This window comes from Lactuca virosa, chromosome 3 (genome assembly GCF_052849685.1).
Source record: "Lactuca virosa cultivar CGN04683 chromosome 3, Lactuca_virosa_CGN04683_v6, whole genome shotgun sequence".
Lineage (NCBI taxonomy): Eukaryota > Viridiplantae > Streptophyta > Magnoliopsida > Asterales > Asteraceae > Lactuca > Lactuca virosa.
Window position 1 is genome coordinate 47,599,173 of NC_136428.1, and position 72,089 is coordinate 47,671,261.

Sequence of the window (72,089 nt, forward strand, 5' to 3'; positions counted from 1 at the left end):
TTAAATACTTAATCCTCACCAACTTCATGCAGCTACGAAAGTACAAAGGAGATTCTCATTCCATAATAGGCTGTAAGCAAAAGGAGGGTGAAACCGTGCAAGAATATTTCACCAGGTTCATAAACGCCACGTTAGATGTGTCGGGATACGACGAGGGGCTCATAGCTGGCGCTTTCACATGGGGCCTTTTACCAGGTCCCTTGTCACAAAAGCTTATGGGTAAGAAACCCCAAATAAGGGCTGAGTTAAAGGAGATGGTAGAACGATATCTCAGGCAGGAAGAAGGCGAAACAGGCATACCTAAATGCTATGACGACCAAACGCCATAACCCAAGTCACACGGACTTTCGAGGAGGAAGTAGGCACTTTGGCCAGGCAAGGAGACCTCAGGCGAGGTTTCGGCCATTCGATAGAGACGACAGACGGAGTCGTCGACCAGAGGTGTATGCGGTATCAGAGAAACAACAGCCAGCCAAGTCGCCTAAGAGCCGGTATTGCGAGTACCACAAAAGCAAGACACACGATACGACCAGTTGTTCGGTACTCAAGAAAGAAATGGAGGAAAAGCAGCTCAAAGGAGACTTGGTGGAAATAGCACCAAGCTTGCGCGCCAAGTTTGACGCCGAAAACGCCAAGAACGCGCCTCGAGAAGGAGTTCAACCCAAGGAAATATTCATGATACGTAACAAAAGAGGTAGGGAAGCACAGTCGCCGAACCATTGGATCCCCGGGCCCCCGGCGCGGACGCTCACGTTTTCTGCGCAAGACCCTCGTCCTGAGGGATGGAGAGGTGATAACCCATTGGTAATCCAGGCCTCCATCAAAGATGTGACCATACACAGAGTGTATGTCGACACAGGGAGTTCGGCAGACATAATCTATGAGCACTGTTTTCGGCTTCTCCCAGATCGATGGAAAGACAACCTGAGACCCACAGCGGGGCGGCTGGTCGGATTCACCGGCCACAACCTGTGGCCGCTGGGCACGATTCACCTCCCCCTGACAATCACCAGTCACGATAAGCAACGAAAGAAGACGGTCCTGATCAACTTCGGGGTCATCCGACATTCGGCAGAGCACAACATCATCTTGGGTAGAACGGCCCTCCTAAAGCTAGGAGCGGTCCCGTCGACTATGCATGGAATCTTGAAATTCGACACTCTGGCAGGTCCAGCCACAGTACTCGCCACCCCTCCCAGAGAATTGCAGTGCTTTACGGTAATGAAGCCAGCAGAGATGACTAAAGAAACAAAGAAGCCACGACGAGATCCGGTGAAAAGAAAGGAAGTAATCAACGAAGGATACCCTGATCAGCCGATCATCATTGGTCATAACCTCCCAGGTCACGTGAGGGAGGCAGTAGTCGACCTACTCAAACGGTACAAACACATATTTGCATGGACTCCCACAGACATGGTGGGGGTAGATAGGAAGGTCATTGAGCATAAACTGGCGATCAAGCCAGGGACAAAGGAAGTGAAGCAGAAGAAAAGGGTTCAAGGAGGGGACCGCAACAGGGCAATTAATGCAGAGGTGACTAAGCTGGCGGAGGCCGGAATAGTAAGGGAAGCAGTTTTCCCAACTTGGATCGCTAATTCGGTTATGGTGCGCAAGCAGGACGGGTCATGGCATATGTGTATTGACTTCTTAGACTTGAACAAAGCGTGTCCCAAGGACTGCTATCCCCTCCCGGAGATCGACCAGAAAGTGGAATCGCTGCAATGGTTCAAGCTGAAGTGTTTCCTGGATGCATATAAGGGATATCATCAGATTCTGATGGGCGAGCAGGACGAAGAGATAATGGCTTTCTACACGGATCATGGCACCTTTTGTTACACCAAGATGCCTTTCGGTTTCAAAAACGCGGGAGCCACATACCAGCGCCTGGTCAACTCGATCTTTGCCGAGCAAATTGGGAGGAATATCGAGGTGTATGTCGACGATATGGTGATTAAGAGCTCCCATGAAAACAAAATGTTGCAGTACATCGAGGAGACTTTTCGTACACTAGAAAGGGTCAAAATGAAATTAAATCCAGCTAAGTGCACATTCGGGGTAGAAGAAGGACAGTTCTTGGGATACTATGTTACCAAACAGGGCATCCAGCCTAGCCCAATTAAAGTGGATGAGTTTATGGAGACGCCACCCCCAGGCACTCTCAGGGACGCACAGGGTTTGAGACCCTGAGACGGAGGTTATGCGAGGCTCCGATTCTAGTACTACCCGAGGGGTTAGATTATTTGGTGGTGTACTGCGACGCGTCGATTTTAGGGTTAGGTGCGATACTGATGCAGATGGGGCATGTGATAGCTTACGCCTCGAGGCAGTTGAAGCCGCATGATGCGAATTACCCCACTCATGACCTGGAATTGGAGGCAGTGGTGTTTGCCCTCAATATTTGGAGGCATTACTTGTATAGAGTGAGGTGCACCATCTATACTGATCACAAGAGTCTGAAGTATTTGATGGATCAGCAGAACTTCAACATGAGACAGAGGAGGTGGTTGGATGTACTGAAGGACTATGATTGTGAGATATTATACCATCCCGGGAAGGCCAACGTGGTGACCAATGTGTTGAGCCGCAAGGCGACAGGTTCTCCGATTGGGAATGTTTGTTTGAAGATGACCGTGATCTCTCCATTGTTGGATATGATTAAGGAAGCTCGGGTCGAGGGGGTGAAGAAGGAGAATTGGAAGATAGAGCGGATTCGGGGACATTATCCTTTGTTTGCTAAGGATAGTCGTGGCCTTTTGACACAATGTGGCCGGGTATGGGTACCGGTGACTGGAAGGGTGAGGAAGAAGATATTGGAGGAGGCGCACAAGTCCAAGTTCTCTATACATCCTGGGGCTACAAAAATGTATAGGGATTTGATACCGAGTTACTGGTGGCCCTGCATGAAGCGGGAGGTCGCCTGGTTTGTGGAGCGGTGCCTGACCTGCAGGAAGGTCAAGGCCGAGCATCAACGACCTCATGGTAAGGTTCAGCCGCTACCCATTCCCATGTGGAAGTGGGAAGAGATCACTATGGACTTCATCACGAAGTTTCCGAGGACGGCGAGGGTGTAGACGCCATATGGGTGATCGTGGACAGACTGACGAAGAGTGCCCACTTTATTCCGATTTCTGAGAGTATATCCGCAGAGAAGTTGGCGGACATTTATGTACGAGAGGTGGTGGCCAGACACGGGGTGCTAGTGTCGGTAGTCTCTGACAGGGATGTTCGGTTTACATCCAGGTCCTGGAAGAAGTTCCACGAGGAACTGGGCACTCAGCTACATTTTAGCACGACGTACCACCCCCAGACCGATGGCCAGAGCGAGAGGACGATCCAGACACTTGAGGACATGATTCGAGCATGTGTGTTGGATTTTGGAGGGAGATGGGGTACGTACCTCCCATTGGCAGAGTTTTCGTACAATAACAATTATCATACCAGTATCGATCGAGCTCCATTCGATATGTTATATGGTCGGAGGTGCAGGACCCCAGTTTCTTGGGACGAGGTTGGGCACCAGGTCATGGGGAGCACTGACGTAGTGCTTAAGACTACTGATCTGATTCAACATGTGCGCGACCGGCTACGGGTGCGCAGAGCCGTCAGAAAAGTTATGCTGACCGGCGGCGATCAGATCTAGAGTTCCAGGTGGGGGACTTTGTGTTACTGAAGGTGTCGCCCTGGAAGGGAATCATCAGGTTTCAGAAGAGGGGCAAGCTAGGGCCTCGGTTCATAGGCCCGTTCAGGATCACGGCCCGGGTGGGCAAGGTGGCATATCGCTTGGATCTGCCGAAGGAGCTTAGCCAGATTCACAACACCTTCCACGTGTCTCAGCTTCGGAAGTGTGTCACTGACGAGTCCGCAGTCATTTCGTTGGACGATATTCAGGTGGATGAGAGCCTAAACTACGTCGAGAGGCCGGTTTCCATCTTAGATAGGAAGACAAAGGGTCTTCGGAACAAAGAGGTGAAGTTCGTAAAGGTGTAATGGCAGCACCTAAGACACTCCGAATGGACTTGGGAGTCGGAGGAGGAGATGCAGGAGCATTATCCCGATCTATTCACAGCTACGGACTTCGAGGACGAAGTCTAGCTCAAGTGGGGGAGAGTTGTAACACTCCAAATCAGGTATTGCCTTCAAACCTTTGAAGAAATCTATTTTTAGCATAATAGCCCCTTAAGTACGTTGGGCATACTTATGAGTACGCTTAGCGTACTATGCAAGGATGATCGCGGAGGGGCAGCACGTACGCTGCGCGTACCAGAAGTACGCTGGGCGTATGTGCCGGATGTTCAAACCCTAAATACCGGACTTGAGGCCTATTTAAATGTCCTTAAGCCCCTTGGACTTAACCCTAGAGAGCCTCGATAGCCTTAGTTCGTTCTTCTACTTCAGAGAGAGCTTGTGAGACCATTTTGAGCTTAGAAAGGGTGTTGGTGGCCATTTTTAGTGTCATTCAAGAAGGATAAATTGTCAAGGAAGCTTGGAGTGACATTGGGCTTCAAGAATCTGCATCTAGTTCACCTTGAGGAGCTTCTGGAGGTATAAAGCTTGGACCGTTCCACCTTAATCATTAGATCTAGCTAGGGTTTTCTAGTTTTGTTCCCTTTGTTGGTTTTGATTCTCCTCTTGTGAGTTGGGCAACTCCAGAGGATGGAAATGTTAGATCTGAGGTCCCTTGGTCCATTTATAGCATAAAAATGATGTCCTGGTGGGTGTTTTGGGCCATGGATGTTATGATTGGACCTTATTGGGCCGTGATGCCCATTAATGATTTTTGGACATGGACTTTGGGCCCATTAACAAAGGAAGAATATTTGGGCCTTTATGAAAGGACTTGGGGTTTGGGTTTCCCTTTTATCAAGTGAAGTCCTAACATTGGTTAATTTTATTATTTAGTACGGGTGGTTGCGGACAGTTAGGAAAAGCAGCTTTCGGATTCTTCAGATAGAGGTGAGTCTTCTCACCATACCAATGGGTCTAAGGCACCAAGGCCGTCCCATTTTATGTTGATTGAATATGCGATATGATAGTATGACATTTGCATGGAAGACCACGTGGGGGTTCCCGTAGCATTTGGTATAAGACCTTGGAGGGTTTACATGGCATCCTAGTATATCTGCTTGTATAGGTTGCATTATGTCTTGTTTGGTAGGAAGACCTTGTGGGGGTTCCCAAGGCAGGAAGACCTTATGGGGGTTCCCAAGGCAGGAAGACCTTGTGGGGGTTCCCAAGGCAGGAAGACCATGTGGGGGTTCCCATGGCAGATAAGACCACGTGGGTGTTCCCGTGGCATTAGGTGTAAGACCCTGGAGGGTTTCCAGGGCTTCCTTATATGTTGTATGCATGACTAATGTGATATGTGTAGCTTTATAGCTAATTTGATATGTGTTATGTGGTTTGTGTGTGGGGTATGCTGTGGGGGACTCACTAAGCATTAGCTTACAGTTTGTGGATTTGTTTCAGGTACATCTGAGCCCAAGGGCAAGGGAAAGGCGTGATGACGCAGCGTGCACTCTCTCACCGACATTTTATGGGACATTCTGATGTTTTTAAATAAAGTTGTAATGGATGTGGATTTGAAAACAGTTGTTTTGAGATTTCATGGTTTATGGAAATGGTTTGATTAATTAAAATTGAAAAATTTCTTTTGGAAATTTGGGTCGGTACATGAAGCTTTTTACCCTCTTGAGCTTCTAGGGCACAATGCAACTTCAGATCTACAAGCTTGTTCTCCTTCTCCAACTTCTTGATGCAACACTTTCTTCTCCAACTACTCAAAACACACTCTATAAGCTCACACACCCAAGGAAAGGATTAGGGTTTGGGGAAAACGGCTCAAAACTGAGGAGGCTGAGGCAAGGGAGGGTTATGAGCTCATAAGGATGTTTATATAGCACTTAAACCCCAAATATTAGGGATTCATCCTGACACTCGTACGCCCAGCATACATAAGTGTACGCCCAGCATACATAAGTGTACGCCCAACGTACTAGGGCACGCCCTAGTACGCTTAGCGTACTCACATGTACGCCCAACGTACAACTTCAAGTTTCCAAAATCACAAAATTTCCCCTTCTTTCCAAACCAAGGGCCAAGCATGACATAATTCAAAGTCCAAGGGATGAACTTAAAAGATGGGGTGTTACAACTCTACTTCCCGAAAATCCGCAACCTGGAAACTTGAATTTGGTCTGACTCCCTGACAGACCGCCCATAATAGCCATCGCTAATTCCATTCCCTTTATCCCCTAAACGGACTACACAACCCTGGAAGCCTGAGGTTCCTACTAGAAAATAGATCCGCAGATCAGGTCCAATAGATCATAGGGTCCGGTCATCCTCGGGATGGAATACCCTAGATTGGAACACCAATATATACATAACTCGGGTCTAAACTCATAACCCGGGATCCAGGTACCTACCCTTGCATTTCACCCAAATCTTTTGATCCAACGCGACACCTCACTAAACCTGGATACAAAGATTTCCTCAACCGTCACTGAGACTATCAGTCTCTCACCTGGTCCAGCCACCCGGTTCCCAGAACCTGGAAAACAGGGACATTCTACCTCAACAGACTTTGATTACATCATCGTGACGACCTTGCACCTTCTGCCTGGAACTCGCGGCTCGCACCTCGAACCAAAAAGGTTCTCCACTTTACCTCATTGACCTCCAGAGTTCATGCCTCACACAGATACACTTGCGATTCCCAACGTAAGTTTCCTCCATAATCCATCCCGGAATGGCCGTCCATGAATCCACCCCAAGTTTCTGACTGAAGATACCACAAATCATACAAAAAAGATCCTCAACAGGTCGATATCAAACCTTTCTCAATTCGAATCCATATGATAAACCAAAACCTTAGTATAACCTTTGAATCTTTGCCATGACATAACCAATATTCGAACCGACGAAAGAAGATGATCAAACCAAGAACTTCCGCAAGCCAATGGATGCTGATGCCATGAGAGAGATAAAGAATGGGTGGCACGCGAACTTTTCGGGTGGAATGATGCATTCTCCGAATTGCACGAAATTCGCACATTGTATGTATATTCTAAAACTATAAATCACTTTGTGATCACCGACGATGTTATTTCGGCCATTCGTGACTGTTTAGGGGCTCCAAATGTCGTTTTTCGATTTTTGGCTGGCGCGCAACTTTTCGGGTGGAATGATGTAGTCTCCGAATTGGACGAAATTCGTACATTGTATGTATATGATAAAACTATAAATCACTTCGTGATCACCTACGATGTTATTTCGGCCATTCGGGACACTTTAGGGGCTCAAAATGTTGTTTTTTGGTTTTGGGCTGGCGCGCGAACTTTTCGGGTGGAATGATGCAGTCTCCGAATAGGATGAAATTCGCACATTGTATTTATATGATAAAACTATAAACCACTTCGTGCTCACCAACGATGTTATTTCGGCCATTCGGGACTGTTCAGGGCTCAAAATGTCGTTTTTCGGTTTTAGGCTAGCGCGCGAACTTTTCGGGTGGAATGATGCAGTCTCCGAATTGGACGAAGTTCGCACATTGTATGTATATGTTAAAACTATAAATCACCTTGTGATCACCGACGATGTTATAGCGGCCATTCGGGACTGTTTAGGGGGTCAAAATGTCGTTTTTCGGTTTTGGGCTGGCGCACGAACTTTTCGAGTGAAATGATGCAGTCTCCGAAGTGGATAAAATTCGGTCGTTGTATGTATATTCTAGAACTATAAATCACTTCGTGATCACCGACGATGTTATTTCGGCCATTCAGGATTGTTTAGGGGGCTCAAAATGTCGTTTTTCGATTTTTTGGTTGGCGCGCGAACTTTTCGGGTGGAATGATGCAGTCTCCGAATTGGAGGAAATTCGTACATTGTATGTATATGATAAATCTATAAATCACTTTGTGATCACCAACGATGCTATTTCGGCCATTCGGGACTGTGTAGGGGCTCAAAATGTCGTTTTCCGATTTCGGGCTGGCGCGCGAACTTTTCGGGTGGAGTGGTGCAGTCTCTGAATAGGACGAAATTCTCACATTGTATGTATATGATAAAACTATAAATCACTTTGTGATTACGGACGATGTTATTTAGGCTATTCGGGACTGTTTAAGGGCTTAAACTCTCGTTTTTCCGTTTAAGGCTGGCGCGCAAACTTTTCGGGTGGAATGATGCAGTCTCCGAAACGGAAGAAGTTCGAACATTGTATGTATATACTAAAACTATAAATCACTTCGTGATCACCGACGATATTATTTCGGCCATTCGGTACTGTTTAGGGGCTCAAATTTCGTTTTACGGTTTTGGGCTGGGGAGTGAACTTTTTCCGGTCGAATGATGCAGTCTTCGAATTGGACGGAATTCGCTTATTGTATGTATATGCTAAAACTATAAATCACTTCCTGATCACCGACGATGTTATTTCGGCCATTCGGGATTGTTTAGGGGCTCAAAATGTCGTTTTTCGGTTTTTGGCTGGCGCGCGAACTTTTCGGGTGGAATGATGCAGTCTTCAAATTGGACGAATTTCGCACATTGTATGTATATACTAAAACTATAAATCGCTTCGTGATCACCGACGATGTTATTTCGGCCATTCGGGACTGTTTATGGACTCAAAATGTCGTTTTTCGGTAGTGGGCTGGCGCACGAAATTTTCGGGTGGAATGATGTAGTCTCCGAATTGGATGAAGTTAGCACATTGTATGTATATGTTAAAACTATAAATCACTTCGTGAACACCGAAGATGTTATTTCGGCCATGCGGGAGTGTTTATGGGCTCAAAATGTCTTTTTTCAGTTTTTGGCCGGCACATCAACTTTTCGGGTGGATTGATGGAGTCTCCGAATTGGAGGAAATTCACACATTGTATGTATATGATAAAACTATAAATCACTTCGTGATCACCGACGATGTTATTTCGGCCATTCGGGACTGTTTAGGGGCTCAAAATGTCGTTTTTCAGTTTTTGGCTGGCGCGTGAACTTTTCGGGTGGATTGATGGAGTCTCCAAATTGGAGGAAATTCACACATTGTATGTATATGATAAGACTATAAATCACTTTGTGATCACCGAAGATGTTATTTCGGCCATTCGGGACTGTTTAAGGGCTTAAAATCTCGTTTTTCCGTTTTAGGCTAGCGCGCGAACTATTCGGGTGGAATAATGCAGTCTCCGAATTAGACGAAGTTCGCACATTGTATGTATATGCTAAAACTATAAATCACTTTTATGATGGCCGTCGATGTTATTTCGGCCATTCGGAACTGTTTAGGGGCTCAAAATGTCGTTTTTCGGTTTTGGGCTGGCGCACGAACTTTTTGGGTGGAATGATGCAGTCTCCGAATCAGATGAAGTTCGCACATTGTATGTATATGTTAAAACTATAAATCACTTCGTGATCACCGACGATGTTATTTCGGCCATTCGGGATTGTTTAGGGCTCAAAATGTTGTTTTTCGGTTTTAGGCTGGCGCGCGAACTTTTCGGGTGGAATGATGTTGTCTCCGAATTTGACGAAATTCAGTCATTGTATGAATATGCTAAAACTATAAATCACTTCGCGATCACCGACAATGTTATTTCGGCCATTCGGGATTGTTTAGGGGCTCAAAATTTCGTTTTTCGGTTTTTGGCTGGTGCGCGAACTTTTAGGGTGGAATGATGCTATCTCCGAATTGGAGGAAATTCGTACATTGTATGTATATGATAAAACTATAATCACTTTGTGATCACCGACGATGTTATTTTGGCCATTCAGGACTGTTTAAGGGCTCAAAATGTCGTTTTTAGGTATCGGGCTCGCGCACGAACATTTATGGTAGAATGATGCACTCTCTGAATAGGACGAAATTCTCACATTGTATGTATATGATAAAACTATAAATCACTTTGTGATCACCGACGATGTTATTTTGGCCATTCAGGACTGTTTAGGAGCTCAAAATGTTGTTTTTCTGTTTTAGGCTGGCGCGCGAACTTTTCGGGGGGAATGATGCAGTCTCCGAATTGGACGAAGTTCGCACATTGAATGTATATGCTAAAACTATAGATCACTTCGTGATCATCGGCGATGTTATTTCGGCCATTCGAGATAGTTTACGGGCTCAAAATATCGTTTTTCGATTTTTGGGTTGGCGCTCGAAGTTTTCGGGTGGAATGATGCAATCTCCAAATTGGAGAAAATACGTATATTGTATGTATATGATAAAACTATAAATCACTTGGTGATCACCGACGATGTTATTTCGGCCATTCCGGACTTTTTAAGGGCTCAAAATGTCGTTTTTCGAATTTTGGCTGGTGCGCGAACTTTTCGGGTGTAATGATGCAGTCACCGAATTGGAGGAAATTCGTACATTGTATGTATATGATATAACTATAAATCACTTCGTGATCACCGACGATGTTATTTCGGCCATTCGGGACTGTTTAGGGGCTCAAAATGTCGTTTTTCGGTATCAGGCTGGCGCACGAACTTTTCGGGTGGAATGATGCAGTCTTCGAATTGGACTAAGTTCGCACATTGTATGTATATGCTAACACTATATATCGCTTCGTGATCACCGACGATGTTATTTCCGCCATTCGGGATTGTTTAGGGCTCAAAATGTCGTTATTCGGTTTCGGGCTGGCGTGCGAATTTTTCGGATTGAATGATGCAGTCTCCGAATTGCACGAAATTTGCACATTGTATGTATATGATAAAACTATAAATTACTTCATGATCACCGACGATGTTATTTCGGCCATTCGGGATTGTTTAGGGGCTCAAAATGTCGTTTTTCGGTTTTTGGCTGTCGCGCGAACTGTTCGGGTGGAATGATGCAGTCTCCGAATTGGAGGAAATTCGTACATTGTATGTATATGATAAAACTATAAATCACTTTGTGATCACCGACGATGTTATTTCGGCCATTCGGGACTGTTTAGGGGCACAAAATGTCGTTTTTTAGGTTGTGGGCTGGCGCGAACTTTTCGGGTGGAATGATGCAGTCTTCGAATTGGACGAAATTCGCTTATTTTTTCTATATGCTAAAACTATAGATCACTTCGTGATCACAGACGATGTTATTTCGGCCATTCAGGACTGTTTAGGGGCTCAAAATGTCGTTTTTCGGTTTAAGGCTGGCGCGAATTTTTCAGGTGGAATGATGCATTCTCCAAATTGGAAGAAGTTCGCACATCGTATGTATATGCTAAAACTATAAATCACTTCGTGATCACCGACGATGTTATTTCGGCCATTCGAGACTGTTTAGGGGCTCAAAATGTCGTTTTTCGGTTTTTGGCTGTCGCGCGAACTTTTCGGGTGGAATGATGCAGTCTCCGAATTGGAGGAAATTCGCATATTGTATGTATATGATAAAACTATAAATCACTTCTTGATCACCGAAGATGTTATTTCGGCCATTCGGGACTGTTAAAGTTTTTGGCTGCCGCGCGAACTTTTCGGGTGGAATCATGCAGTCTTCGAATTAGACGAAGTTCGCACATTTTATGTATGTGCTAAAACTATAAATCACTTTGTGATCACCGACGATGTTATTTCGGCCATTCAGGACTGTTTAGGGCTCAAAATGTCGTTTTTCGGTTTTGTGCAGGCTCGCGAACTTTTCGGGTGGAATTATGCATTCTCCGAATTTCACGAAATTCGCACATTGTATGCATATACAAAAACTATAAATCAATTTTTGATCACCAACGGTGATTTCGGCCATTCGGGACTACTTAGGGCTCAAAATGTCGTTTATTGGTTTTGGGCTGGCATGCGAACTTTTCGGGTGGAATGATGCAGTCTCCGAATCGGACGAAATTAGCTTATTGTATGTATATGCTAAAACTATCAATCACTTCGTGATCACCGACGATGTTATTTCGGCCATTCGGGATTGTTTAGGGGCTCAAAATGTCGTTTTTCGGTTTTTGGCTGGCGCCCAAACTTTTCTGGTGGAATGATGCAGTCTCCGAATTGGAGGAAATTCGCACATTGTATATATATGATAAAACTATAAATCACTTTGTGATCCCCGACGATGTTATTTCGGATGGAATGAGACAGTCTCCGAATAGGACTAAATTCACATATTGTATGTATATAATAGAACTATAAATCACTTCGTGATCACCGACGATGTTATTTCGGCCATTCGCGACTGTTTAGAGGCTCCAAATGTCGTTTTTCGGTTTTAAGCTAGCGCGCGAACTTTTCGGTTGGAATGATGCAGTCTCCGAATTGGACGAAATTCACTTATTTTATGTATATGCTAAAACTATCAATCACTTCGTGATCACCGACAATGTTATTTCGGCCATTAGCGCTATTTAGGGGCTCAAAATGTTGTTTTTCGGTTTTAGGCTGACGCGTGAACTTTTCGGGTGGAATCATGCAGTCTCCGAATTAGAAGAAATTCGCACATTGTATGTATATGCTAAAACTATAAATCACTTTGTGATCACCGACGATGTTATTTCGGCCATTCGGGACTGTTTAGGGGCTCAAAATGTCATTTTTCGGTTTTGTGCTGGCGCACGAACTTTTCGGGTGGAATGATGCATTCTTCGAATTTCACGAAATTCGCACATTGTATGTATATGATAAAACTACAAATCACTTCGTGATCACCGACGATGTTATTTCGGCCATTCGGGACTGTTTAGGGGCTCAAAATGTCGTTTTTTCAGTTTTTGGCTGGCGCGTGAACTTTTTCGGGTGGAATGATGCAGTCTCCAAATTGGAGGAAATTCGTACATTGTATGTATATGATAAAACTATAAATCACTTCGTGATCACCGACGATGTTAACAAATTGCCCCATCAATTGAAGGAAATTCGCACATTGTATGTATATGATAAAACTATAAATCACTTCCTGGCACTCATTTACGCGGCGCGACGTTTGAGGCGCTACTTCCAGGCGCACCAAATAGAGGTGCTAACAAATTGCCCCATCAAACAGATATTGCTCAAGCCAGAAACATCGGGCCGGCTAGCAAAGTGGGCGATCGAGCTGGGGGAGCATGATATAAACTATCGTCCAAGGACAAGCATTAAGGGACAAACACTGGCTGATTTCTTGCTCGAAATTCCAGATGAAGGAAACTTAGCCAAGGAAAGAATTTGGGCGGTAGAGGAGGTCCCAGCCAACGACCCTTCGTGGACGCTATACACCGATGGGGCGTCCAGCAGGGAAGGCTCGGGTGCAGGCTTAATCTTGACTAGCCCAGAGGGAGAGGAAGTGACCTACGCTCTTCGGTTCGACTTCCACACCTCGAATAACGAGGCAGAGTACGAAGCCTTGCTCGCAGGGTTGCGCTTAGCCAAGCAAATGGGGGCGAAGGCTGTGACAGCCCTGACAGATTCGAGACTAGCCGCGAACCAAATTAACGGAAGTTTTGAGGCAAGAGATAAAAGAATGGAGAGGTATGTGAGAATGGTGAAACAACTGATCCAGTCCTTCAGACAGTTCACAATCAAGCAAATACCTCGGAGCGAGAATAAAAGGGCAGACACTTTAAGCAAGTTGGCATCCACATGTTTCGATCATCTATCGAAGAAGGTTTTGGTAGAAGTGCTCAGGGAAAGAAGTACAGATGAGCAACAGGTGAATACCTTGACAACTACCGGGCCCACATGAATGACACCATTTATGGAGTATTTGCAAAGGGGAGTGTTACCGGACGACCACAGTGAAGCCAGGAAGATACGATTAAAAACGCCCTCATATGCATTGATAAACGGGGAGCTGTATCGAAAAGGGTTCACGTCACCATGGTTGAAATGCGTAGATCAGGCTAGAGGGATGGAAGCGCTACAGGAGGCGCACGCAGGTCAGGCGGGCGCACATGAGGGAGCCATAGCTTTAACAGGTAAAGTACTCCGAATGGGAATATATTGGCCCACTGTACACCAAGACGCGCTGGGAGTGACTAGGAAGTGTGGGGAATGCCAGTCTTACGCTCCACTCCAAGCAAACCCACCAGTACCACTGCAGAACATATCCAGCCCATGGCCATTCTACCAATGGGGCATAGACATTGTAGGCCCGTTCCCGGAGGCACCTGGAAAGCTGAAGTACATGGTAGTGGCGGTAGACTACTTCACAAAGTGGATTGAAGCAGAACCGCTAGCGTGCATATCAGGAAGACACATGATAAAGTTTGTATGGAAAAATATCATGACAAGGTTCGGAACACCTAAGGTGCTCGTCAGTGACAATGGCCTACAATTTGCTGAAAATCCTTTCAGAGAGTGGTGCGCCGGTAAAGGGATAAATCAGTGGTTCACATCAGTGGCGCACCCACAGGCTAATGGACAAACAGAAGTGTCCAATCGAACCATTGTGAACGGCATCAAGAAACGGTTGGGTAAGGCAAAGGGGAATTGGGCAGAAGAGTTACCGGCAGTACTCTGGTCGTACAAAACCACTCCACGAACAAGGACATGGGAGACCCCGTTCAGCCTAACATACGGGACGAAGGTTGTACTTCCATTGGAGATAACTGTTGGCACGTTGAGAGCGGTCAATGCGGATGAAGAAAGCAATGCCCAAGACCTAAGATTGAATCTGGACGTCCTCGAAGAGAGACGCGAGAAGTCGGAGATACGCCAAGCTGCATACAAGCGCGTAACATAAATATATTACAATCATAGGGTGAAGGAGAAAGCATTTAGAGTAGGCGAGTATGTGCTGAGAAGAAATGAGGCAAGTCGAACCCAACCTCAAGGCAAGCTGGGCCCAGTATGGGAGGGCCCGTATAAGATCATAGAAGCGAATAGGAACGACGCGTATGTATTGGAAACAGTGGAAGGGAGGCGGATACCAAGATCATGGAACGCCAGAAACTTGAAGAAGTTTTTCTTTTTAAGGGCAAAATGGCGACGTACTTAGCATACCACATTTTTAAGTACTTAGTGTACTTGATTTCATGCTCAGAGACATGATTCTCATACTTAGTGTATTGGAGCCCACAGTTAATGTAATCGAATGATTGATATGCTAAATTTTAATACTCAGTGTATTAAATCTTGAAGTGATTAAATACTTAAAACATTGAATTTTATTGTTGGGTGCTTAGAGAACCCAGCCTTGACACTTAGCGTGTCAATACTAATGTGGGCAAAATAAAATGCTTAGTGCATCAAAATACCATTAGAAGAAAGCAATGCTTAGAGCATGCAACTGGACACCCAGTACACCAAACGTTTTTACATTCAATCAAAAAGTAAATTTTTAGCAAAACCCATACATCACGTGTCCAGATCGAAACAACAAAAAAAGAAAGGAAACTAAAACAACCATAGAGAATATTTTCACGCCCCAGGAGGGGTAGCACACGATGCCGGAGCATCTTTGTTTTCATCACCATTGTGTCCATCGCCAACAACCATTCCCACCACCACATTCTCACCACCCACCCCAATGTCATGGTCGCCATCATCCTCAATACCCTGCCCACCCTGACCAGCATCACTTTCGATCACCTGCATAATTTCATCGCCTCGAACCACCATACCCTCAGGGGTACCTTCTGAACCAGAGAAAGAACACAACTCCCGGAGGCCCCCAATATCCAAATCTCCCAAAACCAATAAAGATGCATGATCCATACTCGCAAACGACAACAGAGCATCATTCACGCTAACCAACGGACCAGTGGAAGGAAGACGAGCACCAGCATCATCAGACCCAGCTCCAGCGGTCACCTTCTGAACGGATTCAATCCCAGCCACAAAAGCAGCGTGTCGAATGAGACTTATAGCATTCGTGAAATCCGGATGCTCAATCAACTTATCCACAATACGAACGACACCCACACGCACTAACCAATCCAAATCCAGGCGAGAAGCACCCGCATCTACTTGCAAAGAAGAGATTAACTTGTCACGATCAACAACATCGCACTCAATACTTTCCACTTGAATCATCAAGCCTTCATTCACTTGAGTAAGGGAGTTGACCTTGGCCTCCAAAGCGGCTCTAGCTTCGTCAAGGATAGCCTTCTCAGATACAAGGAGCTGACACTTTTGTTCAGCTAGTTGGAGGTCTTCACCAAGCTCGCCAATGCGACGCTCCAGCCCCACCACGCGCGACTCGCATGTGGCATGGGTGGCCTCCATCTCGCTAAGGGAGTGGATGCGTTGGGAGCCGACAACAAGGTAAAACATGGCTTGTGTGGCGGCGTAAGCCATATTGTGGGCAAGAGCAGGATTACCCATAGCCTCCATGTCACTAACTACAGCAGGAGGAAAAGCATGGCGAGAGAACTCCAGAGCGTTGGCACGAACAGATAACCGGGAGTCATTGTGAAGATTCCACGAAGGGGCAAAGACAGGGGGCCTGGCAGAACTCTCCCTAGTAACACCACCCAGAGGGAGTGACACCTGGCCGGGATCACTAGAGTCCTTGACAGGAGAAAGCTTCGAAGGGAGAAACGGAACACTCGGAACAGGCAAAGGAGAGATAGACGAAACAACGGGCTGATCACGCGCCCCATGGATCCCCTCGGACTGTTGCGCGTCGTCATCGGGGATCACAACCACGCCGGTTGGCATTGAAGCCATAGAACTCAACAGGCAGGAAAAGCTACGCCTGGTCTGAATTCTTTTGGCAACAGTAGGTGCGCCGGTAATCGGCTCACCCATAGCCAATACGGCTTTCCTCTTCGCCTCCATACGCCGAGCGTCAGCAATGATACCCTCTTTGCTATCCTCGCTACTCTCCATGGAAGAGGAGAGGGTACTACCTAGAGGCATGACAGCAGAAATAGGGCGAGCATGGAAGGGATTCGTCTCCGACACCGACTCGCCTGTAGGGGAAGTAGAAGGAGTAGCAGGCAAAGCAAGCTGGACCAACCAGCGAGGTGGAAGGAGTCGGTCAACTTGATCCACCTCGCGGTACTCCAACTTGCCCCGGTAGCGTTTCCGTAAAACCTCATCCATAGACAAAGAAGATTCAGCACCTAGGAAGGACAGAACGCGAAGTATCAGAAAAAAAAGAAAGAAGAGGGAGAACGAAAAGAGGAAAGGAGAAAGCCAAGCAAAGCACTTACCGTCAACGTTGCAAAAGAACGCCGCCATTTTGCCACGTCGCCTCCTAGAGGCACTCATCCCTACACCAGAAAGGAGAGCCTCAGAGTAGTCCTCAGGAGATACTTGGACGCTCTTAAGGTAATCAGCAACGCCCTGGTTGTGGGGGAAAAGCTTAGGGATGGTATCAGCAAAAGTATTTGCACGATACCGACCGCTCCCAACCAGTTCTTGATTCACCCATAGCCACTTATCCTGCCAGTTCTTGGGGGTTCGTCCGTCGGGAACTAAAGCATGCCCCCCCCCCCCCCCGCCGGACTGAAAAGGTGCATTTATCTCCGGTGACGCAGAATCTGAAGAAGTACTTAAACACAAAGTAATCGGGAAGATAGCCATTGGCCCTGCAGATCATCTTGAATGCTACCACTTTGTTAACGGCATTCGGGGTCAGCATATGCAAGCTACATCCATCTTTCTGCTGAACCTCTTCCTGAAAGTCCGTCAATGGGAAGCGGATGCCGGTGTCTAGGGTTTTCAAATAAACCCCGATTTTGCCAGGAGGGGGGGGGGATGAGATGCTAGAACCCGGAGAAGGAAACTCCACACCCTCCACAGATGACAAGCCATACGAAATTTCAAGCTGGCGGTATTCAGCGGCGGACGGAACGATACTAGGAAGACTCGCTATAAAGGAGGAGAAAAGAGAAAAACCCAGAGAAAGGAAGACGAAGAAGGATAAAGGAAGGGTGAAGGCAAAAAGGAAACCCTATAAGTGTTTTTATAAAGGAACGGAAAGGGCGGGGCATTTAAAATGTCTGACACGATGACGTAACTGCCAGCCATCATGCGCAGTCACGTCGCCATTAAGGGCGGAACGACGGGTAAAGAAAAACCAACATGTGTAAGCTAGTTAAGGCCGGAACGCCGTAACTAGCGCTGCAACGCTACGGCTACCGAACTGGGAGACTGGATGACGTGCCTAAGACGGCACGACAGAATTGCGCCTAGCCAAAACGCTGAGCGTTCCAGCCGGGCTAAGCCCAGCGGGCTCAGCGCCCGCCAGTGCCTCTGGGGACAGGATGCCCAGGCGAAGGGCTCGCGCCCGCTGAAGAACGCTCCCAGCTCCAAGACAAAAGAGACAATCAAGGGACAAACAGTGGATCAGACCATTACCTCCAGAGCCAATAAGAGCGCCCTGACGGTTGAGGATGCACGACCCTCCAATCAGCGCCTCTGATCTTGTCTCCCCAAAAAGCGATCCTGTCTAGTACGGACTGGGCAGGAGCGCTAGGTATAGAAGGATGCACCCTCGGACTCACAAGGTAAGCTCTTCTCTCCAAAAGAAGACACCCAAAACCCTAGATGCCTCCTAACTTGACCGTCAGAGCGTTCTTCCGGGAGCACCCTCCCGGAAAGCGGTGATGTTATTTCGTGATCACCGTGTATGTATATGCTAAAACTATAAATCACTTCGTGATCACCGACGATGTTATTTCGTCCATTAGGAACTGTTTAGGCGCTTAAAATGTCGTTTTTCGGTTTTGGGCTGGCGCGCGAACTTTTCCGGTGGAATGATGTAGTCTCCGAATTGGACGTAATTCGCTCATTGTATTTATATGCTAAAACTATAATTCACTTCGTGATCACCGACGATATTATTTCGGCGATTCGGGATTGTTTAGGGCTCAAAATGTCGTTTTTCGGTGTTTGGTTGGTGCGCGAACTTTTCGGGTGGAATGATGCAGTCTCCGAATAGGACGAAAGTCGCACATTGTATGTATATTATAAAACTATAAATCACTTCTAGATCACCAACGATGTTATTTCGGCCATTCGGAACTGTTTAGGGGATCAAAATGTCGTTTTTAGGTTTTAGGCTGGCGTGCGAAATTTTCGGGTGAAATGATGCAGTCTCCGAATTGGACGAAGTTCACACATTGTATGTATATGCTAAACTATAAATCTCTTCGTGATCACCGACGATGTTATTTCGGCCATTCGGGACTGTTTAGGTGCTCAAAATGTCGTTTTTCGGTTTTGGGCATGTGTGCTAACTTTTCTGGTGGAATGATGCAGTCTCAGAATAGGACGGAATTTGCACGTTGAACATATTTGATAAAACTATAAATCACTTCGTGATCACCAACGATGTTATTTCGGCCATTCAGGACTGTTTAGGGGCTCAAAATGTCGTTTTTCCAGTTTTGGGCTGAACCGCGAACTTTTCTGGTGGAATGATGTAGTCTCTGAATAGGACGAAATTCACACGTTGTATTTATATGATAAAACTATAAATCACATCGCGATCACCAACGATGTTATTTCGGCCATTCGGGACTGTTTAGGGGCACAAAATGTCGTTTTTCGGTATTAGGCTGGCGCACGAACTTTTCGTGTGGAATGATGCAGTCTCCGAATTAGACGAAGTTGGCACATTTTATGTATATGATAAAACTATAAATCACTCCATGATCACCGACAATGTTATTTCGGCCATTCGGGACTGTTTAGGGGCTCAAAATGTCGTTTTTCGGTTTTGGGCTTGTGTGCTAACTTTTCTGGTTGAATGATGCAGTCTCCGAATATGACAAAATTTTCACATTGAACGTATTTGATAAAACTATAAATCACTTCGTGATCACCGACGATGTTATTTCGGCCATTCGGGACTGTTTAGGAGCTCAAAATGTCGTTTTTTCAGTTTTCGGCTGAACCGCGAACTTTTCTGGTGGAATGATGTGGTCTCTGAATAGGACGAAATTCACACGTTGTATTTATATTATAAAACTATAAATCACATCGCGATCACCAACGATGTTATTTCGGCCATTCGGGACTGTTTAGGGGCTCAAAATGTTGTTTTTCGGTATTAGGCTGGCGCACGAACTTTTCGTGTGGAATGATGCAGTCTCCGAATTAGACGAAGTTCGCACATTGTATGTATATGCTAAAACTATAAATCACTTCGTGATCACCAACAATGTTATTTCGGCCATTCAGGACTGTTTAGGGGCTCAAAATGTTGTTCTTCGGTTTTGGGCTGGCGTACGAACTTTTCGGTTGGAATGATGCAGTCTTCGAATTGGGAGAAGTTCGCACATTGTATGTATATGCTAAAACTATAAATCATTTCTTGATCACCGACGATGTTATTTTGGCCATTCGGGACTGTTTAGTGGCTCAAAATGTCGTTTTTCGGTTTTTGGCTGGTGCACAACTTTTCAGGTGGAATGATGCAGTCTTCGAATTGTATGAAATTCATACATTTTATGTATATGATAAACTATAAATCACTTTGTGATCACCGACGCTGTTATTTTCGCTATTCAGGACTATTTAGGGGCTCAAAATGTCGTTTTTCGGTTTTGGGCTGGTGTGCGAACTTTTCGGGTGGAATAATGCAGTCTCCGAATAGGATGAAATTCTCACATTGTATTTATATGCTAAAACTATAAATCACTTCGTGATCACCGACGATGTTATTTCGGCCATTCAGGATTGTTTAGAGGCTCAAAATTTAGTTTTTCGGTGTTGGGCTGGCGCGCGAACTTTTCAGGTGGAATGATGCAGTCTATCAATTGGACGAAGTGCGTACATTGTATGAATATGCTAAAACTATATATCACTTTCTGATCACCGAAGATGTTATTTCAGCCATTCGGGACTGTTTACGGCTCAAACTGTCGTTTTTCGGTTTTGGGCTGGCGCGCGAACTTTTATTTTGGAATTATGCAGTCTCTGAATAGGACGAAATTTGCACGTTGTATGTATATGATAAAACTATAAATCACTTCGTGTTCACCAACGATGTTATTTCGGCCATTCGGGACTGTTTAGGGGATCAAAATGTCGTTTTTCGGTTTTAGGCTCACGAACTTTTCGGGTGGAATTATGCAGTCTCCGAATTAGACAAAGTCCACACATTGTATGTATGTGCAAAAACTATAAATCACTTCGTGATCACCGACGATGTTATTTCCGCCATTTGGGACTACTTAGGGGCTCAAAATTTCGTTTTTCGGTTTTGGGCTGGCGCGAAAACTTTTCGGGTGGAATGATTCAGTTTCCGAATTAGACGAAGTTTGCACATTGTATGTATATGCTAAAACTATAAATCACTTAGTGATCACCGACGATGTTATTTCGTCCATTCGGGACTTTTTAGGGGCTCAAAATGTGGTTTTTCGGTTTTGGGCTGGGGCGTAAATTTTCGGGTGGAATGATGCAGTCTCCGAATTGGACGAAATTCGTACATTGTACGTATATGATAAAACTATAAATCACTTTGTGATAAGCGTAGATGTTATTTCGGCTATTCTGGACTGTTTAGGGGCTCAAAATATCGTTTTTCAGTTTCTGGCTGGCGGGCGAATTTTTCGGGTGGAATGATGCAGTCTCCGAATAGGACGAAATTCGCACATTGTATGTATATGATAAAACTATAAATCACTTTGTGATTGTTGACGATGCTTTCTCGGCCATTCCGGACTGTTTAGGGGCTTAAAATGTCGTTTTTCGGCCATTCCGGCCATTCCGGACTGTTTAGGATCACTACGTGATCACCGACAATGTTATTTCGGCCATTCGGGACTGTTTAGGGGCTCAAAATGTCGCTTTTCGTTTTTGGGCTGGCGCGTGAACTTTTCGGGTGGAATGATGCAGTCTCCGAATCGGACGAAATTCACACGTTGTATGTATATGATAAAAATATAAATCACTTTGTGATCACCGACAATGTTATTTTGGCCATTCGGGACTATTTAGGGGCTCAAAATGTCGTTTTTCGGTTTTAGGCTGGCGCACGAACTTTTCGGGTGGAATGATGCAGTCTCCGAATTAGACGAAGTTCGCACATTCTATGTATGTGCTAAAACTACAACTCACTTCGTGATCACCGACGATGTTATTTCGGCCATTCGGGACTGTTTAGGGCTCAAAATGTTGTTTTTTCGGTTTTGGGCTGGAGCGCGAACTTTTCGGGTGGAATGATGCAGTTTCCGAATTGGACGAAGTTCGCACATTGTATGTATATGCTAAAACTATAAGTGACTTCGTGATCACCGACGATGTTATTTGGGCCATTCGGGACTGTTTAGGGGCTCAAAATGTCGTTTTTCGGTTTTTTGCTGGTGCGCAACTTATTCGGGTGGAATAATGCAGCCTCCGAATAGGATGAAATTTGCACATTGTATGTATGTGCTAAAACTATAAGTGACTTCGTGATCACCGACGATGTTATTTCGGCCATTCAGGATTGTCTAAAGGCTCAAAATTTCGTTTTTCGGTTTTGGGCTGGCGCGCGAACTTTTCAGGTGGAATGATGCAGTCTATGAATTTGACGAAGTTCGCACATTGTATGTATATGCTAAAACTATATATCACTTTCTGATCACCGAAGATGTTATTTCGGCCATTCGGGACTGTTTAGGGCTCACACTGTCGTTTTTCAGTTTTGGGCTGGCGCGCGAACTTTTCTTGTGGAATTATGCAGTCTCCGAATAGGACGAAAACGTTGTATGTATATGATAAAACTAAAAATCACTTCGTGTTCACCAACGATGTTATTCCGGCCATTCGGGACTGTTTAGGGGATCAAAATGTCGTTTTTCGGTTTTAGGCTGGCGCACGAACTTTTCGGGTGGAATAATGCAGTCTCCGAATTAGACAAAGTCCACACATTGTATGTATCTGCTAAAACTATAAATCACTTCGTGAGCACCGACGATGTTATTTCCGCCATTCGGGACTACTTAGGGGCTCAAAATTTCGTTTTTCGGTTTTGGGCTGGCGCGGAAACTTTTCGGGTGGAATGATGCAGTCTCCGAATTGGACGAAGTTTGCACATTGTATGTATATGCTAAAACTATAAATCACTTTGTGATCACCGACGATGTTATTTCGGCCATTCGGGACTGTTTAGGGGCTCAAAATGTCGTTTTTCGGTTTTGGGCTAGCGCGCAACTTTTCGGGTGGAATAATGAAGTCTCCGAATTGGACGAAGTTCGTACATTGTACGTATATGATAAAACTATAAATCACTTTGTGATCATCGGAGATGTTATTTTGGCTATTCTGGACTGTTTAGGGGCTCAAAATATCGTTTTTCAGTTTCGGGCTGGCGGGCGAATTTTTCGGGTGGAATGATACGGTCTCCGAATAGGACGAAATTCGCACATTGTATGTATACTATAAAACTATAAATCACTTTGTGATCGTTGACGATGCTTTCTCGGCCATTCGGGACTGTTTAGGGGCTTAAAATGTCGTTTTTCGGTTTTAGGCTGCCGCACGAACTTTTCGGGTGGTATGATACAGTCTCCGAATTGGACGAAGTTCGCACATTGTATGTATATGCTAAAACTATAAATCACTACGTGATCACCGACAATGTTATTTCGGCCATCCGGGACTGTTTAGGGGCTCAAAATGTCGTTTTTCGGTTTTGGGCTGGCTCGTGAACTTTTCAGGTGGAATGATGCAGTCTCCGAATTGGACGAAATTCGCACGTTGTATGTATATGATAAAATTATAAATCACTTTGTGATCACCGACAATGTTATTTTGGCCATTCGGGACTATTTAGGGGCTTAAAATGTCGTTTTTCGGTTTTAGGCTGGCGCACGAACTTTTCGGGTGGAATGATGCAGTCTCCGAATTAGACGAAGTTCGCACATTATATGTATGTGCTAAAACTACAAATCACTTCGTGATCACCGACGATGTTATTTCAGCCATTCGGGACTGTTTAGGGCTCAAAATGTTGTTTTTCGGTTTTGGGCTGGAGCGCGAATTTTTCGGGTGGAATGATGCAGTTTCCGAATTGGACGAAGTTCGCACATTGTATGTATATGCTAAAACTATAAGTGACTTCGTGATCACCGACGATGTTATTTGGGCCATTCAGGACTGTTTAGGGGCTCAAAATGTCGTTTTTCGGTTTTTGGCTGGCGCGCAAGTTTTTCGGGTCGAATGATGCAGTCTCCGAATTGGATGAAATTTGTCCATTGTATGTATATGATAAGACTATAAATCACTTGGCAATCACCGACGATGTTATTTCGGCTATTCGGGAATATTTAGGGGCTCAAAATTTCGTTTTTCAGTTTTGGGTTGACGCGCGAACTTTTCGGGTGGAATGATGCAGTTTCCGAATAGGACTAAATTTGCAAATTGTATGTATATGAGAAATCTATAAATCCCTTCGTAATCACCGACGATGTTATTCGGCCAGTCGATACTATTTAGGGGCTCAAAATGTCGTTTTTCTGTTTTGGGCTGGCGCGTGAATTTTTCTGGTGGAATGATGCAGTCTCCGAATTGGACGAAAGTCGCTCATTGTATGTATATACTAAAACTATAATTCACTTCGTGATCACCGATGATGTTATTTCGGCCATTCGGGATTGTTTAGGGGCTTAAAATGTCGTTTGTCGGTTTTTGACTGGCTCGCGAACTTTTTGGATGGAATGATGCAGTCTCCGAATTGGAGGAAATTCGTACATTGTATTTATATGATAAAACTATAAATCACTTTGTGATCATCGACGATGTTATTTCGGCCATTCTGGAGTGTTTAGGGGCTCAAAATGTCGTTTTTAGGTTTCGGGCTGGCGGGCGAACTTTTCGGGTGGAATGATGCAGTCTCCGAATATGACGAAATTCGCACATTGTATGTATATGATAAAACTATAAATCACTTCGTGATTGTCGACGATGTTTTTTCGGCCATTCAGGACTGTTTAGGGGCTTAAAATGTCGTTTTTCAGTTTTAGGCTGCCGCGCGAACTTTTCGGGTGGGATGATGCAGTCTCCGAATAGGACGAAATTCGCACATTGTATGTATATGATAAAACTATAAAGGGTTTTTGTCATAAAAGCCGCTAATTTTACACAAAAAAAAACCGGTTATGCCCAATGTCGTTTTGTTTTTGCCACAGATGCCTCTACTACCGGAAAATTGGTTCACATTTGCCCCTTAGCCAGATTTTACCTTCTGGGGCAGTCACCTTTGTCATAGAAGGTCTTCCACACCAACACCACCATCAACCACATACAAACCACCACCACCATTATCGTCCATCATCCACCATCACCACCACTACCATCCATCATCCACCACCACCCAACGCCACCCTTATCCCTCCATTACAGAAACCCATCATCACACCACCATCATCTTCTCCACTCAAACACACATACTGAAACACAAACATATACACATTCAAGCAAGAATTCAGAACTCAAAGAAGATTTTCAGAACAACTCAAACAAGGAAATGATTTTCAGAACTAAAGACAATTCAGAACTCAAACACAATTTAGAACTAAAACAAGAAGAATTCAAACACAATTCAGAAATCTAACAAGATTTTGGAAATGAGACTTTGGATCAAAGCAAAACCTAAACCCCTTCTATTTTTCATCGTCTTCTTCGGCTGTTGCTTATCCATTATCACACATGCCTGAAATCGATAACCCAATACCATAAGCCACCACACAAACACCTTAAAACCACCATTAACCTCCATTACAACCACTTTTCACCAACCTCCACAAACCTTCAATAATCGACATTTCAGCTACCATTGTCTTCTCCCTACCCTGTTCACGCACACAAAGACTTCCAGTCATCGCCATAGCCCCTTCAAGTTAAATCGAAGAGGGTCTGGTGCGATTAGAATCAGAAAGAGAAGGGGATAAAGGTGCGATTGAAATCTATTGTTGTTACATACCTGCGTGAGGCAGAAAGAAACACGAAAGTTTCACTCTAGGATGGGCCAAATGCTGCTAAGGTATCGCCGTTTGAGAGGAAATAGTGAGAAGCACTAAACGAATCAGAGTTCTTCCGATGGAGGCGGCTAGGATTTCGTCTGTTGGAGGTGGATATGGGTTCATTTGATGGAGGATGCTAGGGTTTTATCTGGGGGGCTGGTGGTGAACGCAGAGAGGGTGTTGGCGATGATGACCATCGGAGGTCGTGAAGGCATGTAGCTAGGGTTACACAAGAAAATAAAGCTGCGACTTTTGGGTGATTGTAATGGTGAAGTCGTAGAGGGTGAAGGCATGTAGCTAGGGTTACACAAAAGGGGATGTTGCCGGAGACAAGCCTGAAGGTGGTGGTGGTGGTGGTGATGATGACGCCTGGCGTTGGTGGTTGTGAGCAGCCACCAAGTTTTTGTTAAGAAGGATCAAGTGAGTAGATGACCGGCTACCTGGTGTTAACCTGATAAAAAGTCATAAGTGGTAAAATTTGCTCAAATGTAAGGCATTAATGAACATAAAATTGTACTTTGGGCATAACCAACTATTTTGTGTAAAATTAGGGGCTTTTATGACAAAAACCCAACTATAAATCACTTCGTGATCATCGTCAATGTTATTTCGGCATTCGGAACTGTTTAGGGGCTCAAAGTGTCGTTTTTCGGTTTTGGGCTGGCGGGCGAACTTTTCGGGTGGAATGATGCAGTTTCCGAATAGGACGAAATCCGCACGTTGTATGTATATGATAAAATAATAAATCACTTCGTGATCACCGGCGATGTTATTTCGGCCATTCGTGACTGTTTAGGGGCTCAAAATGTCGTTTTTCGGTATTAGCCTGGCGCACAAACTTTTCGGGTGGAATGATGCAGTCTCTGAATCAGACGAAGTTCGTACATTGTACATATATGATAAGACTATAAATCACTTCGCGATCACCGACAATGTTATTTCGGCGATTCGTAGGGGCTCAAAATTTTGTTTTTCGGTTTTGGGCTGACACGCGGACTTTTCGGGTGGAATGATGCAGTCTCCGAATAGGATGAAATTCGCACATTGTATGTATATGAGAAAACTATAAATCACTTCGTGATCACCGACGATGTTATTTCGGCCATTCGATACTATTTAGGGGCTCAAAATGTCGTTTTTCGGTTTTAGACTGGCGCACGAACTTTTCGGGTGGAATGATGCAGTCTCCGAATTAGACGAAGTCCGCACATTGTATGTATGTGCTAAAACTATAAATCAATTTGCGATCACCGAAGATGTTAATTCGGCCATTCGGGACTGTTTAGGGGCTCAAAATGTCGTTTTTCGGTTTTAGGCTTGCGCACGAACTTTTCGTGTAGAATGATGCAGTCTCCGAATTAAACGAAGTTCGCACAATGTCTTTATGTGCTAAAACTATAAATCACTTTGTGATCATCGACGATGTTATTTCGGCCATTCGGGACTGTTTAGCTGCTCAAAATTTCGTTTTTCGGTTTTGCGTTGGCGCGCAAACTTTTCGGGTGGAATTATGCAGTCTCCGAATAGGACGAAATGTGCACGTTGTATGTATATGATAAAACTATAAATCACTTCGTGTTCACCAACGATGTTATTACGGCCATTCGGGACTGTTTATGGGCTCAAAACGTCGTTTTTCGGTTTTTTTGGTTGGCGCGCGATTTTTTCCTGTTGGAATTATGCATTCTCCGAATTAGACGAAGTTCGCACATTGTATGTATGTGCTAAAATTATAAATCACTTCGTGATCATCGACGATGTTATTTCGGCCATTCGGGACTGTTTAGGTGCTCAAAATTTCATTTTCGTTTTTGGGTTGGCGCGCAAACTTTTCGGGTGGAATGATGCACTCTCCGAATTGGACGAAGTTCCCACATTGTATATAAATGCTAAAATTATGAATCACTTTGTGATCGCCGAAGATGATATTTCGGCCATTCGGGACGAAGTTCGCACATTGTATGTATATGCTAAAACTATAAATCACTTTGTGATCACCGACGATGTTATTTCGGCCATTCAGGACTGTTTAGAGGCTCAACATGTCGTTTTTCGGTTTCGGGCTGGCTCGCGAACTTTTTGGGTGGAATGATGCAGTCTCTGAATTGGACGAAGTTCGCACACTTTATGTATATACTAAAACTAATATCACTTTGTGATCACCGAAGATGTTATTTCGGCCATTCGTAGGGGCTCAAAATTTTGTTTTTCTGTTTTGGGCTGGCACGCGAACTTTTCGGATGGAATGATGCAATCTCCGAATAGGATGAAATTCGCACATTGTAAGTATATGAGAAAACTATAAATCACTTCCTGATCACCGACGATGTTATTTCGGCAATTCGATACTGTTTAGGGGCTCAAAATTTCGTTTTTCGGTTTCGGGCTAGCGCGCGAACTTTTCGGTTGGAATGATGCAGTCTCCGAATTGGACGAAATTCGCTCATTGTATGTATATGCTAAAACTATACGTCACTTTGTGATCACCGACGATGTTATTTCGGCCATTCTGGATTGTTTATGGGCTTAAAATGTCGTTTTTCGGTTTTTAGCTGGCTCGCGAACTTTTTGGGTGGAATGATGCAGTCTCCGAATTAGAGGAAATTTGTACATTGTATGTATATGATAAAACTATAAATCACTTTGTGATCGCCGACGATGTTATTTCGGCCATTCTGGACTGTTTAGGATCTTAAAATGTCGTTTTTCGGTTTCGGGCTGGCGGGCGAACTTTTCGGGTGGAATGATTCAGTCTCCGAATAGGACGAAATTCCCACATTGTATGTATATGATAAAACTATAAATTACTTTGTGATCGTGGACGATGTTTTTTCGGCCATTCGGGACTGTTTAGGGGCTTAAAATGTCGTTTTTCGGTTTTAGGCTGGCGCGCGAACTTTTCGGGTGGGATGATGCAGTCTCCGAATTGGACGAAGTTCGCACATTGTATGTATATGCTACAATTATAATTCAATTCTTGATCACCGACGATGTTATTTCGGCCATTCTGGACTGTTTAGGGGCTCAAAATGTCGTTTTTCGGTTTTTGGCTGGCTCGCGCACTTTTTGGGTGGAATGATGCAGTCTCCGAATTAGAGGAAATCCGTACATTGTATGTATATGATAAAACTATAAATCAATTTATGATCACCCACGATGTTATTTCGGCCATTCTGGACTACTTAGGGGCTCAAAATGTCGTTTTTCGGTTTTGGGCTGGCGCCCGAATTTTTCGGGTGGAATGATGCAGTCACCGAATTGGACGATGTTCGCACATTTTATATATATGCTAAAACTGTATATCACTTTCTAATCACCGAAGATGTTATTTCGGCCATTCGGGACTGTTTAGGGGCTCAAAACGTCGTTTTTCGATTTTGGGCTGGCGCGCGAACTTTTCTGGTGGAATTATGCAGTATCCGAATAGGATGAAATTTGTACGGTGTATGTATATGATAAAACTATAAATCACTTCGTGATCACCAACGATGTTATTTCGGCCATTCGGGACTGTTTAGGGGCTCAAAATGTCGTTTTTCGGTTTTAGGCTGGCGCACGAACTTTTCGGGTGGAATGATGCAGTCTCCTAATTAGATGAAGTTCACACATTGTATATATGTGCTAAAACTATAAATCAGTTCGTGGTCACCGACGATGTTATTTCGGCCATTCGGGACTGTTTAGTGGCTCAAAATATCGTTTTTCGGTTTTTGGCTGGCGCGCAAATTTTCAGGTGGAATGATGCAGTCTCCGAATTGGATGAAATTAATACATTGTATGTATATGAAAAACTATAAATCACTTCGCGATCACCGACGATGTGATTTCGGCCATTCGTAGGGGCTCAAAATTTCGTTTTGCGGTTTTGGGCTGGCACGCGAACTTTTCGGGTGGAATGATGCAGTCTCCGAAGAGGATGAAATTCACATTGTATGTATATGAGAAAACTATAAATCACCTCGTGATCACCGACGATGTTATTTCGGCCATTCGATACTGTTTAGAGGCTCAAAATATCGTTTTTCGGTTTTGGGCTGGCGCGCGAACTTTTCGGGTGGAATGATGCAGTCTCCGAATTGGACGAAGATCGCACATTATATGTATATGCTAAAACTATATATCATTTCGTGATCACCGAAGATGTTATTTCGGCTATTCGAGACTTTTTAGGGATCAAAATGTCGTTTTTCAGTTTTAGGCTGGCGCGCGAACTTTTTTGTGGAATTATGCAGTCTCCGAATAGGACGAAATTTGCACGTTGTATGTATATGATAAAACTATAAATCACTTCGTGTTCACCAACGATGTTATTACGGCCATTCGGGACTGTTTAGGGGCTCAAAGTGTCATTTTTCGGTTTTTTGGCTGGCGCGCGAACTTTTCTGGTGGAATTATGCAGTCTCCGAATTAGACGATGTTCGCACATTGTATGTATGTGCTAATATTGTAAATCACTTCGTGATCACCGACGATGTTATTTCGGCCATTCATTACTGTTTAGGGGCTCAAAATGTCGTTTTTCGGTTTTGGACTGGTGCGCGAATTTTTCGGGTGGAATGATGCAGTCTCCGAATTCGACGAAGTTCGCACATTGTATGTATATGCTAAAACTATATATCACTTCATGATCACCGAAGATGTTATTTCGGCAATTTGGGAATGTTTCGGGGTTCAAAATGTCGTTTTTCGGTTTTGTGCAGGCGCGAACTTTTTTGGTGGAATTAAGCTGTCTCCGAATAGGACGAAATTTGCACGTTGTATCTATATGACAAAACTATAAATCACTTCGTGTTCACCAACGATGTTATTTCGGCCATTCGGTATTGTTTAGGGCTCAAAATGTCGTTTGTCGGTTTTAGGCTGGCGCACAAACTTTTCGAGTGGAATGATGCAGTCTCCGAATTAGACGAAGTTCGCACATTATATATATGCGCTAAAACTATAAATCACTTCTTGATCACCGACAATGTTATTTCGGCCATTTGTGACTGTTTAGGGGATCAAAATTTCGTTTTTTGGTTTTGGGTTGGCGCGCAAACTTTTCGGGTGGAATGATGCATTCTCCGATTTGGACGAAGTTCACACTTTGTGATCACTGAGGATGTTATTTCAGCCATTCGGGACTGTTTAGGGGCTGAAAATGTCGTTTTTCGGTTTTTGGCTGGCGCGCAACTTTTCAGGTGGAATGATGCACTCTCCGAATTGGATGAAAATCGTACATTGTATGTATATGATAAGACAATAAATCACTCCGCAATCACCGGCGATGTTATTTCAGCCATTCGGTACTATTTAGGGGCTCACAATTTCGTTTTTCAGTTTTGGGCTGGCGCGCGAACTTTTCTGGTGGAATGATGCAGTTTCCGAATAGGACGAAATTCGCACATTGTATGTATATGAGAAAACTATAAATCACTTCATTATCACCAACGATGTTATTTCGGCCATTCGATACTGTTTAGAGGCTCAAAATGTCGTTTTTCGGTTTTGGGCTGGCGCGCGAACTTTTCAGGTGGAATGATGCAGTCTCCGAATTGGACGAAGATCGCACATTGTATGTATATGCTAAAACTATATATCACTTCGTGATCACCGAAGATGTTATTTCGGCTATTCGAGACTTTTTAGGGGTCAAAATATCGTTTTTCAGTTTAAGGCTGGTGCGCGAACTTTTTTGTGGAATTATGCAGCCTCCGAATAGGACGAAATTTGCACGTTGTATGTATATGATAAAACTATAAATCACTTCGTGGTCACCAACGATGTTATTACGGCCATTCGGGACTGTTTAGGGGCTCAAAGTGTCGTTTTTTGGTTTTTTGGCTGGCACGCGAACTTTTCTGGTGGAATTATGCAGTCTCCGAATTAGACGAAGTTCGCACATTGTATGTATGTGCTAAAATTGTAAATCACTTCGTGATCACGGATGATGTTATTTCGGCCATTCATTACTGTTTAGGGGCTCAAAATGTCGTTTTTCGGTTTTGGGCTGGCGCGCGAATTTTTCGGGTGGAATGATGCAGTCCCCGAATTGGACGAAGTTCGCACATTGTATGTATGTGCTAAAACTATATATCACTTCGTGACCACCAACGATGTTATTTCAGCCATTCGGGAATGTTTCGGGGATCTAAATGTCGTTTTTCGGTTTTGGGCCGGCGCGAACTTTTTTGGTGGAATTATGCAGTCTCCGAATAGGACGAAATTTGCACGTTGTATCTATACGACAAAACTATAAGTCACTTCGTGTTCACCAACGATGTTATTTCGGCCATTCGGTATTGTTTAGGGCTCAAAATGTCGTTTTTTGGTTTTAGGCTGGCGCACAAACTTTTCGAGTGGAATGATGCAGTCTCCGAATTAGACGAAGTTCGCACATTATATGTATGCGCTAAAACTATAAATCACTTCGTGATCACCGACGATGTTATTTCGGCCATTCGTGACTGTTTAGGGGCTCAAAATTTCGTTTTTTGGTTTTGTGTTGGCGCACAAACTTTTCGGGTGGAATGATGCAGTCTCCGATTTGGACGAAGTTCGCACTTTGTGATCACTGACGATGTTATTTCGGCCATTCGAGACTGTTTAGGGGCTGAAAATGTTGTTTTTCGGTTTTAGGCTGGCGCGCAACTTTTTGGGTGGAATGATGCACTCTCCGAATTGGATGAAATTCGTACATTGTATGTATATGATAAGACAATAAATCACTCCGCAATCACCGACGATGTTATTTCAGCCATTCGGTACTATTTAGGGGCTCATAATTTCGTTTTTCAGTTTTGGGCTGGCGCGCGAACTTTTCTGGTGGAATGATGCAGTTTCCGGATAGGACGAAATTCGCACATTGTATGTATATGAGAAAACTATAAATCACTTCATTATCACCAACGATGTTATTTCGGCCATTCGATACTGTTTAGGGGCTCAAAATGTAGTTTTTAAGTTTTGGGCTGTCGCACGAACTTTTCGGGTGGAATGATGCAGTCTCCGAATTGGACGAAGATCGCACATTGTATGTATATGCTAAAACTATATATCACTTCGTGATCACCGAAGATGTTATTTCGGCTATTCGAGACTCTTTAGGGATCAAAATGTCGTTTTTCAGTTTTAGGCTGCCGCGCGAACTTTTTTGTGGAATTATGCAGTCTCCGAATAGGACGAAATTTGCACGTTGTATGTATATGATAAAACTATAAATCACTTCGTGTTCACCAACGATGTTATTACGACCATTCGGGACTGTTTAGGGGCTCAAAGTGTCATTTTTCGGTTTTTTTTGGCTGGCGCGCGAACTTTTCTGGTGGAATTATGCAGTCTCCGAATTAGACGAAGTTCGCACATTGTATGTATGTGCTAAAATTGTAAATCACTTCGTTATCACCGACGATGTTATTTCGGCCATTCGGGACTGTTTAGGGGCTCAAAATTTCGTTTGTCGGTTTTGGGTTGGCGCGCAAACTTTTCGGGTCGAATGATGCACTCTCCGAATTTGACGAAGTTCGCACATTGTATATATATGCTAAAACTATGAATCACTTCGTGATCACCGACGATGTTATTTCGGCCATTCGGGACTGTTTAGGTGCTCAAAATGTCGTTTTTCGGTTTTTGGCTGGCGCAACTTTTCGGGTGGAATGATGCAGTGTCCGAATTGGACGTAGTTCGCACATTGTATGTATATGCTAAAACTAATATCACTTTGTGATCGTCGAAGATGTTATTTCAGCCATTCGGGACGAAGTTCGCACATTGTATGTATATGCTAAAACTATAAATCACTTCGTGATCACCGACAATGTTATTTCGGCCATTCAGGACTGTTTAGAGGCTCAACATGTCGTTTTTCGGTTTTGGGCTGGCTCGCGAACTTTTCGGGTGGAATGATGCAGTCTCCGAATTGGACGAAGTTCGCACATTGTATGTATATGTTAAAATTAATATCACTTTGTGATCACCGACGATGTTATTTCGGCCATTCAGGACTGTTTAGAGGCTCAAAATGTCGTTTTTCGGTTTCGGGCTGGCGGACGAACTTTTCGGGTGGAATGATTCAGTCTCCGAATAGGACGAAATTCGCACATTGTATGTATATGATAAAACTATAAATCACTTTGTGATCGTGGACGATGTTTTTTCGACCATTCGGGACTGTTTAGGGGCTTAAAATGTCGTTTTTCGGTTTTAGGCTGGCGGGCGAACTTTGCGAGTGGGATGATGCAGTCTCCGAATTGGACGAAGTTCGCACATTGTATGTGTATGATAAGACAATAAATCACTCCGCAATCACCGACGATGTTATTTCAGCCATTCGGTACTATTTAGGGGCTCACAATTTCGTTTTTCAGTTTTGGGCTGGCGCGCGAACTTTTCTGGTGGAATGATGCAGTCTCCGAATAGGACGAAATTCGCACATTGTATGTATATGAGAAAACTATAAATCACTTCATTATCACCAACGATGTTATTTCGGCCATTCGATACTGTTTAGGGGCTCAAAATGTCGTTTTTGGGTTTCGGGCTGGCACGCGAACTTTTCAGGTGGAATGATGCAGTCTCCGAATTGGACGAATGTCGCTAATTATATGTATATGATAAAACTATAATTCACTCCGTGATCACCGACAATGTTATTTCGGCCATTCGGGATTGTTTAGGGGCTCAAAATGTCGTTTTTCGATTATAGACTGGCTCGCGAACTTTTTGGGTGGAATGATGCAGTCTCCGAATTAGAAAAAATTCGTACATTGTATGTATATGATCAAACCATAAATCACTTTATGATCACCGACGACGTTATTTCGGCCATTCGGGACAGTTTAGGGGCTCAAAATGTTGTTTTTCAGTTTCGGGTTAGCGGGCGAACATTTCCGGTGGAATGATGCAATCTGCGAATAGGACAAATTCGCACATTGTATGTATATGATAAAACTATAAATCACTTTGTGATAGTCGACAATGTTTTTTCGGCCATTCGGGATTGTTTAGGGGATTAAAATGTCGTTTTTCGGTTTTAGGCTGGCGCACGAATTTTTCGGGTGGGATGATGCAATCTCCGAATTGGACGAACTTCGCACATTGTATATGCTAAAACGATAAATCACTACGTAAACACCGACAATGTTATTTCGGCCATTAGGAACTGTTTAGGGGCTCAAAATGTCGTTTTTCAGTTTTGTGCTGGCGCGCGAAATTTTCGGGTGGAATAATGCACTCTCGGAATATGACGAAATTCGCACGTTGTATGTATATGATAAAACTATAAATCACTTCGTGATCACCGACAATGTTATTTCGGCCATTCGGGACTGTTTAGGGGCTCAAAGTGTTGTTTTTCGGTTTTAGGCGGGCGCACAAACTTTTCGGGTGGAATGATGCAGTCTCCGAACTTGACGAAGTTAACACATTGTATGTATATGCTAAAACTATAAATCACTTCGTGATCACCGACGATGTTATTTCGGCCATTCGGGACTGTTTAGGGGCTCAAAATGTCGTTTTTCGGTTTTGGGCTAGCACGCGAACTTTTCCAGTGGAATGATGCAGTCTAGGAATTGGACGAAGTTCGCACATTGTATGTATATGCTAAAACTATATATCACTTTGTGATCACCGAAGATGTTATTTCGGCCATTCGGGACTGTTTAGGGTCTTAAACTGTCGTTTTTCGGTTTTGGGCTGGCGCGCGAATTTTATGGTGGAATTATGCAGTCTCCGAATTGGACGAAATTCGCACGTTTTACGTATATGATAAAATAACAAATCACTTCCTGATCACCAACGATGTTATTCCGGCCATTCAGGACTATTTAGGGGCTCAAAATGTCGTTTTTCGGTTTTAGGCTGACGCACGAACTTTTTGGGTGGAATGATGCAGTCTCCGAATTAGACGAAGTTTGCACATTGTATGTATGTGCTAAAACTATAAATTACTCTGTGATCACCGGCGATGTTATTTCGGCCATTCGGGACTGTTTAGGGGCTCAAGATTTCGTTTGTCGATTTTGGGCCGGCGCACGAACATCTCGGGTGGAATGATGTAGTCTCCGAATTGGATGAAGTTCGCACATTGTATGTATATGCTAAAACTATAAATCACTCTGTGATAACCGACGATGTTATTTCGACCATTCGGGACTATTTAGGGGCTAAAAATGTCGTTTTTTGGTTTTTGGCTGGCGCTCAACTTTTCTGATGGAATGATGCAGTCTCCGAATTGGATGAAATTCGTACATTATATGTATATGATAAGACTATAAATCACATCGTGATCACCGACATTGTTATTTCGTCCATTCGGGACTATTTAGCGTCTCAAAATATCGTTTTTCGGTTTCGGGCTGGCGCGCGAACTTTTCGGGTGGAATGATGCAGTCTCCGAATTGGACGAAATTCGTTCATTGTATGTAAATTCTAAAGCTATTATTCACCTCGTGATCACTGACGATGTTATTTCGGCCATTCGGGATTGTTTAGGGGCTCAAAATGCCGTTTTTCGGTTTTTGGTAGGCTCTCGAACTTTTTGGGTGGAATGATGCAGTCTCCAAATTCCACAAAATTCGTACATTGTATGTATATGACAAAACTATAAATCACTTTGTGATCATCGACGATGTTATTTCGGCCATTCGGGACTGTTTAAGGCTCAAAATGTCGTTTTGAGGTTTCGGGCTGGCAGGCGAATTTTTCGGATGGATTGATGCAGTCTGCGAATAGGACGAAATTCGCACATTGTATGTATATGATAGAACAATAAATCACTTCGTGATCGTCGACGATGTTTTTTCGTCCATTCTGGACTGTTTAGGGGCTTAAAATGTCGTTTTTCGGTTTTAGGCTTGCGCGCAGACTTTTCGGGTGGGATGGTGCAGTCTCCGAATTAGACGAAGTTCGCACATTGTATGTATATGCTACAACTATAAATCACTTCGTGATCACCGACAATGTTATTTCGGCCATTCGGGACTGTTTAGTGGCTAAAAATGTCGTTTTTCGGTTTTGGTCTGGCGCGAATTTTTCGGGTGTAATGATGCAGTCTCCGAGTAGGACGAAATTCGCACGTTGTATGTATATGATAAAACTATAAATCACTTTATGATCACCAACGATGATATTTCGGACTTTGGGGACTATTTAGGGGCTCAAAATGTCGTTTTTCGGTTATAGGCTGACGCACGGACTTTTCGGGTGGAATGATGCAGTCTCCGAATTAGACGAAGTTCACATATTATATGTATGTGCTAAAACTATAAATCACTTGGTGATCACCGACGATGTTATTTCGGCCATTCGGGACTGTTTAGGGGCCCGAAATTTCGTTTTTCGGTTTTGGGCTGGAGCGCGAACTTTTCGGGTGGAATGATGCAGTCTCCGAATTGGATGAACTTTGCACATTGTATGTATATGCTAAAACTATAAATCACTTCGTGATCACCGACGATGTAATTTCGGCCATTCGGGACTATTTAGGGGCTAAAAATGTCGTTTTCGGTTTTTGGCTGGCGCGCAACTTTTCGGGTGGAATGAGGCAGTCTCCGAATTGGATGCAATTCATACATTGTATGTGTATGATAAGACTATAAATCACATTGTGATCACCGACAATGTTATTTCGTCCATTCGGGACTATGTAGCGGCTCAAAATTTCGTTTTTCGTTTTCGGGCTGGCGCGCGAACTTTTCGGGTGGAATGATGCAGTCTCCTAATAGGACGAATTTGCACATTGTATGTCTACGAGAAAACTGTGAATCACTTCGTGATCACCGACGATGTTATTTCGGCCATTCGATACTGTTTAGGGGCTCAAAATGTCGTTTTTTGGTTTTGGGCTGGCGCGCAAACTTTTTGGGTGGAATGATGTAGTCTCCGAATTGGACGAAATTCGTTCATTGTATGTAAATGCTAAAACTATAATTCACCTAGAGATCACCGACGATGTTATTTCGGCCATTCGGGATAGTTTAAGGGCTCAAAATGTCGTTTTTCGGTTTTTGGTTAGCTCGCGAACTTTTTGGGTGGAATGATGCAGTCTCCAAATTCCAGGAAATTCGTACATTGTATGTATATGACAAAACTATAAATCACTTTGTGATCATCGACGATGTTATTTCGGCCATTCGGGACTGTTTAAGGCTCAAAATGTCGTTTTTCGGTTTCGGGCTGGCGGGCGAACTTTTCGGGTGGATGTATGCAGTCTGCGAATAGGAAGAAATTCACACATTTTATGTATATGATAGAACTATAAATCACTTCGTGATCGTCGACGATGTTTTTTCGGCCATTCGGGACTGTTTAGGGGCTTAAAATGTTGTTTTTCGGATTTAGGCTTGCGCGCAAACTTTTCGGGTGGGATGATGCTGTCTCCGAATTGGACGAAGTTCGCACATTGTATGTATATGCTAAAACTATATATCACTTCGTGATCACCGACAATGTTATTTCGGCCATTCGGGACTGTTTAGTGGTTAAAAATGTTGTTTTTCGATTTTGGGTTGGCGCGAATTTTTCGGGTGGAATGATGCAGTCTTCGATTAGGACGAAATTCGCACGTTGTATGTATATTTAAAACTATAAATCACTTCGTGATCAACGACAGTGTTATTTCGGCCTTTCGGGACTATTTAGGGGTTCAAAGTGTCGTTTCTCGGTTTTAGGCATGCGCGCAAACTTTTCGGGTGGAATGATGCAGTCTCCGAATTTGACGAAGTTCGCACATTGTATGTATATGCTAAACCTATAAATCACTTTGTGATCACCAACGATGTTATTTCGGCCATCCGGGACTGTTTAGGGTCTCAAAATGTCGTTTTCGGTTTTGGGCTAGCGCGCGAACTTTTCCGGTGGAATGATGCAGTTTCCGAATTGGACGAAGTTCACACATTGTATGTATATAATAAACTATATAACACTTCGTGATCACCGAAGATGTTATTTCGGCCATTCGGGACTGTTTAGGGGCTCAAACTGTCGTTTTTCAGAATTGGGCTGGCGCGCGAACTTTTATGGTGGTATTATGCAGTCTCCGAATAGGACAAAATTTGCACGTTGTATGTATATGATAAAACTATAAATCACTTCGTGATCACCAACGATGTTATTTCGGCCATTCGTGACTACATAGGGGCTCAAAATGTCGTTTTTCGGTTATAGGCTGACGCACAAACTTTTCGGGTGGAATGATGCAGTCTCCGAATTAGACGAAGTTCACACACTATATGTATGTGCTATAACTATGAATCACTTTGTGATCACCGACGATGTTATTTCGTCCATTCGGGACTGTTTAGGGGCCCAAAATTTCGTTTTTCGGTTTTGGGCTGGCGCGCGAACTTTTCGGGTGGAATGATGCAGTCTCCGAATTGGATGAAGTTCGCTCATTGTATGTATATGCTAAAACTATAAATCACTTCGTTATCACCGACGATGTTATTTCGGCCGTTCGGGACTATTTAGGGGCTCAAAATTTCGTGTTTCGGTATTGGCCTGGCGCGCGAACTTTTCGGATGGAATGATGCAGTCTCCGAATAGGACCAATGCGCACATTGTATGTATATGAGAAAACTATAAATCACTTTGTGATGACCGACGATGTTATTTCGGCCATTTGATACTATTTAGGGGTTCAAAATGTCGTTTTTCGGTTTTGGGGTGGCGCGCGAACTTTTCGGGGTGGAAGGATGCAGTCTCCAAATTAGAGGAAATTCGTACATTGTATGTATATGATAAAACTATAAATCACTTTGTGGTCGCCGACGATGTTATTTCGGCCATTCGGGACTGTTTAAGGGCTAAATATGTTGTTTTTCAGTTTCAGGCTGGCGGGCGAACTTTTCGGGTGAAATGATGCAGTCTCCGAATAGAACGAAATTCGCACATTGTATGTATATGATAAAACTATAAATCACTTTGTGATCGTCGACGATGTTTTTTCGAGTATTCGAGACTGTTTAGGGGCTTAAAATGTCGTTTTTCGGTTTAAGGCTGGCGCGCGAACTTTTTCGGGTCAGATGATGCAGTCTCCGAATTGGACGAAGTTCGCATATTGTATGTATATGCTAAATGATGATATATGGTCCAGTGGCATGGCCTAGACTGCTCTAGCGCGCCAGCCTGGCTTGGCGTGCTCCTGCCAGCCCTGCCTAGTGTTCCCTTGCTGGGGACTCCCTTGCCAGCCCTGCTGGGGACTCTCCTGCCGGCCCGGCCAGGCGCTCCCTCGCCTGGCGCTCCCTTGCCATCCTTTCCTGGTGCGCGCCCGCCAGCCTTGCCTGGGGCACACCCGCCAGCCTGTGAGAACAAGATCTTTGCGTAGGGACAAGGTTTGAGAACTCAAACCTTGAGTGAATGCTTGAGATCAATGTATGCTTAATAATGGATGTTCAAGTCGAGACTGGAAAGACCAGTCAAGTCTTAGATAATCAATTCAACAAAATGATCAAGACATTAATTGAGAACAAGTAAATAGTGATCAAGGTAAAGTTAATAAATGAGGAACAAGAAGAATGTTTTAAATATGATAAGAGTAAATGCCAAAAGTGAGAGAAAGATCCGTTTTTGACTTGTATTGAATGCTCCTATTTAAAGGAGAGAATGTTACAGTGAATTAACCCAAGTGTTTACAAAGGACCGGACAAAAGATACAAGTCTGACATTCTGATTGTCCTAAATCAACTTTAGACTAAGTCCTATGAAACGTTACATCAAAATACAAGACAAAAGTAATAAATGCCTAAGAGACAAAGTAACTTCATTCCGGACAAGTAATGTTCCGGAGAAGAAAGTTTGATTCCGGATCAGCATGCATTCCGGACTTCAGGATCAGCTCCGGAATGCGTTCCTCTTCAAAATACTTCACTCCTTTTCTTCAGCTCCGGACAGGTTCCGGATCACATCTTCCTTCTGAACCAACATCCTTCGGAATATGTACTTAGGATTGCTAGAGGTTCACTTTCAGGTTCCAACAATCTCCCCCTAAGTGAACTTAGCAATCCATCGAGCTCAGTTCATTTCTTCCTTGATGAAGGTGTATGCTCGGAACAACCATTCTCGCACTGCAATGTACCAAGTCAGTTGACTTACGAACTTTGCCTTAACCTGTTCCGGAGCATCAGACTTGGACACCCGGGATATGAACTTCTGCAGAGCTTTGGTAGGAACCAGGTGTTTGTCAAGGACTCGGAAGAAGTCGATATTTGCCACGAATTGTTCGGTTCTGTAGAAGTGAGCAAGTTCGTAATCACATCTGCAAAACTCAGCAACATAGTCTTTGAGAAAGTTAAGAGCTGCGTGATAGGCACCCACACTGATGTCATCCTTTTGATTTTCTATGAAGTACGCAGCAAGAGTAACGGCCATTTCAAAAGCATCCGGAAGAGAGGATGACCATGAGACGGCGGACCAGATCCTCTTCTGTTCTTATGATAACACTTTCGGAGCAGTCAGCTTCGGAGCTTGAAGACCAAGAATCCCTTTGGGAGTTTCATCCGAGATGTACATATCATAATCTTCATCTCCTTCGTTTCCTTCAGTAATGCCTAGGATTCCGGAGACAAAATGGACATCCTCTTCGGAATCGAGGTCCTCATCCCGGAGTGTGAATTCCGAGGCTGGCTTCTATCTCCTGCTTGGGCCTTCTCCCCCTCTTGCATCGGTGACCCTGGAAACCGGTGCAAGCGATAAGTCCTCCTTGATATCATCAAGTTTGGAGAACACCTTCTGAAGACCGGTGGAGAGTTGAAGAGTAAGGGTGTCATAGGCTTCAGAAGTGGGAGCTTGTTCGGAAAGATGCTTGAAGGTGCTGCTAAGGATTTCAATCATCTCATCAAACTTCCTATTCGAAACATCAACAATGTTCCAAGTTGAGCGCAGGAGTTTGATGAGGACTTGTTGGATGATCAGATTCATCTCATCCTTCTTCCAGATCTCCTTCTCCAATCGTTGAATTTGTTTCTCATGACGAACATGAGTCTGCTTGATTAGATCGTTGGTAGCAGACACAAGATCGTCATTAACCTTGAGCATGGAAGAGATGGTGTTGAGGTAGTTGTCGACAAGAGCATCATATTTGGAATCAATTTGTTCAACAGTGTGTTTCAGCCGGATGGAAACCAGCTAGTCAAGATGGGCTTCTCTCTCTGTCATGGATGGTTCGGACTGTTGGGAGAGAGACTGAAGGATGACATCAAGTTTTGAATCAAGTCCGGAGACTTTTTGATCCAGCTTCGAATTTAGCTCTGTTACAGAAGTCTCTACAGATGACACTTTAGCCATAGTGTCGGAGACATTGGTGCGGATCTCCAGTAGGGCGAATGGGTCAACATGTTCACCAGCGGAGGATTCGGAATCGGAATCTGAGTGTTGCGGAGGAGGTTGGTGAGCATCCGGATTGGAAGAGGGACCCGGATTGGTAGCATCATCGTCTTCTTGAAGTTGTGAGTTGGAGCCATCGTCCGGAGAGGAAGTGGAGGAGGTTCCGAAGTCAAAGGCAGACTTGGATACGGATGCTTTAGACTGATAATGAATGGATGTCATGAGATGAGCATCCGGAACTGTTGTTGCTTCTTCCTCCAACATAACCTCTTCGGAAATCTCTTCTTCCGAATCAGTATGGAAGATGCTTTGGTGAATTACTATTGGGGGCAGTTCCGAAGTGAGTTCCTTGATGGCGTCATCGTCTGAGGGAAGAACATAGGGCATGTTGCTTTGGATAGCCCGGTTCCTCATGGAGATGAGAGTGGATTCAACTTGAGCACAAGTCAGGTCCGGACGCCTTGATGCAGCCCTGTTCACATAATCTTCCCATAAAGGATCATTAGAACCTGGTCGTCCTGTACACCTTCCGGGTATCAGACCAGTTGGGGCATCGGAAGTTGGAGAGACTGCTCCTCCTTCCGGATGCTTGGGTTCCGGAACAACGGTTCCGGAGTGTGTGCGTGTGGAAGAAATAATGGGATTATCAAAGGTGACACGTGGGTGTGTTCCAGGGGGCTGCAAGAAACTTTGTTCAACACCGACATCACCCTTTTGGGAGGGTGAGGGTGGAAGATGTGTAGACTCCCCGTGAGTGTGTGCTTCTGATGATGAAACATTGAGGGGTACCTCAGATGAGTGGACAGGAGGGGTGTGCGGACGGCCAGAATCAGCCGGAATATCATGGGTGCCCTCCTGTTGAGAGGGGGCATTGACTTTGGTTTTCTTTTTGGCCTTGGGTTTGGTGGGTGAGGCCTTTCGTTTGGCCGGTTGCTTAACCTTGGGTTCGGACTTTGTATGAGTGGCCTCTTCCGGAATAGGCTCAACTGAGACCGGGGCAGGTTGTGTTGGGTCGAACACAACCGAGGTCTCAAGATGGTGTTTCAAAAAAGGAGATCCGGAAGGAATGAGGGCCAACATATTGTCCGGAAGTCGTCTGACCGGACCAAAAGATGATTGGTCCGGAATTCTGTAAGTCTTAACAAGTTTGAAAGATACACATACCTCCGGAGGAATGGTGCTCACCAGAATGGGGACGTTAAGTTCCTTGAAGATCTGTTCAATCGTCAGGGCCCAAAATCTAGGGCTTGAAATCTCGTTCGGTTTCCTCTTGATGGCAAACTTGCAAAAGTCTTGCCATAACACTTCCGGAAGGTCGACAACATTGTTGCGTCCGGTATAGATGCTGAATACCACATTCAGCCAGTCCTTGCTCAGAGTATCAGTGCCGCCATGCTTGCCTGATAATCCGCGGATGATAAAGTGCATAAGGACGGTCCAGAGCCCTGAAACTACAGTCTTCTTAAAATCCTTTGCCCTATAGTCTTGATTGTACCCGATGAAGTTAAGAAACGTCTGGAACTCTTCAGCAGTTGGTTCAACCACTTGGAAACCAGCAGGCTTTGGTGAAATTCCAATGGCCTTAAGAAAGGTTGCTTTGTAGACGGGAATGGTGCGATCATCGATGATGGAGGCTAACAGAACATCATCTTCAAGTTTGATGCTTGTGAATGCACGATGAAGATGAGAAAGAGGGAGGGGAGGATCTGGGATTTTGGTAAGTGGAATGGAGAGAGGATGATGAGCAAGGAACTCAATCATGATCCTGATTGATTCGTCGTAGTCAAGGGGGTTTAGGGAAAACAGTTGGGTAGTGTCCCTAAGAAAGGGTTCTTGATCTGCCGACGATGATGATCCCTTCGATCCATTCGATGATTTCTTCCTGGCAATGGATTTCTTTGGAGTTTGAGCAGTAGACGCCTGGTTCTTGGAGGACTCCATTGTTGAAGATGATGAAGGCTTGAAGAACAGGAAGAACTGTGAGGGTTTTAGAAAGGTTTGAGAATTGAGAGATCGTAAAGAGGTAAAGGTAAATGTGAAAAAGTATTTATAGGTAGAGAAAGTCGTTCGGGTCGAAAAAGGTAATGATAAGGATCCGAGATCCATCGGGTCGCATTTAATGTGGGGAAAATGAGATTAGACAAGTGAAGTGAAAGGGCAAGGCAATTGGTCTAAAAGAGGGGAATGTAACCGTCAATTCGTTATCCATTTTAGAGGGCGTGCAATCGTGTCACGCAAATCGAGGAAGATTGGATAAGGATCTTCCTAAAAAGTAACTGTTGAGAAAAACCGTTTCACCTTATTGCCTCTTGGAATTCCGGATGAATTGTTCCGGACAGTGCATGGTCCGGAAGATAAAAGAAATGTTCCGGAATATATATGATAAAAAGGGTTTCCGGAGCAATTTTGAAAATTCCGGAGCATAGTTGAAAATTCCGGAGCACTTTGAAATTCCGGAGCAAATTCAAATTCCGGAGCAAATTCAAATTCCGGAGCAAATTTTGAAAATTCTGGAGCATATTTGAAAATTCCGGAGCACTTTGAAATTCCGGAGCAAAATGAGTTTCCGGAGCAAATTTGAAATTCCGGAGCAAATTTTGAAAATTCCGGAGCATATTTGAAAATTCCGGAGCAAATTTAAAATTCCTGAGCAAGTTGACTTTCCGGAGCAAATTTAAAATTCCGGAGCAAGTTGAATTTCTGAAGCAAATTTAAAATTCCGGAGCAAGTTGAATTTCTGGAGCAAATTTTGAAAATTCCGGAGCAAATTGAATTTCCGGAGCAAACTTGAAATTCCGGAGCAGATTTTGAAAATTCCGGAGCACTTTGAACTAAGTTCCGAAATGGTGATCCGAATGATGATCGATCTTGATCGTAGTGAAGAAGAGAATAAACTGTACAACTTAAGAAAATCAAGGGATAATTAGTAAAAGAGACAGGTAAAAGGATTGTATGTATTTAGAGGGAAAATAGTTCCGAAGCAAAAATAAATGAGTTCGGAGCATATTTTTCTTCTGAATACTTCTATCAAAGATAACATGTCTCCTGAAAAAATTGAGGATCAGGCATCATCATACCCATTTTGTTCAGAAAACCATTAAATTTGGTTTCGTCTAATGCCTTAGTAAAGACATCAGCAATTTCATCGTCAGATGGAACAAAAATAAGTTCGATGTTACCATTTAGAACATGATCTTTAATAAAGTGGTACCGAATGTCAATGTGCATCGTCATGGAGTGCTGAATTGGATTGTGTGAGATTGCAATGGCACTTTGAGAATCACAGTAGATAGGGATGCGTTGAAATCGGTAACCATAATCCAAGAGTTGAGATTTCATCCAGAGAACTTGAGAGGTACAGCTGGCAGCAGCAATGTATTCAACTTCGGCTGTAGAGAGAGCAATGCAGTTCTGTTTCTTGGATGACCAACTGACTAAACGACCACCTAGGAATTGACATCCTCCTGATGTACTTTTCCTATCGAGTTGAAGACCACCATAGTTTGAATCAGAGTAAGCTTGCAGAAGGAAACTTTCATTTGCTGGATACCAGATTCCGAGGTTCTTTGTACCTTTGAGGTACCGGAATATTTGTTTCACAGCCAAGAGATGTGACATCTTCGGATTGACTTGAAATCTGGCACATAAGCATGTTGAGAACATTATGTCCGGACGACTTGCAGTGAGATAGAGTAAGGATCCAATCATTCCACGGTACTTCTTTTCATCTACTGAAACACCCGAAGGGTCGGCAAAGATTTTGTGACCGAAGCCCATAGGTACCTTGGCTGAGGCACAGGTGTCCATAGAGTATTTCTTGAGAAGCTCAGAAATGTACTTCTCTTGGTGAATGAAAATACCATTGTTAGTCTGTTTGACTTGAAGGCCAAGAAAGAAGCTTAATTCTTGATTCATGCTCATTTGGAAACGACTGACCATAAGTTTGGCAAAATCAGCAACCATAGATGAATCCGTAGATCCAAAAATGATGTCGTCCACATAAATTTGTACCAGCATGAGATGCTTTCCATTTGATCTTCGAAATAAAGTGGGATCAAGTATACCTCTTTGAAAGCCTGAGCGCTTGAGAAAATCGGTGAGTATCTTGTACCAAGCCCGAGGATCTTGCTTGAGTCCGTAGACATCCTTTCGGAGTTTATAACAGTAGTTCGGAAAGGAAAGATTAATAAATCCGGGGGGCTGTTGAAGGTATACTTCAGTGTCAAGCTCACCATTAAGAAAAGCACTCTTAACATCCATTTGATAAACTTTGAAGCCTTTATGGGCTGCATAAGCGAGAAAGATTCTGATAGCTTCAAGTCGTGCAACAGGAGAAAATGTCTCGTCGTAGTCAAGACCTTCAATTTGATTGAAACCTTTAGCTACCAATCTTGCCTTATTTCGGATGATAACTCCTGCATCGTCTAGCTTGTTGCGAAATACCCATCTTGTACCAAAAATAGGGTGATGTTGAGGAGGAGGTACGAGAGTCCAGACTTCATTTCGGTCAAATTCTGCCAGTTCGTCTTGCATGGCTGTAATCCAATCAGCATGCTCTAAAGCTTCCTTGATGGATTTGGGTTCAACCATGGATATGAATGCTGAAAAATGGCATTCATTTTGGATGTTGGTAGCTGAGCGAGTTTGTATACCAACATTCGGATTGCCTATCACTTGGTTTGGAGGATGATCCTTCGTCCAAACATGCAATCGAGGGAGTTCTTGTGCAGCGGAGGATCCTACATCAACAGTAGAATTGATTTGCTCCCCCTGAATGATTTGAATATTGGGATGATGCTCCCCCTGAACTTCTGAACTGGAGAGGTTGACATCATCATCAGAAGGAAACTCAAAGAAATTTTCGTTTTCATCAATGGTGAGAGGATTTGAGTCATCAAAATCAGCAGCTGCATCTTGGAAGTCATCCACATTTGATTCAAGAGAGGGATTCACATTATTCTCCCCCTCAACCTGAGAAGGTTGAAACGGTTCAGAATCAAATGGAGGTAGGCTCGGAAGAGGACCGGAGAGGTTGTGAGAAACTGGGGCTTCCGAAGGAGGAATTGGAATCAGAGATGATCGTGATCGTGATCGAGATTCAGAATCAAGAGCTGTTTCGGAAGGAACAAAGAGGGTTTCAAAGTCAACCTCGAGAATGGTTTGAGGGTTCAGACATCCTGCCGGAGGAGCATCAAATTCCATGATGTGAGTTGTGATGTGAGTGGGGCCAGAATTTCGAACAAAGTTGTCATCAAAGGTAATATTGAAGCTTTCTTCCAGAACACGAGTTCTTCGGTTGAGAACTCTGTAAGCCTTGGATTTGGAAGAGTACCCTAGAAAGATAGCTTCATCAACTTTAGGTTGGAACTTTGTAAGCTGATCACGGTTGTTTTTGATGAAGCATCTGCATCCGAAGACATGTAGGAATGAGATCGTTGGCTTTCGACCATTCATTGCTTCGTATGGTGTCATGTTGAGCCGTCGATTGATAATACTTTGGTTTTGAGTGAAGCAAGCAGTGGATACAGCTTCAGCCCAAAGATAAAGTGGAAGGTTTGCATAGTTCAGCATGGATCGAGCAGCTTCAACGAGTGTTCTATTACGTCTTTCAACTACACCATTTTGTTGTGGAGTGTAGGGAGCTGAGAAGTTGTGATCAATTCCTTTTTCTATGAGGAACTTCTCAATGGTGGAATTAAAAAATTCCAAACCATTATCACTTCGGATTCTTCTGACCGGGAGTTTGATAAGAACTTCTATTCCTTTGACAAAAATTTATGAGCTCAGAGGCTGTTTCGGATTTCAGCCTTAGGAAGAAGACCCAGGTGAACCTTGTAAAGTCGTCAACAATCACAAGAATGTATTTCTTATGATGAAGACTTTCTACAGTGGATGGTCCACAAAGATCAATGTGTAGAAGTTCTAAGGGATCCGAAATGGATTTTTCGATGATAACAGGATGACCCTTCTTTGATTGCTTACCACACTCGCATGCAGCACATAAATGATCATTTTCGAACTTGAGAAGAGGTAAACCTCTTACCATTTCACCTTATACAAGATCATTCATGTAACGAAAGTTCAGATGTGCGAGCCTTCGATGCCATAACCAACTAACGTCAGGAACAGCTTGGAGAGAAGGCAGAGTTGCGGTTTGCCAATGATCATATTGATGTCAAGTGGGTACATGTTTTTGTTGCGAAGAGACTTTATCAAACATTCTTTTCGGTCTTCAGTCATCACATAGCTATATTTTTTGCAAAATTCCACACGTCGGCTTGAGTCGGTGAGCTGAGCAACACTTATCAAATTATGTTTCAAGTCAGCTACATAAGCAACATGTGAAATAGAGAAGTTTCCATTGGTGAGAGTTCCATAACCACGAATTTGAGAATTGGAGTTGTTTCCATACGTCACGTAACCAGCATTTGGAGAGAGCTTTAAATCTCGCAGAAAATCCTTCTGCCCCGTCATGTGCATGGAGCAAGCACTATCAATATACCATATTGTTTCTTGCTCCGAAGCACAAAGTCCCTGCAAAATTAGTGAGCAATGGAGCTTTTAGGCTCCGAGTTAGACTTTGGGACGTAGGCATGGACTTTGGACTTTGATTGTGACTTTGGAACAACTACGTGTTTCTTGGTGAGATTACTTGAGTTCTTTGGAAAAAGACAGAATGCTAAAGTCTTTTCATCTATCCAGTAGTCATATTCAACCACTTGTGGGTTCGGAGCTAACTTCTTCGGAACGGTGGTATCCGAAGGATCGACACTTGTTGTTATCTCGGAGACAGTTGTTTTGTTACCAGATGTTTTGATTTTCCACACAAGATTTTTGTTTGAGGATTTTGAAACAGTAGTTTTTGAACTTGTGGATTTGTTTGATGACACATTGTTCTTAGAAGTTTTTGGTTTAAAAATTGTGCCATCAGATTTTGCAATAAAGACAGATGAAACATTTCGAGGTGCCGGTGAAGTGTTTCGGATGGTTTTGACATTAACATGAGCTTGAGGTGATTTGGAGCTAAGGACTTTATTTGGTTCCGAACGAACAGGAGGTTCGGAATGTCTTTTTAGGATCCTTGTGGGAACAGACGAATTTTGACTATGGTTTTGACATAAGGACTTCGTTGTGTTGTTCCGAGATGAGCTTGGCTTAGAGTTGGCAAGGAACCTGGAATTTTGTCTAGTCTTAACTTCGTTTTTGTATGCAATTCTAGCTTCTACCTTGGGATCTACAACATCTTTCCTATTCAGCATTGGTTTTCTCTTAGGATGAGGAGAGGATCCAGAAGTTTGTCCGTTGGATGGATTTGAAAACTTATGAGTAATGGGAACCAATTTGGTTTTTGAAATAACTACGGAGTCCGATTCACATGAATCAGAGGACACATTGCTTGAGACTTCAACTTTATCATTTAGAGATGCCCATACAAATTCCGAGGCATTGACTTCAGTTGTTTCTGGAATAATTTCCTCAATCACACAGTTGTTGACGTGATTGCTTATAAGAACATGGTCTACACAATTTGGAAGACTATAATGATATTCCGTGGTCCGATTCAGGTCCAGGTTTATCAGAGGCGGAAGAGGAGTGGAATCAGGACATTTGACAACTATTGGTTGGAACTCAATAATTAGGGACTCAAAAGATCTTTTAGCCTCCGGAAGGGGTGACAATGGAGAAACAGGAGTGTCCGAATGTTTAATGTTCGGAACCTCTCCCATGAATGTCAGATTTTGCAAATCCTTCAGGGGACTAACAATTGGTTTCGGAAACTCGCTTCCGAGACCAGGAGCTTTGGACCATGGATGACGAAAATTATGAGTCATCCGAATGTCAGCTTCAAGCATGTCAACAGAGTTATGCAAAGCATCTATTTTGGCATTGAGACGTTTGTTATCAGAAATCAAAATATTTCGTTCGGAATAACTGATTTCACATTTATCTTTCAAAATGATACATTCATCTTTTGACATTACAAGTTCATGCTCTAAAGACTCGATTTTCAATTTCTTATCCTCAAAACGTAATCTAAGACGACTTAGTTCATAGTCTTTCTTCTCACTGGCTTCTATGGCGGTCTCAAAGGCTTTATAGATGGTGTTCATATCTGTTTGGATCTGGGTCAGATAAGTTTCACATAAAGTCAAATCAAAATTATTATCAGAGATCATGGATTTTGCCTGCTGAACAATGCTTCGACCTGGTGGATCGTTAGTGGCCATGTAGCAGTAGTGAGGTTCAACAACATTTTCTTCATCTTCGGATCCAGAAGACCAATAACCTTCATCACATTCAACTGTTTGTCTTGCCATCAAACACATGTTTCATCCAGTTACTACATCATCATCATCTCCGGATGACCGGTATCCTTCGACATCTCTTGGAACAGTAGTAACAAATGCTTTCTCACTTTCAGCCATTTCTTGTGCTTTGCGGACATAATAAGCTGAGTCTTTGATTTTTGGTTTTTGTGGAGCATCAGCTAGACAATCTTTGGCAAAATGGTTTGCATGAGCACATTTATGACACAAGATCTTTGATTTTTCTGAGTTGGAATTTTTAGAAGATTCCGGGGCTGAGTTTGGTTTAGTGAGGTTAGGCTTGTATGCAGGAGGATTTTCGGAGGTGTGTTTTGGTTCCGAAGCAGAATATGGTTGTGGATGGTTTTGGTGAGGAGCGTTGAATCTGTTTTGGTATGGTTTGTAAGAAGAATTGAAAGGTCGTTTGTATTTCATGGAGAGTAAGTCAAATTCTTGTTGGAAACGGAGTTTAGAATCCAAGGTTTCGGAATCATCGTCAGGATAGATGTGTGTGGGTAAAGAAGTTAAGGATGACTGAGTTAATGAAACAGTGGGTTTGTAAGGTTCCAGTGCAGGTGGATTCGGAATGGTTGATTCAAAAGAACTGACTAGAGCAAGTGGTCCTCCGGAAAGTTCTCTTATGGTTTGAGCAACGTTTGATTCATGTCCTTGAAGCTCGTCAAAAAGTTGATAGAGTTTCAATTTTTTTAAGGAACCATTACTTTGAAGACAAGACTTTACATTTCCCCATCCTTTACCAAGACTGTTAATGAACTTGAGAATGTACTCGAGAGGAGTTCGAATAATCCCATGAGCAGTCATGTTGTTGACAACGATTCGATATCGGTTGGAGGCTGAGGCTACAGATTCACCTGGAGTAGTAGTGAAGGTGTCAAAGTTATTGACAAAGGAGGTGAGGCGTTTGTCCTTCATATTTTCGGAACCTTCAATCAGATCCTGAAGAGTGTCCCAAATTTCTTTGGCTGATTTGCATAGCTTAATGTGCTCAAAGAGTGATGGAGGAACACCAAACACCATTTCAGAGAAGGCGACTTGATCAGCATGCAGTTTCTCAATATCATCAGCAGTTAGAGGGGCTGGACGAACTTCATCTTCTCGCATGAGTTGAGCAGCTGCATCTCTTACAACTGTTCTTATAGGAACATGAGGGCCTTCTTTGACGGATATCCAGATTTGTTCACCTTTCTCTTTGGCTAGTAAAAACCTATCCATTCTAACTTTCCAATGATCATATTCTTCCACAACTAGCAATGGGGCACGTGTAGGGCCACCCACGCTATTTGCGATTTGCATTGAAATCATTTGTTAAGGATTTGAAGCAACCATTGAAGTCAAGATATCTTCAAGCTTAAGTGGTATATAGAAGAACTTTTATCCTTAACACAGAAATGGTTGAAATACCAAGGTAAATTCTAACCAACTATAATCTGATCTTATGGATTCAAAGGACAACCACTCGAGCTCTGATACCAATTGTGAGAACAAGATCTTTGCGCAGGGACAAGGTTTGAGAACTCAAACCTTGAGTGAATGCTTGATATCAATGTCTGCTTAATAATGGATGTTTAAGTCGAGACTGGAAAGGCCAGTCAAGTCTTAGATAATCAATTCAACAAAATGATCAAGACATTAATTGAGAACAAGTAAATAGTGATCAAGGTAAAGTTAATAAATGAGGAACAAGAAGAATGTTTTAAATATGATAAGAGTAAATGCCAAAAGTGAGAGAAAGATCCGTTTTTGACTTGTATTGAATGCTCCTATTTAAAGGAGAGAATGTTACAGTGAATTAACCCAAGTGTTTACAAAGGACCGGACAAAAGATACAAGTCTGACATTCTGATTGTCCTAAATCAACTTTAGACTAAGTCCTATGAAACGTTACATCAAAATACAAGACAAAAGTAATAAATCCATAAGAGACAAAGTAACTTCATTCCGGACAAGTAATGTTCCGGAGAAGAAAGTTTGATTCCGGATCAGCATGCATTCCAGACTTCAGGATCAGCTCCGGAATGCGTTCCTCTTCAAAATACCTCACTCCTTTTCTTCAGCTCCGGACAGGTTCCGGATCACATCTTCCTTCTGAACCAACAGCCTTCGGAATATGTACTTAGGATTGCTAGAGGTTCACTTTCAGGTTCCAACACAGCCCCGCCCAGCGCCTCCGGGAGGCCTTGCCCAGCTCCTTGCTAGTTGGGCCTGAATTGGGCTGACCCAAGGCCTGCCCCAATTCCCCTTGACCTAATTGTCCACTATAAATAGAATAGTGCCTCCTCCATGAGGGGGGACCTCTCCTGGACCTTTCCCTAGAATCTCCCCCCATGGCTCAGCCGCTACTATACTCCGGCCGGGTGGCTCAGCCGCCACCCGCCGCCGTCAGCCACCATACACCACCACCAGCACCAAGATGGTTCTCTCCAGCTATGGAGAACCATCTTAGATCTATCAGATGATCTAACTTGATCGTCGGAGTCCGCTCCCGGGGCACAGTCCCTGGGGCGGCTCTAACGACTTTGCATTGTGATGTCCAGATCTCCGCCGCAGCAGAAGACCAGAAGACGCGCCGGAGGTCGATGTCGCATCATTTGGCGCCATCCCGGACTTGAACAAGCAGCCATCACCTTGTTCTTCCTAGATCTGTCAGATCTGTTGAGTTCCACATCAGGTTTTCTTAGATCTATTCATTCTTATCCCTCATTTGATCAGATCCGTTTGGTTCTTGTCAAAATCTCTTCAAATCTGTTTTACCATTGTTTAGATCTTAAGATCTATTTCATTTTCAGTTCAGATTTCTTGAGGTATTTTTCGTTTTTTAGCTCAGATCTCTAGTTCTGAAAGTTTTTGTTCACTTAATCATCTCTCAAGTTTAAAAACACCAACTCATACCCGTTTTAATTATATTTTCGGGGAGAGAAGAGGTTCTCAGGAGCCCTCTTCCTTTTTTATTCATATTTTGGTGTTTTATAGAACCAACTTGAGAGCTGAAGAATTTTTTGGTGGATATTTACTTTGTTTTCAGTTTATGTTGCAAAGAAATCACCTTCAGTCTATGATTTTCTTTGCAAGGCTTCTTTGAAGTTGTTTACTTGGTGTTTCTTTTCAAAAACTTAGAGAAAGAAAACGAGAAATTTTCAGATTTGTTCCTTGTTCATGTTCTTGTTGAACAAGTTGAAAAGAGCGAAAATTTATCAGATCTTTTTTCTCTTTCATCTTTCAATGTCTTGTTGAGAAAGCTGAGGGGAAAAGAAAGTTTTATGAGAAGAAAACCTAATTAGATCACGTTTTCTGTTTATATATTGGGGTTTTTCAGCAAGATTTGAGAAAAAAAAACTTTTGTTGCTTATTTAGTGTCTTTTATTTTTTTTAGAAGTTTGAGAGAAGAAAAGGAGAAGAAGTTTTATGGGTTTTTACACCACTTTTAGATCACATATTTTCAGAAAATCCTTCACTTCTGATTGTTTAAGAAGCTTGAGAAGAAATAAGTTTTTATGAGTTTTTTACCTTTTTCTTTGTTCATATTTCATCAGAAAATCCTTTTTAGTCAAGATTTTCTATGTTAATATCCATTCCATTTACAGTTGTTTGTACACCCAGCTATATTTCTTGTACATACAGCTATGCATATTGTCCATTTCATAAAACTCATAACAACGTTTATCCCGTTTATGAAAAACCATCAGATTATATTTTGCCATTTTTACCTCAAAATTACACATACCCACTATTTATTTATTTTTAACACACTTCAAAGTTACCCCACATTTTAGTTACCATTTCAATAAATTGTTTTCAAAAAGAAAAGAGGTAGAAAAGGAGTTCTACAAGAAGAAATAATCTGTAAAAAAAAGAGAGAAAAGTATATTCAATAACACAAAGAGAAAATCAAATACAACATACAACTGTTGTTGTCGTTTCATAGCTGATAAAAAAAAGACAGAAAGTGACTTGTACAAGAGCAAAAGCAATAGCAGCATTCACACAGAGGAAAATCTTTACAACATACAAACATGAGCTTTCACTCCTATGTTTGTATAAGCCTACAAATGACAAAACAAAAAAAAGGAGAGGGGGTATGGGTGTATACAGTGTACACCATACAAAAACTCGTGCAGGACCCACCTGGTCCAATCCCACACATACAAAAGCTGCACAAAGCCAAAGGACCAAAGTCGACCCCACAAATTTTAATGGTCAACCGCAACTAGTTTGACGTTCTCATCAAAAAAAATGGGGGAGGGAGAAGAGTAGTACATTACTACTACTACTCGTGACGCGTTTCGAAATAGCCATCAGTAACTGCGCTGCGCGGTCATCAGCAGCCGTGTTGACCAATCCCGGGAAGTCCCGCTAATCAACTCTCACATTCATGTTGACCGACCCCGCTAGCCTTACTGCCCAACTCTTAGTAGTCGCACAGCTCAACCTTTAGCAGCGACACGACCTAGCTCAGTAGCTGCAAAGCCCAACCATCAGCAGCTACTTTGTCTAACTCCCAGCAGTCGCGCTGCTTAGCTCTTGCCAGCCATGCTACCCAGTTTTATTAGTACTTGGGTTGCTTAGCTCTTTCCAGCAGCTATGTATCTCAACTTTCCCTTTCTTCGCCTCCTCTAAGAAAAAAAGGGGGGGGGGGAAGGGTTAGTACGACACTATGTAGAAGTGATTTTCATTCCGAAGGGGCAGAGTTAAGGTACATAAAGAACTGACACCATGATGATAGTGCACTCCCGAGGTGACATTAATATTCTGAGTCGGAAGATCAGCCCCGTCATTCAACCCTCGGTAGTCTCGTTGCCCAGCTTTCAGCGGTCGTGCTGCTCATCTATCGCTAGCAGCTCGATGCTCAGTTCTCAGCAGCCCTAATGACCAGCCCTCGACGGCGGTCTCTCTACGTACCACTTGACGGTAGCTACACTATCCAGTTCTAAGTAGCATCCCTGCATAGCCCTCGACAAAACAGTCAAGACACTGAGACATCAATTATTAGTATGACTAGCAATGCAGCAAAGCATCAGGTACCATTCCACTTTAACCCAACTGATCACACGAGCTAGACGCATAGATTGTGGGGTGCTACGCCCAATCATGCAAGGTTCAGTACCCTCGCCTCGAGTCGCCTGGCTTTTCAGCCCGACTCCATTATAGCGGCAAGCTCCGCATGCGAGGTTCAGTACCCTCGCCTCGAGTCGCCTGGCTTCTCAGCCCGACTCCATTATAGCGGCAAGCTCCGCATGCGAGGTTCAGTACCCTCATCTCGAGTCGCCTGGCTTTTCAGCCCAACTCCATTATAGCGGCAAGCTCCGCATGAGAGGTTCAGTACCCTCGTCTCGAGTCGCCTGACTTTTCAGCCCGACTCCATTATAGCGGTAAGCTCCGCATGCGAGGTTCAGTACCCTCGTCTCGAGTCGCCTGGCTTTTCAGCTCGACTCCATTATAGCGGCAAGCTCCGCATGCGAGGTTCAGTACCCTCGCCACGAGTCGCCTGGCTTCTCAGCCCGACTCCATTATAGCGGCAAGCTCCGCATGCAAGGTTCAGTACCCTCGCCTCGAGTCGCCTGGCATTTCAGCCCGACTCCATTATAGCGGCAAGCTCCGTATGCGAGGTTCAGTACCCTCGCCTCGATTCGCCTGGCTTCTCAGCGCGACTCCATTATAGAGGCAAGCTCCGCATGTGGGGTTCAGTACCTTTGCCTCGAGTCGCCTGGCTTCTCAGCCCGACTCCATTATAGCAACGTGCTCCGACCATTCCACACGATGCTCTTCCGCGTGATTTATCTACGATCGCTAGCAGCCAAGCCCAATCCATCCCACGTGATGCTCTTCCGCGTGATCTATCTACGATCGTTAGCAGCCAAACCCGATCTGTTACACGCGATGCTTTCCCGCATGACATCTCCATGTTCGCTGGCTGCTAAGCCCGAGGTATTCTCCTAAGCCGTGCATCGTCGCGCACCATAAGTTGCGCATCACAAGCTTATTCCACACCATGATCTTGGCGCTTCCTCTCTCACAGTCATCATGGTTCTCTTGTGCTCGGACGATCGATGAAGTGTTATCTACATTACATCATGCTATAGTGAGGATACTCTCCAGCAAGAAGGCCATCCCGACAGTGGCCATGCTACCTACGACCCCACAACATCTCAGTTTCCTGGCTCTCGGAAACGGTCTTGCTGCGTAACCCGACCTGTAGCCTCACCGCGTACCCCACAGCATCTCCGTTTCCTGGCTCTCGGAAATTGTCTCGTTGTGCAACCTTACATGTAGCCTCGCCGTGTACCCCACAGCATCTCTGTTTCCTGGCTCTCGGAAATGGTCTCGCTGTGCAACCCTACCTGTAGCCTCGCCGCGCACCCCACATCACCTCTGTTTCCCGGCTCTCGGAAACAGTCTTGCTATGCAACCCCAACCTATAGCCTCACTGCCTATCCCTCAACAATTCTGTTGTCTGGCTATCGACAATAGTCTCGCTATGTGACCGTCGCTAGCAACCTAATCGCACAGCTCTTGGAATCTCTTCCACTTATATTATGGTCAACAACCTTACGGTTTATTGGTTTGACAACATAGTCTGACACAGCTACCTACGCTACCCACATCAGACTAGGGGAATCCAGCTAGGTGTAGCCCGAGCAAGAAAGACCCTCAAGACGGTTATTAATGCAGACTATGTAGATGGTTACTGGTGACATCCCATCTCGCACGGCTACCACAACAATCACGTCGGATAACAGTCTCAGAGACTATATGACAAGGTTACGCTTCTTAGCTACCCCGACCCGACATTTTATCGACATCAGTGTCGCGTAACACTCCTTAGCAGCCTCGGTCCGCATGATCGCAACAATCGTTACGTTGCATCGCACCGATCGGCTCGCACTCCTCTCAATGAAGGAGTATCACGTCATCTCAAGCTACATAAGCAATGTCTGGCTCTTCGCACAACCCCACGACCCTCGTGGGTGAGGTTCGGTCGTTCTCTCTATTATTTAAATGTATTGGTGCTTTATCTAGTCTAATCCGATTGTCAGCAACCCAATTGCATCAGACTAGGGGGACTTGACGACGCACATTTTATATGACTAGTTCCAGTCCGATGTCATTGGCCGCGTACCAATAACACCAGACTGGGGGGACTTGATGATATATGGTCCATTGGCATGGCCTAGATTGCTCTAGCGCGCCAGCCTGGCCTGGCGTGCTCCTGCCAGCCCTGCCTAGCGTTCCGTTGCCGGGGACTCCCTTGCCAGCCCTGTTGGGGACTCTCCTGCCGGCCCGGCCAGGCGCTCGCTCGCCTGGCGCTCCCCTGCCATCCTTTCCTGGTGCGCGCCCGCCAGCCTTGCCTGGGGCGTGTAACACCCCAAATTTCAATTGTTCAATGAAGGGCCAAAAGTGTATGATAAAACTATTAATAACTTTGTGATCACCGACGATGTTATTTCGGCCATTCGGGACTATTTAGGTGCTCACAATGTCGTTTTTCGGTTTAAGGCTAGCACGCGAAATTTTCGGGTGGAATGATGTAGTCTCCGAATTGGACGAAGTTCACACATTGTATGTATATGCTAAAACAATAAATCACTTCGTGATCACCAACGATGTTATTTCGGCCATTCGGGACTGTTTAGGAACTCAAAATGTCGTTTTTCGATTTGGGCTGGCGCACGAACTTTTCTGGTGGAATGATGCAGTCTCCGAATTGGATGAAGTTCGCACGTTGTATGCATCTGATAAACAACTAAATCACTTCGTGAACAACGACGATGTTATTTCGGCCATTCGGGACTGTTTAGGGGATCAAAATGTCGTTTTTCGGTTTTAGGCTGGCGCGCGAACTTTTCGGGTGGAATGATGCAGTTTCCGAATTAGACGAAGTTCGCACATAGTATATATATGCTAAAACTATAAATCACTTTGTGATCACCGAGGATGTTATTTCGGCCATTCGGGATTGTTTAAGGCTCAAAATGTCGTTTTTCGGTTTTTGGCTGGCGCTCGAACTTTTTAGGTGGAATAATGCAGTCTACGAATCGGAGTAAATTCGCACATTGTATATATATGATAAAACTATAAATCACTTCGTGATCTCCGAAGATGTTATTTTGGCCATTTGGGACTCTTTAGGGGCTCAAAATGTCGTTTTTCGGTTTTGTGCTGGCGAGCGAACTTTTCGGGTGGAATGATATAGTCTTCGAATAGGACGAAGTTCGCACATTGAAGGTATATGATAAAATTATTGATCACTTCGTGATCACGACGACGTTATTTCGGCCATTCGGGACTGTTTAGGGGCTCAAAATGTAGTTTTTCGGTTTTAGGCTGGCGCGCAAGCTTTTCGGGTGGAATGATACAGTCTCCAAATTGGACGAAGTTCGCACATTGTACGTATATGCTAAAACTATAAAACACCTCGTGAACACCGACGATGTTATTTCGGCCATTCAGAACAGTTTAGGGGCTCAAAATGTCGTTTTTCGGTTTTTAGCTGGCGCAAGAACTTTTTGGGTGGAATGATGCAGTCTCCGAAAAGGACGAAATTCGCACATTGTATGTATATGATAACACTATTAATAACTTTGTGATCACCGACGATGTTATTTCGGCCATTCGGAACTGTTTAGGTGCTCAAAATGTCGTTTTTCGGTTTAAGGCTGGCACGCGAAATTTTCGGGTGGAATGATGCAGTCTCCGAATTGGAAAAAGTTCGCACGTTGTATGTATATGCTAAAACAATAAATCACTTCGTGATCACCGACGATGTTATTTCGGCCATTCGAGACTGTTTAGGAACTCAAAATGTCGTTTTTCGGTTTTGGGCAGGCGCACGAACTTTACTGGTGTAATGATGCAGTCTCCGAATTGGACGAAATTCGCACGCCGTATGTATCTGATAAGATTGTAAATCACTTCGTGATCACCGACGATGTTATTTCGGCCATTTCGGACTGTTTTGGAGCTCAAAATGTCGTTTTTCAGTTTTAGGCTGGCGCGCGAACTTTTCTGGTGTAATGATGCAGTCTCCGAATTGGACGAAATTCACACGTCGTATGTATATGATAAAACTATAAATCACGTTGTGATCACCGACGAGGTTATTTCGGCCATTCGGGATTGTTTAGGGGCTCAAAATGTCGTTTTTCAGCTTTGGGCTTGCTCTCGAACTTTTTCAGGTGGAATGATGCAGTCTTCGAATTACACGAAATTCGCACATTTTATGTATATTCTTAAACTATAATTCACTTTGTGATCATCGAGGATGTTATTTCGGCCATTCGGGACTGTTTAGGGCTCAAAATGTCGTTTTTCGGTTTTTGGCTGGCGCACAACTTTTCGGGTGGAATGATGCAGTCCTCGAATTAGACAAAGTTCGCACATTGTATGTATATGATAAAACTATTAATCACTTTGTGATAGCCGACAATGTTATTTCGACCATTCGGGGCTGTTTAGGGGCTCAAAATGTCGTTCTTTTGGTTTCGGGCTGGCGCGAACTTTTCGGTAAGAATGATGCAGTCTCCGAATAGGACGAAATTCGCACATTGTGTGTGTATGAAAAAACTATAAATTACTTTGTGATCACTGAGCCTGTTATTTCGGCCATTCGGGACTGTTTAGGGGCTCAAAATGTCGTTTTTCGGTTTTAGGCTGGCACACGAACTTTTCGGGTGGAATGATGCAATCTCGGATATTGACGAAGTTCGCACATTGTATGTATATGCTAAAACAATAAATCACTTTGTGATCACCGACGATGTTATTTCGGCCATTCGGGATTGTTAAAGGGCTCGAAATGTTGTTTTCCGGTCTTGGGCTAGCGCGAACTTTTCCGGTGGAATGATACAGTCTCCGAATTTGACGAAATTGGCTCATTGTATGTATATAATAAAACTATAAATCACTTTGTGATCACCACCGATGTTATTTCGGCCATTCGGGTCTGTTTAGGGGCTCAAAATGTCGTTTTTTAGTTTTTGGCTGACGCACGAACTTTTCGGGTGGAATGATGCAGTCTATGAATCGGAGGAAATTCGTCCATTGTATGTATATGATAAAACGATAAATCACTTCGTGATCACCGATGATGTTATTTCGGCAATTCGGGACTGTTTATGGGCTCAAAATGTCGTTTTTCGGTTTTGGGCTAGCGCACGAAATTTGCGGGTGGAATGATGCAGTCTCCGAATTTCACGAGATTTGCACATTGTTAGAATATGGCAAAACTATTAATCACATTGTGATCACCGACGATGTTATTTCGGCCATTCGGGACTGTTTAGGGGCTCAAAATGTCGTTTTTCGGTTTAGGGGTGGCGCGCGAACATTTCTGGTGGAATGATGCAGTCTCCGAATTAGACGAAGTTCGCACATTGTATGTTTATGATAAAACTATAAATCACTTTGTGATCAGCGACGATGTTATTTCAGCCATTCGGGACTGTTTAGGGGCTCAAAATGTCGTTTTTCGGATTTGGGTTGGCGCGCAAACATTTCTGGTGGAATGATGCAGTCTCCGAATTGGACGAAATTCGTTGATAGTATGTATATGCTAAAACTATGAATCACTTTGTGATGACCGACAATGTTATTTGAGCCATTCGGGACTGTTTAGGGGCTCAAAATATCGTTTCTCGGTTTAAGGTTGGCGCTCGAACTTTTCGGGTGGAATGATGTAGTCTCCGAATTGGACGAAATTCGCTGATAGTATGCATATGCTAAAACTATAAATCACTTCGTGATCACCGACGATGTTATTTCGGTCATTCGGGACTGTTTCGGGGCTCAAAATGTCATTTTTCGGTTTCGGGCTGACGCGCGAACTTTTCGGTTGGAATGATGCAGTCTCCGAATTTGTGGAAATTCTCACATTTTATGTATATGATACAACTATAAATCACTTTCTGATCACCGACAATGTTATTTCGGCCATTCGGGACTGTTTAGGGGCTCAGAATGTCGTTTTTCCGTTATGGGCTGGCGCGCGAACTTTTCGGGTGGAATGATGCATACTCCGAATTGCACGAAATTCGCACATTGTATGTATATGAAAAAACTATAAATCACTCTGTGATCACCGACGATGTTATTTCGGCCATTCGGGACTGTTTAGGGGCTCAAAATGTCGTTTTTTGGTTTTAAGCTGGCGCGCGAACTTTTCGGGTGGAATGATGCAGTCTCCGAATTGGACGAAGTTCGAACATTGTATGTATATGCTAATACTATAAATCACTTCGTGATCACCGACGATGTTATTTCGGCCATTTCGGACTGTTTTGGAGCTCAAAATGTCGTTTTTCAGTTTTAGGCTGGCGCGCGAACTTTTCTTGTGTAATGATGCAATCTCCGAATTGGACGAAATTCACACGTCGTATGTATATGATAAAACTATAAATCACGTTGTGATCACCGACGAGGTTATTTCGGCCATTCGGGATTGTTTAGGGGCTCAAAATGTCGTTTTTCGGTTTTGGGCTTGCGCTCGAACTTTTTCAGGTAGAATGATGCAGTCTCCGAATTACACGAAATTCGCACATTTTATGTATATTCTTAAACTATAAATCACTTCGTGATCACCGAGGATGTTATTTCGGCCATTCGGGACTGTTTAGGGCTCAAAATGTCGTTTTTCGGTTTTTGGCTGGCGCACAACTTTTCGGGTGGAATGATGCAGTCTCCGAATTAGACAAAGTTCGCACATTGTATGTATATGATAAAATTATTAATCACTTTGTGATAGCCGACAATGTTATTTCGGCCATTCGCGTCTGTTTAGGGGCTCAAAATGTCGTTTTTTTGGTTTCGGGCTGGCGCGCGAACTTTTCGGGTAGAATGATGCAGTCTCCGAATAGGACGAAATTCGCACATTGTGTGTATATGAAAAAACTATGAATTACTTTGTATTCACCGACCCTGTTATTTCGGCCATTCGGGACTATTTAGGGCTCAAAATGTCGTTTTTCGTTTTTAGGCTGGCGCGCGAACTTTTCGGGTGGAATGATGCAATCTCCGATATGGACGAAGTTCGCACATTGTATGTATATGCTAAAACAATAAATCACTTCGTGATCACCGACGATGTTATTTCGGCCATTCGGGATTATTAAAGGGCTCGAAATGTTGTTTTTCGGTCTTGGGCTGGCGCGAACTTTTCGGGTGGAATGATACAGTCTCCGAATTGGACGAAATTGGCTCATTGTATGTATATAATAAAACTATAAATCACTTTGTGATCACCACCGATGTTATTTCGGCCATTCGGGTCTGTTTAGGGGCTCAAAATGTCGTTTTTCAGTTTTTGGCTGACGCGCGAACTTTTCGGGTGGAATGATGCAGTCTATGAATCGGAGGAAATTCGTCCATTGTATGTATATGATAAAACGATAAATCACTTCGTGATCACCGACGATGTTATTTCGGCCATTCGGGACTGTTTATGGGCTCAAAATTTCGTTTTTCGGTTTTGGGCTAGCGCACGAAATTTGCGGGTGAAATGATGCAGTCTCCGAATTTCACGAAATTTACACATTGTATGAATATGACAAAACTATTAATTACATTGTGATCACCGACGATGTTATTTCGGCCATTCGGGACTTTTTAGGGGCTCAAAATGTCGTTTTTCGGTTTGGGGCTGGCGCACGAACATTTCTGGTGGAATGATGCAGTCTCCGAATTAGACGAAGTTCGCACATTGTATGTGTATGATAAAACTATAAATCACTTTGTGATCACCGACGATGTTATTTCGGCCATTCGAGACTGTTTAGGGGCTCAAAATGTCGTTTTTCGGTTTTGGGTTGGCGCGCGTACTTATCAGGTGGAATGATGCAGTCTCCGACTTTGACGAAATTCGATGATAGTATGTATATGCTAAAACTATGAATCACTTTGTGATGACCGACAATGTTATTTCAGCCATTCGGGACTGTTTAGGGGCTCAAAATATCGTTTTTCGGTTTAAGGCTGGCGCGCGAATTTTTCGGGTGGAATGACGCAGTCTCCGAATTGGACGAAATTCGCTGATAGTATGTATGTGCTAAAACTATAAATCACTTCGTGATCACCGACGATGTTATTTCGGCCATTCGGGACTGTTTCGGGGCTCAAAATGTCGTTTTTCTATTTCGGGCTGACGCGCAAACTTTTCGGTTGGAATGATGCAGTCTCCGAATTTGAGGAAATTCTCACATTTTATGTATATGATACAACTATAAATCACTTTCTGATCACCGACAACGTTATTTTGGCCATTCGGGACTGTTTAGGGGCTCAGAATGTCGTTTTTCGGTTTTGGGTTGGCGAGCGAACTTTTCGGGTGGAATGATGCAGACTCCGAATTGCATGAAATTCGCACATTGTACGTATATTACAAAACTATAAATCACTTGGTGCTCACCGACGATGTTATTTCGGCCATTCGGGACTGTTTAGGGGCTCAGGTGGAATGAGCTGGCGCGCGAACTTTTCAGGTGGAATGATGCATTCTCCGAATTGCACGAAATTCGCACATTGTATGTATATGAAAAAACTATAAATCACTTTGTGATCACCGACGATGTTATTTCGGCCATTCGGGACTGTTTAGGGGCTCAAAATGTCGTTTTTCGGTTTTAGGCTGGCGCGCGAACTTTTCAGGTGGAATGATGCAGTTTCCGAATTAGACGAAGTTCGCACATAGTATATATATGCTAAAACTATAAATCACTTTGTGATCACCGAGGATGTTATTTCGGCCATTCGGGATTGTTTAAGGCTCAAAATGTCGTTTTTCGGTTTTTGGCTGGCGCTCGAACTTTTTAGGCGGAATAATGCAGTCTACGAATCGGAGTAAATTCGCACATTGTATATATATGATAAAACTATAAATCACTTCGTGATCTCCGAAGATGTTATTTTGGCCATTTGGGACTCTTTAGGGGCTCAAAATGTCGTTTTTCGGTTTTGTGCTGGCAAGCGAACTTTTCGGGTGGAATGATATAGTCTCCGAATAGGACGAAGTTCGCACATTGAAGGTATATGATAAAATTATTGATCACTTCGTGATCACGACGACGTTATTTCGGTCATTCGGGACTGTTTAGGGGCTCAAAATGTAGTTTTTCGGTTTTAGGCTGGCGCGCAAGCTTTTCGGGTGGAATGATACAGTCTCCAAATTGGACGAAGTTCGCACATTGTACGTATATGCTAAAACTATAAAACACCTCGTGAACACCGACGATGTTATTTCGGCCATTCAGAACAGTTTAGGGGCTCAAAATGTCGTTTTTCGGTTTTTAGCTGGCGCAAGAACTTTTCGGGTGGAATGATGCAGTCTCCGAAAAGGACGAAATTCGCACATTGTATGTATATGATAACACTATTAATAACTTTGTGATCACCGACGATGTTATTTCGGCCATTCGGAACTGTTTAGGTGCTCAAAATGTTGTTTTTCGGTTTAAGGCTGGCACGCGAAATTTTCGGGTGGAATGATGCAGTCTCCGAATTGGACAAAGTTCGCACGTTGTATGTATATGCTAAAACAATAAATCACTTCGTGATCACCGACGATGTTATTTCGGCCATTCGAGACTGTTTAGGAACTCAAAATGTCGTTTTTCGGTTTAGGGCAGGCGCACGAACTTTACTGGTGTAATGATGCAGTCTCCGAATTGGACGAAATTCGCACGCCGTATGTATCTGATAAGATTGTAAATCACTTCGTGATCACCGACGATGTTATTTCGGCCATTTCGGACTGTTTTGGAGCTCAAAATGTCGTTTTTCAGTTTTAGGCTGGCGCGCGAACTTTTCTGGTGTAATGATGCAGTCTCTGAATTGGACGAAATTCGCACATTGTATGTATGTGAAAAAACTATAAATCACTTTGTGATCACCGACGATGTTATTTCGGCCATTCGGGACAGTTTAGGGGTTCAAAATGTCGTTTTTCGGTTTTAGGCTTGCGCGCGAACTTTTCTGGTGGAATGATGCAGTTTCCGAATTAGACGAAGTTCGCACATAGTATATATATGCTAAAACTATAAATCACTTTGTGATCACCGAGGATGTTATTTCGGCCATTTTGGACTGTTTTGGAGCTCAAAATGTCGTTTTTCAGTTTTAGGCTGGCGCGCGAACTTTTCTTGTGTAATGATGCAGTCTCCGAATTGGGCGAAATTCACACGTCGTATGTATATGATAAAACTATAAATCACGTTGTGATCACCGACGAGGTTATTTCGGCCATTCGGGATTGTTTAGGGGCTCAAAATGTCGTTTTTCGGCTTTGGGCTTGCGCTCGAACTTTTTCAGGTAGAATGATGTAGTCTCCGAATTACACGAAATTCGCACATTTTATGTATATTCTTAAACTATAAATCACTTCGTGATCACCGATGATGTTATTTCGGCCATTCGGGACTGTTTAGGGCTCAAAATGTCGTTTTTCGGTTTTTGGCTGGCGCACAAGTTTTCGGGTGGAATGATGCAGTCTCCGAATTAGACAAAGTTCGCACATTGTATGTATATGATAAAACTATTAATCACTGTGTGATAGCCGACAATGTTATTTCGGCCATTCGCGTCTGTTTAGGGGCTCAAAATGTCGTTTTTTTGGTTTCGGGCTGGCGCACGAACTTTTCGGGTAGAATGATGCAGTCTCCGAATAGGACGAAATTCGCACATTGTGTGTATATGAAAAAACTATGAATTACTTTGTGATCACCGACCCTGTTATTTCGGCCATTCGGGACTATTTAGCGGCTCAAAATGTCGTTTTTCGTTTTTAGGCTGGCGCGCGAACTTTTCGGGTGGAATGATGCAATCTCCGATATGGACGAAGTTCGCACATTGTATGTATATGCTAAAACAATAAATCACTTCGTGATCGCCGACGATGTTATTTCGGCCATTCGGGATTGTTAAAGGGCTCGAAATGTTGTTTTTCGGTCTTGGGCTGGCGCGAACTTTTCGGGTGGAATGATACAGTCTCCGAATTGGACGAAATTGGCTCATTGTATGTATATAATAAAACTATAAATCACTTTGTGATCACCACCGATGTTATTTCGGCCATTCGGGTCTGTTTAGGGGCACAAAATGTCGTTTTTCAGTTTTTGGCTGACGCGCGAACTTTTCGGGTGGAATGATGCAGTCTATGAATCGGAGGAAATTCGTCCATTGTATGTATATGATAAAACGATAAATCACTTCGTGATCACCGACGATGTTATTTCGGCCATTCGGGACTGTTTATGGGAACAAAATTTCGTTTTTCGGTTTTGGGCTAGCGCACGAAATTTGCGGGTGGAATGATGCAGTCTCCGAATTTCACGAAATTTACACATTGTATGAATATGACAAAACTATTAATCACATTGTGATCACCGACGATGTTATTTCGGCCATTCGGGACTTTTTAGGGGCTCAAAATGTCGTTTTTCGGTTTGGGGCTGGCGCACGAACATTTCTGGTGGAATGATGCAGTCTCCGAATTAGACGAAGTTCGCACATTGTATGTGTATGATAAAACTATAAATCACTTTGTGATCACCGACGATGTTATTTCGGCCATTCGGGACTGTTTAGGGGCTCAAAATTTCGTTTTTCGGTTTTGGGTTGGCGCGCGTACTTATCAGGTGGAATGATGCAGTCTCCGACTTGGACGAAATTCGCTGATAGTATGTATATGCTAAAACTATGAATCACTTTGTGATGACCGACAATGTTATTTCAGCCATTCGGGACTGTTTAGGGGCTCAAAATATCGTTTTTCGGTTTAAGGCTGGCGCGCGAATTTTTCGGGTGGAATGACGCAGTCTCCGAATTGGACGAAATTCGCTGATAGTATGTATGTGCTAAAACTATAAATCACTTCGTGATCACCGACGATGTTATTTCGGCCATTCGGGACTGTTTCGGGGCTCAAAATGTCGTTTTTCTATTTCGGGCTGACGCGCAAACTTTTCGGTTGGAATGATGCAGTCTCCGAATTTGAGGAAATTCTCACATTTTATGTATATGATACAACTATAAATCACTTTCTGATCACCGACAACGTTATTTTGGCCATTCGGGACTGTTTAGGGGCTCAGAATGTCGTTTTTCGGTTTTGGGCTGGCGGGCGAACTTTTCGGGTGGAATGATGCAGACTCCGAATTGCATGAAATTCGCACATTGTACGTATATTACAAAACTATAAATCACTTGGTGATCACCGACGATGTTATTTCGACCATTCGGGACTGTTTAGGGGCTCAGAATGTCGTTTTTCGGTTTTGAGTTGGCGCGCGAAGTTTTCAGGTGGAATGATGCATTCTCCGAATTGCACGAAATTCGCACATTGTATGTATATGAAAAAACTATAAATCACTTTGTGATCACCGACGATGTTATTTCGGCCATTCGGGACTGTTTAGGGCTTAAAATGTCGTTTTTTGGTTTTAAGCTAGCACGCGAACTTTTCGGGTGGAATGATGCAGTCTCCGAATGGGACGAAGTTCGAACATTGTATGTATATGCTAATACTATAAATCACTTCGTGATCACCGACGATGTTATTTCAGCCATTCGGGACTGTTTTGGGTCTCAAAATGTCGTTTTTCAATTTTTGTTTGGCGCGCAAATTTTTCGGGTGGAATGATGCAGTCTCCGAATTGGACAAAATTCACACATTGTATCCATATGATAAATCTACGAATCGCTTCATGATCACCGACGATGTTATTTCGGCCATTCGGGACTGTTTAAGGGCTCAAAATGTCGTTTTTCGGTTTTGGGCTAGCGCACGAAATTTGCAGGTGGAATGAAGAAGTCTCCGAATTTCACGAGATTTGCACATTGTATGAATATGAAAAAACTATTAATCACATTGTGATCACCGACGATGTTATTTCGGCCATTCGAGACTGTTTAGGGGCTCAAAATGTCGTTTTTCGGTTTAGGGTTGGCGCGCGAACATTTCTGGTGGAATGATGCAGTCTCCGAATTAGACGAAGTTCGCACATTGTATGTTTATGATAAAACTATAAATCACTTTGTGATCAGCGACGATGTTATTTCGGCCATTCGGGACTGTTTAGGGGCTCAAAATGTCGTTTTTCGGTTTTGGGTTGGCTCGCAAACATTTCTGGTGGAATGATGCAGTCTCCGAATTGGACGAAATTCGTTGATAGTATGTATATGCTAAAACTATGAATCACTTTGTGATGACCGACAATGTTATTTGAGCCATTCGGGACTGTTTAGGGGCTCAAAATATCGTTTTTCGGTTTAAGGTTGGCGCTCGAACTTTTCGGGTGGAATGATGCAGTCTCCGAATTGGACGAAATTCGCTGATAGTATGTATTTGCTAAAACTATAAATCACTTCGCGATCACCGACGATGTTATTTCGGTCATTCGGGACTATTTCGGGGTTCAAAATGTCGTTTTTCGGTTTCGGGCTGACGCGCGAACTTTTCGGTTGGAATGATGCAGTCTCCGAATTTGTGGAAATTCTCACATTTTATGTATATGCTACAACTATAAATCACTTTCTGATAACCGACAATGTTATTTCGGCCATTCGGGACTGTTTAGGGGCTCAAAATGTCGTTTTTTGGTTTTAAGCTGGCGCACGAACTTTTCTGGTGGAATGATGCAGTCTCCGAATCGGACGAAGTTCGAACACTGTATATATATGCTAATACTATAAATCACTTCGTGATCACCGACGATGTTATTTCAGCCATTCGGGACTGTTTTGGGTCTCAAAATGTCGTTTTTCAATTTTTGGCTTTTCCGCAAATTTTTCGGGTGGAATGATGCAGTCTCGGAATTGGACGAAATTCGCACATTGTATGCATATGATAAATCTACAAATCGCTTCGTGATCACCGACGATGTTATTTCGGCCATTCGGGACTGTTTATGGCTCAAAATGTCGTTTTTCGGTTTCGGGCTGGCACACGAACTTTTCGGTGGAATGATCTAGTGTGCGAATAGGACGAAATTCGCACATTATATGTATATGATAAAACTATAAATCACTTCGTGATCACCGACGATGTTATTTCGGCCATTCGGGACTGTTTAGCAGCTCAAAATGTCGTTTTTCGGTTTTGGGCTGGCGCACGAAAATTGCGGGTGGAATGATGTAGTCTCTGAATTGCACGAAATTTGCACATTGTATGTATATGACAAAACTGTTAATAAAATTGTGATCACCGACGATGTTATTTCGGCCATTCGGGACTGTTTAGGGCTCAAAATGTCGTTTTTTGGTTTGGGGCTGGCGCGCGAACATATTTGGTGGAATGATGCAGTCTCTGAATTGGACGAAGTTTGCACGTTGTATTTTTATGATAAAACTATAAATCACTTTGTGATCACCGACGATGTTATTTCGGCCATTCTGGACTGTTTTGGGGCTCAAAATGTCGTTTTTCGATTTTTGGCTGGCACGCGAACTTTTCGGGTGGAATGATGCAGTCTCTGAATTAGACGAAATTCGCACATTGTATGTATATGATAAATCTACAAATCGCTTCGTGATCACCAACGATGTTATTTCGGCCATTCGGGACTGTTTAGGGGCACAAAATGTCGTTTTTCAGTTTCGGGCTAGCGCACGAACTTTTCGGGTGGAATTATGTAGTGTGCGAATAGGACGAACTTCGCACATTATATGTGTATGATAAAACTGTAAATCACTTCGTGATCACCGACGATGTTATTTCCGCCATTCGGGACTGTTTAGCGGCTCAAAATGTCGTTTTTCGGTTTTAGGCTGGCGCGCGAACTTTTCGGGTGGAATGATGCAGTCTCCAAATTAGACGAAGTTCGCAAGTCGTATATATATGCCAAAACTATAAATCACTTTGTGATCACCGACGATGTTATTTCGGCCATTCGGGACTGTTTAGGGGCTCAAAATGTCGTTTTTCGGTTTTGGGCTGGCGCGCGAACTTTTTGGGTGGAATGATAGTCTCCGAATTGGACGAAATTCGCTCATTGTATGTATCTGCTAAAACTATAAATCACTTCGTGATCACCGACGATGTTATTTCGGCCATTCGGGATTGTTTAGGGGCTCAAAATGTCGTTTTTCGGTTTTTGGCTGACGCGCGAACTTTTCGGGTGGAATGATGCAGTCTCTGAATTGGAGGAAATTCGCACATTATATGTAAATGATAAAATTATAAATCACTTTGTGATCACCGACGATGTTATTTCGGCTATTCGAGACTGTTTAGGGGCTCAAAATGTCGTTTTTCGATTTTGGGTTGGCACGCGAAATTTTCGGGTGGAATGTTCACCCGCAGACGAATGGTCAAAGCGAGCAGACCATCCAGACTCTGGAGGATATGTTGCGGGCATGCGTTCTAGACTTCGGTGGTAGCTGGGATACCTACCTTCCCTTGGAAGAGTTTTCCTACAATAATAGCTATCACGCGAGTATCGACCGCCCTCCCTTCGAGATGTTATATAGGAGGAAGTGCAGAACCCGGATATGTTGGGGTGAGGTTGGACAGAGGGTCATGGGGAGTACCGAAGTGGTACTCAAGATGACGGAAAGGATCCAGCAGGTCCGGAGTAGGCTTCAGACTGCTCAGATTCGGCAGAAAAGTTATGCCGACAAGCGCCGTTCGGACCTGCAGTTCCAGGTTGGGGATATGGTTCTCCTGAATGTCTCACCTTGGAAAGGTGTCATCCGGTTCAGGAAGCGGGGCAAGTTGGGCCCCAAATACATTGGACCTTTCAGGGTTGTAGCCCGGGTGGGCAAGGTGGCGTATAGGTTGTATCTGCCAGCCGAGCTTAGTCAGATCCATAGTACCTTTCATGTCTCCCAGTTGCAGAAGTGTCTGGTAGACGACTCTACGGTGGTGCCTCTAGAGGATATTCAGGTGGATGACAGCCTGAACTACATTGAGCGACCAGTAGCCATCCTCAACAGGAAGACGAAGGATCTGAGTAACAAGAAGGTCGAGTTAGTGAAGGTGCAATGGCAGCACCGCAAATGCTCGGAATGGACTTAGGAGCCAGAGGACGAGATGAGGGAGCACTACCCTGAGCTATTCCCAGACGCAGCAGACTTCGAAGACGAAGTCTAAAATAAGTGGGGCAGATTTGTAACGCCCGATTCCTGGTATGTATTTTAATAAGAATTTTTCACTTTTGCAAAGGGACTCGACGAGTTGGAGGCCCCAGACTCGTCGAGTAGAAATGGGATTCTTTTTGGACACGGGATTTGAAGTCTACTCGACGAGTTGAGAGCCTCAACTCGACGAGTAGACCTGCCAGAGTGAAACCCTAATTTTCAGGGTTTGCACCCTATTTAAGCACCTTAACCTCCTAAGGGTGGCCTCATTTGCAGCGTCCATCACCCCAAACCCTAGCTACGAAACCCTAATCCACACTTGAGTGTTTTTGAGCCATTATTGTGTGTTCTTGGTGATTTTGAAGCTTGAGAAGGAAGGAGAAGTGTGAGGATTCAAGAGGAAGCCAGTAGATCTGAGAGTTGTGCTGCATTTCTGACTCATCTGAGGTATGAAGTCTATACCTTGACTATTCATTTACTAGATCTCTTAATGGAGTAGTTTAGGCTTTGAGGAGCATATTTTCGAACTATTCATGGATGCAAGCATGTTTTGGATTCATGACTTCAGATCTGGAACCTTTGAGGG

The 72,089-nt window shown here is 43.7% G+C and overlaps 1 protein-coding gene across 1 annotated transcript; it reads left to right on the forward strand.

The window, feature by feature from the left end:
* The first annotated feature begins 555 nt into the window (after nucleotides 1-555).
* On the forward strand, nucleotides 556-2,187 carry LOC145163475 (uncharacterized). The gene has a single exon (XM_079082312.1). It carries the CDS (start codon nucleotides 556-558, stop codon nucleotides 2,185-2,187), a length of 1,632 nt encoding a protein of 543 aa, XP_078938438.1.
* Nucleotides 2,188-72,089: the final 69,902 nt, after the last annotated feature.

Coding starts and splice junctions, on each gene's coding strand:
- LOC145163475 (XM_079082312.1), top strand. CDS start 556: ATGGAGGAAAAGCAGCTCAAAGGAGACTTGGTGGAAATAGCACCAAGC.